The sequence below is a fragment of the Pinus tabuliformis genome, chromosome 7, assembly GCF_031772625.1.
Source record: "Pinus tabuliformis cultivar Carrire ecotype Pingquan chromosome 7, CPIR1, whole genome shotgun sequence".
NCBI classification, from domain to species: Eukaryota; Viridiplantae; Streptophyta; class Pinopsida; order Pinales; family Pinaceae; genus Pinus; species Pinus tabuliformis.
Genome location: NC_142293.1, coordinates 896,104,681 through 896,176,769, shown reverse-complemented (window position 1 = coordinate 896,176,769; position 72,089 = coordinate 896,104,681).

Genomic DNA, 72,089 nt, shown 5'->3' with positions numbered 1-72,089 from the left:
TTGTACCTAGTTTCCTCCATATATTCCTCCAAAAGTGCCCTTCAAACTTAGTATCCCTATCTGAAACAATACTCATTAGTAGCCCTTGTAATCTTACAATTTATGAGAAAAAAAAAATTATCAATATGAGTTGCATCACTAGGCTTCCTATAAGAAATGAAATGATCCATTTTCAGAAATATGTCTACAACAACATAGATAGAGTCATGTCCTCTTTGAGTTTTTGCAAAACCTAAAACAAAATCCATGTTGACCGCATCCCAAGGCGTGTTTGGTATTGGCAATGGATGACATAACCCAATGATTTGGCTCCTTCCTTTGGGATGTTGACAAATCCTGCATTTCTCAACAAAAATTTTGGCATCAGTTTGCATTTTTGGCAAAAAATAAATAGCATTCACTTGAGCGAAGGTCTTGTCCTGTCCAAAGTGTCTAGACAATCCTCTACTATATATTTCTTTAATCAGATTTTATATCGTGGAACACTTAGGAATGCACAATTTGTTGTTTTTGAACTGAAAACCTCCTTGAATCATGTAGTCCAACCATTGGCTTCTAGCATAAATCATGGGATTTTAAACATCTGTATATATTTCTTTAAAATATTTATCTTCCTTGTACATGTCAATCATTTCTTCAAATCCCAAAATGCCAATCTTCAACTCCTACACAACCAAATGTGCTCGGATCAAAGCATCAACAACTTTATTTGACTTACCACATGTGTACTTGATTACAAAGGTAAAACTTTGTAAGAACTCTACCCACTTAACGTGCTTTTGGCTCAAATTTGGTTGATTATTTATGAACTGCAGTGCATGATTATCAGAATACAAAATAAATTCTTTGGGTAGCAAGTAATGCCTCCATTTCTTTAAAGCTTGAACAACATCATAGAATTATTTATCATAGGATGAGTACTTCCTCTTGGCCTCATTGATATTTTCTCTAAAACGAGCTATAGTTCTCTGTTCCTGGCTCATCATAGCTTTGATTTCTATCCCACTAGCATTAGCCTCAACTTGGAAAGTTTTATCAAAGCTTGATAAGGCTAAAACAAGTTTTTTAGTGATCTTTCTTTTCAACAGTTTGAAGCATTGGTCTATTGCCTCTGTCCACTTAAATTCACGTTTTCTTTCCTTTATTGTTTCAACTATCGGTGCACATATCTGACTAAAGCTTCTTATAAACTTTCTATAAAAACTTGCAAGATCATGAAAACTTCTTACCTCAAATACACTCGGAGCTGGCAAATTCAAAATTGCTTGTATTTTTTTTGGGTCTGTCTTCAAACTTTCCTCTAAGACTACAAATCCCAAGTAGAAAATCTCTTTCTTCATGAAATTTCACTTCTTTAAATTTATCAGGAGCTCCTCTTTTTGTAAAGTATTCAAAACCAACATAAGGTGCTCTAGATGCTCTTCTTTACACTATTTGAAAATTAGAATATCATCAAGATAAACTATCACAAAATTTCTAGCATATTCTTTTAAGCCCTCATTCATCAGTCTCATAAATGTACTTGGAGCATTAGTGAGGCCAAAAGGCATCACTAACCATTCATACAACCCACTATTAGCCTTGAATGCAGTCTTCCATTCATCCCCCTCTCTAATCCTTATTTGATGATATCCACTCTTCAAATCTATCTTAGAAAAATACTTTGACCCACTCAATCAATCCATAAAATCATCCATATGTGGTAGGGGAAATATGTACCTGAGAGTGATCTTATTTATTGCTCTGGAGTCGATGCACATGCATCATTCACCACCCTTCTTTGGAGTGAACATTGCTGGTACTGCACACGGACTTGGGCTCTCCTTTATCAGTCCTTTATCCAACAACTCCTACACTTGTCTTCCAACTTATTCATTTTCCTGAGGAGTTAGCCTATATGTTGATTTGTTTGGTAAACTCACATCAGGTATTAAATCTGTGTGATGGCTGATACTTCTAATTGGTGGTAATGCATTTGGTAATTCATCAACAGTAATGTCGACAAACTCATTTAGTGGGTTCTTAATTTCCACAGGTAGATTATCTAAATTAGTGAATTCAAAATTACCTTACGTTTACCCACAATAAAAAAAATGCATTTCTTTCTCCTTTTTGACTTCACATAGCAACTCTTTTCCACTGATCATCAAAACATTATTTCCATCTGCTCCTTTTTTCACTTCATCATTCAAAGGCAATAATGTGTGCTTCTTCCCATCCTTCTCTAAGGTATCTGTGTTTCTTCTTCCATCATGAATGGATTTCCTGTAAAACTACCAAGGTCTTCCCAGCAATATATGGCACACATCCATTGGCATTACATCACACAAAACCACATCTTTATATGTTCCAATTTGTATCTCCACTCTGCACTATTCTGTCACCAAGAGTTAATTTCCTTTCTGCAAACAAGACACTTTGTAGGGAGTAGGGTGTACCTATTTTGGGAAGTTTTAGTGTTCTTGGATAGACGCCTAATCCTTCTAGACTAGTAGCTTAATCTAGAAACAATAGTACAAAGCATCCTCTACCTTTTCTATAAACAATAGATAAAATAAGAGAACAGAGAACCCACTTGTAGCTTCCGTTTGTTCCTTATCTCCCTTGACTGATTTTGTTACTCCTTCTCGTACTTAAGCCGCTTGAGAAGTACCTACACATAGACAAAAACAAGAACCCAACAAAGCATATGATAATGATCTATTGATTAAACATAGCATGGAATCAAGTACATGATAAGCATATGAAAGCATCAAAAGACAATACAAGAATATGGAAAAAAAATTGAACAATTTATTAGTAAAAGGAAGAATTATAACCCAATTTGCCTTATTCAACATCATTCCTCCAGTTCAATCCCATCCTCTCCTCACAACAAGCATGACACTTTGACATCATTACAATACTTGCAATCAACACTAATCTCATATCAACAACATCTCCCTACAATTCAATAATTTCTAGCCCCTAATCACTTAGATGAGTGATATTTTTGTAGGTGAATGAAGGAGGTTATGCCATCAATGGTGATAATGAATGCCCTCCTATATTTAGAAATCAATTCCATGGAATAACGGATAAGGGGATCGATGTTCCTTAACTCCCTTCTTCATCCAAATGTGAGCTCAAAGGAGTGGGTAGTTTTTGAGAAACTTCTAGAGGCATCCAATGGATAAGGAATATTTCAAACCCTCACGGAAGTTCGCTCAAATTCACCCAGCATGGGCCAAAGAGGGACCAAGTGCGCTGCATAGCACTCTGTTAGTCTATGGTTTGCATTGCAGTGCACCCTAATGAAGGCCTACCTACGCTAATCTTCTTAGAGGCAGTTTTTGGATGATTTTAGTGATGGAACTCTTTGGGAAGTGAGGCATTCTCATGTTTAACTTCTTTAGGGCATGTAACAACTGCATTAGGGGTTGATGGGACCTAATAGTATCGATATCTAAGTTGGGGTTAATGTGCCCAAATGGATCTGCAGCAGTACCATCTTAACCAACCCAAATTTCTCTACCATCTTTGTGGAGACAATATTTTCATTGATCCCATTGTCAATCACAACCTTGCAACATTTCTCTTTAGACTTTCACACAATCCTGAATAGACTTTTCCCTTGAGTTGGTTCATTCGCTTCTTTTTCTGCCTGAAGCTACACTATTTTTAACAATAAATTCTCTCCCACCTCAGGTGGCTCTTCTTTTCCCTTGACCTAAGGGTTTTATTCTTTTGTCCTAGCTATATTTACATTTCTTTGATTTGTTTGTTTGTTTTTAAGACAGTACCATGAAATGTGTCCAAATTCACCACATCTGTAGCACTGTATTTCTCTTCCTCGATCTCTTCCTCTCGTTCCAAATCTTCCTCTACCAAAGTATCCCCCCTGTGATGGCCGATTAGTTGAACCTTCTTCTTAATTTTGAGAATTTTGGAATCTTTGTCTAGAAACTCCTCTTCCTCTTGCTGGACCTTTACCTCATTTTCTCTGACTTTGTTTTCTCAATATTTTATCCTCTGCCTTCAAAGCTACTTGATAGGCACCTTCAGTTGTCTTCAGACTTAGCAGATTGATTTCATCCTGTATGTCATATCTCAAGCCATTGATATACATGGCTACCTTTTCTATGTCATCCTTAGCATGTCCTAATCTAATGCTCAGCTAGTAAAACTCCTATGCGTACTCTTTGACAATCATCCCTTTCTGTCTTAAGTTTTGTAACTTTCTAAAAATGTTTAACTTGTAAACTTTAGGAATAAATTTACTCAACATTTTATCCCACTGCTTAATGTTGAGTTTTCCCTTTCTTTCTCTGGATATTTGTAGCACATCCCACTAGATGGCTGCATGACCTTTCAATATAGTAGTTACGAATTTCACCTTCTTTTTATCTTTGACCTCCTCATAATTGAAATACTTATCTAATGAACTGATCCAATCCATCAGCTCTTCCACATTAAGGTTTCCTTCATAGAGAGGTATTTCCACCTTTGGTCTTCCATTTTCTTTTGCCAACGCCTTGAGAAATTTGGCTGCTTCACTTTCTTCCTCTTCTTCTTCATCAGAAGATTCTTCTTCATCAGAAGATTCTTCTTCGGTATTGGCATCTCCCTCATCAGGTGCTCTCCTATGATCAGTTTCCATTGCTTCCATTCTTGTGCCAAGATGTCTAATTTCCTCAAGGAGCACTGCATTGGCAACATGTCTTCCCCAAACTATGCCAGCTCCTCCTCTCCTGGGTGGAATATTTGTTGAAGTTTTAAGGACATAAATCTATTCCAGCACTCTGATACCAAATGATGGCCTACCAAGGCCAAATTTCCTTTCTCAGCTCACAAGAGGTTAAGATCCTCTTTCTATAATAGCCCTAAACTTAAAAATTCAAAATAAACATATGTTGTAGACACATTTTCCCCCTCAATATATGAGGAAATACAAAACAGATAGAAAAACCATGCTAATGGATGCCATAAGGGCTATTATATGCCTCTTCAAACTCTATATATTTCCACTAATCTTCACTTCCAAGCGAGATATGCACCAATACAAGAAAAAAAATGATGGAGCCATTACAGGAACCCAAGAGAGGGGGGCTCCTCTAGACTTGATTTCAAGTGAAGGAGAAGGAGCACCCACAGGCTCTGTTGCAAAAGATGCAACAAACATGGTGGATATGATTAGAAGAATCACAAATGCAATTGTAAACCTAACAGACTCCCTTGAATGCGAATGTTCGATTACTCAGGCACTGGAGATCTCATGATTTGTTAAATAGATCTGGATACCCAACTCACAGAGACAAGATAACTCAACGCAACCTCCAGAAATACTTCTCCAAATATCGTTTTAAAGTCCACTCTACACCCTACGCATGCCATATTTATATTGGTGGTGAAACACTTACATCAAATTCTAACAACAAAAATCCACACTCAAAAAAAAAAACCAAACTTCTTATATTTATTTATCAATGCAAAGCGATGCCAAATAAAAATATTTTTCTTAATCAATTGTGTACTGAAAAACTAAAACTTAGAGCTAACTCTTGCCCTTAATGGCCTAATTTACATTGAATCTGGATGTTCCCAAGGCCTACCCATTCTTTCCATACTCACTATCCTTATTCGAAGGGATTTACAACCATATCCCATTTGAATCCTCCAACAAATCAATACCTAAATAATTGGACTATAAAACACCTAGGGTAACAAATTCAATTGGTTCATTTCCAACTTGGGAGTCTTAACAACTTATTACAGACAAAGAATTAAATAAAATTAAGAGGACCAACCCTCTCTGGTAAATGATTTTGACAGTCAAGTCAAAGTGAATCGATATAGTTAGATTCTCCTGCATCAAGAGATATTTTGGGATTTAGTTTAGGATCTAGAACCTACTTTGGGTTGAGATCCACTTGTATAAATCTAGGTAAGCCCATGAGGCATGTATCTGAGTGTGTGAGAGAGAGGAATGAGAGGCCAATGATAAGACCAAGAATTCTCCTGTAAATATTTTATTTATTTATGATATATTTCTGATATTTTTATGTGCATTTGATATTGTGTAAAAATAAGCAGGGAAAATTTTAAGAACCCCCCCTAAATTTATAAATATAATAAATGGGCGAATCTCCATGGTATATAGGAAAAATGAAAGGCGATTTTATCAATAATATAATATGTATATATAATTTTTTGGCAAATCTCTCACCAGGCATGGCGAATATTTCACTCGATTATAAAATCTTGTAAGATCTTGGTGAGTCTTTCACTAAATAATAAAACTTTGTAAAGTCCTAGTGAATCTTAGGATAGGCTACATGCTGGTTTAATTCCCCCATTTAAATAGGCTACACTCCAGGTGAATACCATGGGTCAATACCATGTGCCATTTTGGTTAATACCATGGGTCAATACCATGTGCCATTTTTATTTTTATTAATTCTAATATTAGGGTTAATAATGGTTTTTTGCATGGTATTAATAACAATCTAGTCCATGGTATTTGTCCCATAGTATTTTGGCCATAGGTTTCACCTAAATATAACCCATTTTTTGAGTGTTCATAAATATAATGTGACTTATGGAGTAAATATAAAAAATGTTTTATTTGTTTACCTTAAGAAATTTACTGCATAACATAAATAAATACTGAGAGGAATAAATATAAAATTAACCAGCAATAACCATAAACACATAAATACACATGTTTATCCAGGAAAACCCCAAATCCAGGATAAAACCCAACCTAATAAGATTTCAATAGCATTGGCCAAAACCCTGGCCAATCCGAAAGTGAACCTACACCACTCACCTCCAGGTCTTACATTACAATGAAGTCCTTCCAGCCTTTTATAAGCTCCATTACATATAATATCATGGGCAAAATACTATGGGTGCACAATACCATGTGCCCCAAAACCATCACTGTTTAACCTGGTTAACTTTGACTCTATCCTGATTCAAGTTTACCTAACAATATTCCCCCCTTAAACTTGACTTGGGGTTCCTTGACTAACTCCATGGGTGCACAATACCATGTGCCCCAAAACCATCACTGTTTAACCTGATCAACTTTGACTCTATCCTGAGTCAAGTTTACCTAACAATATTCCCCTCTTAAACTTGACTTGGGGTTCCTTGACTAACTCCAGCCAAACCTACTAAGTGACACAATCCCACTCACTCTAGCTCTTACCCCGCTCAGAGTTTTTACCTGGGGTATTGTTAACCCGACATCCCCTCTATCACCTAGGTTTAACCTAGACTTTACTGGTGATCACCGAGGGGTACACATGCCTTATCAGGTCTTACAGTAGTATGCCCATTTACATGCAATAATTTTGACTTCATTAATTTTTTTTTGTTTATTGATGCTGCGATCCATCCTCTTTCAATTTGATTTGCTCAAAAACTTCTATCAAACCACTCCAACTAGGAGAACCTCATAGATTCCAGCACTGGTGGCGCCTCACATAGCAGAAAAATGTAGCAGAAAACGAACAATTTTCGAAGTTGCGTGAACAATTTTCTTCTGATGACCTGCATGCAGCCCACGCCTACTCCATCTTTCAACACGGCATAGAACACATAGGGAATATCCATTATCGATTCTCTACAAAAAATCTCCCAACAAAATCAGCCTTGAATTTTAATATTACCAAAGGTATTTCTCAACCTTCTTTAAATAGCTGCATGAATCCCTAACAATTCGTCAGCATGTTCCAAACCAGTAAATATCGCAAATTCGCCTCGAGGTTCTTCCGCGTACGATTGTTCCACCATTATTTTCTAGACCTAGATCTGTAAAATGGCTGCATTGATCTCATCAGCCACTATAAACCCCTGGCATCAAAGAATCCCTTTGAAGCCAATATCTGGGTCCGATACCAGTTGTTAAGAAATTTACTGCATGACATAAATAATTACTGAGAGGAATAAATATAAGAAAAAACCAGCAACAACCATAAACACATAAACATGCATGTTTATTCGGGAAAACCCCAAATCCAAGGAAAAACCCAACCTAATAAGATCTCATTAGCAGTGGCCAAAACCCTGGCCAATCTGACCAAGTGAGCCTTCACCACTCACCTCCAGGCCTTTCCTTACAATGAAGTCCTTCCAGCGTTTTATAAGCTCCATTACATATAATACCACGGGCAGAATACCATGGGTGCACAATACCATGTGCCCCAAAACCATCACTATTTAACCTGGTCAACTTTGACTCTATCACAAGTCAAGTTTACCTAACAATTTATATTTTTATTAATTTACCATACCTCTTTTACAAATATGGTATTTGGCCCATAGGATTCACTTAAATAAAACCTCTTTCTTGAGCCTTCATAAATAGAATGAGGGTTATGGACTAAATATAAAAAGAGGTTTTATTTATTTACGATACGTCTAGTTTATTTATATTTTTATTTATTTACCATACCTTTTGAGTAAGTATAAAAAGACATTTTATTTATTTACCATACCTCCACTTTACTTATATTTTTATTTGTTTACACCCTTACATGTATATAAGGTGACTTATGGAGTAAATATAAAAAATGTTTTATTTATTTACCATACCTCTCATTTATTTATATTTTTATTAATTTACCATACCTCTTTTATAAATATGGTATTTGGCCCATAGGATTCACTTAAATAAAACCTATTCTTGAAAATGGGCGAATGGATTCACTTAAATAAAACCTATTCTTGAAAATGGGCGAATGGAAGGTTGTAAGTCCTAATTTCAAGGGCTAAATATACCTTTTTTACCCTCTCCCTTAAAATAAGGTGGCCTATTTGAGGTGATTTGTAAAAATGTACTATGATACAAAATATTCGCCCACTAAAAATTTAAAACCCCTTAATTTCGCCAAAGGGCGAACATTCGCCCCTAAAATTATCCTTGAAAATAAGTTTTATGTTGTGTGTGTTAATTTTTAGTTGCAGGACTATGCCTCTGATGTTAATGAATCTAAACATAAGCAATCGTGCCTTGCTAATAAATCTTCATGCGGTTCACCACAATATATGTTATCAATTATCATAGGATCCTCACGTCAAATTGATGCATTCATCTTTCTCCTCTTTTGTTTTGAGCTTCTTTCATCATTAGTGCCCATAATACTTCTTTTTAGGACTACAAGAACCAGTTGGTTCTCCATCAAAATCCCATAGTTTGAAGATGTTTTAGGCATAGTGTTGCACATAAGAGGATGCTGCAAACAGTATGTTGTAGTAGCTATAACCACCCTCTAAAATTTTCCCTAAGCTTCGTTTTGGAGCCTCCCTACCAACCCTTCACAACAGCATGTCTTGCTTCGTCAATTACACAAGCTTCAATGTTTTTCTAAGAGAATGAAAGCCTGTCCAACAGAGCTTGTTGCAATCCCCTCACAGGTTGTTCTTTCGGACTTGGTCCAGTCGCAGGCTGAGGAGCTCCCTCAAGAAATTGCATAATTCTGAAGGGAAACCAGCCTTCCCTCCATAAATTGCGTAATTATGTCTGGCAGCCTACTTGGCTACAAAATTGCGCAAACCTAAAAGCCAAGCTTCACCCAGAAAATTGCGAAATTCCTCCCAACATGGCTTCTCAGCCCAGAAATTACGTAATTCTGGGGAGTAGTCAGTTTCTCTACCCAAAAATTATGCAATCCCTCTGGACAGCCAGCCCAGCTCCCTCCCAGAAATGTGCATTTTTTTCTCCCAGCTGAGCAGACTATTGCATGTGCAATTGAGTTGACCGGTTCCCTTCGGGACCGAGCAAAACTAATTTTCATGCATGGTATGTTCCTCCCAAGGCAACATGCAAATGCATCCCTTGTTTCAAGGATCTATTTTTAGCAGCTGGATGTTACATGCAAAGATCATTTTAGAAACCTACCACCAAGTGTCGCTTTCCCTATATTTGTGGCATGCGCGTCGCAACCTCGATTTTATCAAAACTCATCAACCAAATGCTACAGAGATCATTCCTCACAACGATCTTGCAGCTCTGACATCCCGCATTACATCTAGGAGTCACCAACACATTCAACTTAGCAGTTTTGGGATAAGCCCACTTTTCATGTTTCGCATTGTGTTTCTAGCGCTTCTTCTGTTTCACTTTGTATGAATGTTGCCTGCTTGATTTCAATGAGGCCTTGTTGTTGTTTTGATACATATTAGCTTGTACTAGAAACGTTTCAGTTTTCGTTAACATCTCACTGTTGTCGCATGCATAAAACTTATTTTGCATGGACGGTTACCCTTGTGGCGACTTGCTTCACACACATGCATGCCTTCCCATTTCATAAATTATTTAGTTAATAAAAAATTATAAATTAACTTTCACAATAAACCATTAAAATTATAAGAAAGAAAAACTATTTATCATTAATAAATAAAAATCATTAAAAAAACCATTCTTAACTATAAAGGGGAAAACCATAAACTTAATTAATCTTATTAATTTAAAAAACTTCACTAAAAGTATAATAAACAAAAATCATTTATATTTAATGCACAAATATCATCTTTTCCTAAACCTCTTTATGCTTGTTAACTTTCCGCGTGGCTAACAACTCATCTTCTTTGGACTTGTTAATAGCCCAAAACCTAAAGCTATCTAGCGAGAGTGAAATTTTGATCCCTTAGAGACCCCTAATTGATCATTCTAGTAGCTTGGTTTTCCTTGAATAACAATGATGAATCAACTTGCATTTGCAAATAGCACCCAGTAATAACTATCCTCAATACTTGTTTGACAACAAAGTTATTGTAAATTTTCCTACTTGGAAAAAAAAATACAAAAATATCATTAAAATCAAAGCCTCCAAAAATAATAAAAAAAAACAATAGGAATTATTAATTTTAAATTAAATAATTTAAACAAAATTATTATTTTTTTAATAAAAAATCAAAAAAATTTATTATAAATAAAAATCAACTTTAAATTTTTATAAATATTCTAAAAATAAAATATTATTTAAAAATCTATAACAAAAAAATTTAAATTTAGATTAAATTAATATAAACAAAATCAAAAAATCTTTCCTAAACCATATTTACATATCATTATCTTATACATATAATCACTCAATAACAAAGATAAAAACAACCTTAAGCAAGATAAAAACAACTTCCATTCTTGATAAAGAAAGTATTGATTTAATTAAACTATCTAATTCAATCTTAAAACAATTTGAAGACAAACGTTTTATTTTAAAAAATAGTGTAATCAAGAGATATTCTCACTATTAATTATTAATTAAGAAATAAAAATTATTATAACCTAATATTATTTTAAAAATACATTTACATTGAAAAATGAATACTATTGTATATTGGAATTATGGTTAGAGGGAATAATTGTTATAGCTTTACTGTGTTAACTATAATGTATTTTTCACTTAAAGTTTAAAACTCCACTAGTAACATAATAAACTATAATGTCTTATAAATATTTTTGTAATGATACAATGAGTATAATGTTTTGATAAATATTGTTCTATTGGCAAATATTGCTATAATCGCTCCTTACCTATGAATATTATTGTATTACTTGGGACCTTGACATTTTGAGTATACATGTGGCCTCTTGCTTAGATGATACCACACTTCAACTGTAAAAATTGACAGAGACTCATTTCTTTCACAAAAATAAAACATTACTACTAAGGAAAAAGGAAAAAAACCATTAACATTAATTCTGACAAAAAATAATATTAAAAAAAAATCATAATTTTACATAAATAAATTTATTTCAATTATTTCTTAATGTAATCAAATGTTTAAAATAAAATTTATTAACAAATAAATTATTAAATTTAAATAAAAATAATATTAAAACAAAATCATCCTAAAATTAAATCTTATCTAAAATCTTCCACTTTTACCAATTATGATTTAATAATATAATTACCAAAACAAAAACACTATAAACAATTATTCATTATTACTAAATAAAAAATAAAAATTATTGAACATAAATTCATTCATTCATTTTGAAAAAATAAAATAATTTACCAAACCAAATACTATAAATAAAATCCATTACAAATAAAACACTAATTAAAAAAACAATATTTATTAATAATAAAACACTAATTTAAAAAACAAGAGTCATATTAATAAATATAAATTCTTAATTTTAATAATAATAACTTAAAAAAACAAAAGAACAAAAACAAAAAAAATATTCAGTAAAATAAATATTATCTTTAAAAATAAAATAAAAAAATCATTTCCAAAATCAAACTTCCTACAAACATTATCGTAGATGAATGTGCAACATTCCAGTCTTACAAACATTCTATAAAAAAAGACCATTCTCAAAATAAAAGTATCACCGTTTTTAAAACAATAATAAAACTTTTATTATTATTTAAAAAATGATATTTTTATCGGAAAGACATGTAAATTAAAAGATATGCTATATGTAAATTAAAAGATAGGTTATGAAAATGAATTTTCAATACAATGGAAAATATAAAAATTACTATTTTTAATCAAAATAAATAATAATTTGTTGAAGGTGATATAATAAAGAAATAAAGAAGAACCCTCTCTGCGGTCGGAACCCAAACCGGACGTGATGGCCCTCTACGTCTCTCGAAACCTCGGTGAATCCATGCCTAATCTCGCACGAAGCCCAGAAGCGCCGTCAAGAGCGGGGTTGCCAAACCGATTGATGAATTTGGAGCTGCAAAAACATCCTCTGCATGCCGATCTTCCAAAATTGGAACCCTGCACTGGACGAGCATCGAATGGAGTAAATGAAGCGGTTTGGCAAAAGAAAGATATGTGGAGCGGGTGTTTGACTGCATGCCCAGCGGCAGAAGCAAACGGAGATGAAGCCGCCGGTATTTTGGATTATCAGAAGCTGCTGCAGGTTTATTTTGGGATCCGAGCAGAACCAATGTATGGATTTGGGAACAAGTCAAACAATTTTACCACGAATCCCTTTTCAAGCGCAGAGGATCTATGCAAGGCAAGTGAGATCCAATGTTATGCTCAGGAAATGAAATTTTTAAACAGATCGGATACGGAGTTGGATGGATCAGATCTGACACGAATCGAGCCACCCCAGATTGCCAATTCCGGCTTTCAAATCTTTGTAAAGACGCCAAAAGGAAACACAACTGTGATCTGGACTGATGATAGCGACAGGGTTTCAGATTTGAAGAACAATATCGCCGATCAGATTGGCTACCCGGCTGAGAAACAACAACTGTTAAATGAGGGCAGATCGCTGCACGAATGCAGAACCATGCAAGAATACAACATCAAGCCAGGCTCTACAATCATTCTCAATATGAGATTACGAGGAGGAGCCGAAAGCGCTGGACCTAGCTCGCAAAGCAAAGGGTCTTTTAAGGAAGCAGTGAAGGGCAAAGGGAAAAACCCCACAGCTGTCACTGAACCTCCGGGGCAGTACATTGTAGATCAAATGCCAGAGAGCCCATCTATCTCCATCGAAATACCAGAGGTAAATAATATATATTCAGATCTACAAAAAAATGCAGTTATTTGTAGATTTAATGGCTTTTGGCATTGTATCAATGGATCCACTTGGTTTGGACAAAAAATTGCCAAATCTACCTATACCCTAAGGGATTTTTTTATAGTATGTTTTCACACAGAAGAAGAAAAGGAAGCAGTTCTCAACCAAGGGCCATGGTTCTGGGGCAGAGCTAGACTTTTTATTACCCCTTGGTTTCCTGATTTTGATGCCAACACCATGGTGGTATCAAGGATGCTAGTATGGGTTAGGATGCATAATCTTCCTTTACATTTTTGGCATTCAAAGGCTCTAATAGCAATTGGAAATACCTTGGGGAGAATGCTAAAGATAGACGGAGAGAGACATATAAAAGGAATATTTACTTTTGCCAGAATATGTGTCGAGGTAGATCTCAGCCGAGGACTACCTGAAAGCATCATCCTGAATTTCAATAATACACAGTGGAAACAACCTTTGGACTATGAGAATACAGCGTTCAGATGCCGGGGATGTCAACAAACAGGTCATCTGTACAATGCATGTCCAAGCCTCAACAAGAGAAAGCAACAACAAAGGAAGCCGAAAGGATGGCAGAACATAGATGCAGCATACAAGAAGGAAGCTACAGCAAAGAAAGAACAAAATACAGCAAAGGAAAAAGATCAGGACAATAAGGATAAGGAGATTAATGAGGAAAAGGATCAAGAGCTCCAGCTGGAAATAAGTGGTAATAAACGAAGTCACAGTCCCGAAGGATCAGATTCAGATAAGGAGCAACCAATGAGCACAATGGAAAACCAGCTTGCCATTATTGACTCCACTCCCAACATGGATGGTTGGCGAAAAGTGGAGAAGAAGAAGGGCAGGAAGACTTAGGCCAGCTGGTTTATTTGTGGGCTGCACTCCGGATAATAGGAGCGGCACTTTCTTTTTCTGCTTTTAGGCAGGACTGTATCCTGCGGGCTGTATGATCTATTTTCATACAACCAATTTGAATGCTTAATGCATATACTATGTAACTTTTTATTTTAATAAAAAGTTTGATTTTTTTCTTTGGAAGAAAAAATAATAATAATTTGTTAAAATAAATATATAATCATTACATATAGAAATCATCATATAAATTAAAAAAGATAAAATGAAAATCTAAGTTTATACTCACATGCCCAATCAAGATAAATAGTAATTAATTACTATAAATAAAAATTTACGATAAGTTAATTGAATTTATATATTTCATTTATATTATTCTAAATAAATCAGTGGAGATTTATTTAACTCTAGATCTATCAAGCACCGAGAGGGATCAAATCACTTGATTGGCAAACCTTTCCTCAAGTTTTGCACTCAAAATATTGGATCTCTCTCGGTGCTTGATAGATATGGAGTTAAGATGGATCTAGGTTGGTTATATAATACGATAATATATATATATGTGTATGTATGTGTGGGTGTCCCTCTCTCTATCTAACCCACCAAACATAAACACTCTCTCTCCAAATCTACATATCTATCTCTTTCTCCCTCTCCCTCTACCTCTTCCTCACACCCCCTTCTCTCTCTCTCTCTCTCTCTCTCGCCCCCCCTTCACTCTGTCTCTCTCTCCTCTCTCTCTTCCCTCCTGCTCTCCTCTCTCTCTTCCATCCTGCTCTCCTCTCTCCCTCACTCTCTCTCTGTCTCCCCCCTCCAACTCCATATCTCTCTCCTTCTCTCTCTTGATTCCTCTCTCTCTTCCTTCCTCTCTCTCCCTTTCTCTCCCACCTCCCTCTGTGTCTCCCCCCATCTCTCTCTCTCTTTCTCTCTCTTCCCTCCAATTCTATCACTATCTCCCTCCTCTCCTCTCTCTGCCCTTGATCTTTGTGTCTCCCTCTTTCTCTCTTCCGCTTCCCTCCTTAACTCTCTCCTCCCTAACTCTCTCTTCCCTCTCTCCTTTTTTTGAGTGTGAAACATGGGGAAAGGTTTGCACCTCGAGATATTTGATCTCTCTCAACGCTTGATAGATTGAAGGTTAAAATGGATCTAGGATGGTTATATAATATTATAAAATATCTATATTTGTATCTATGCGTCTCTTTCTTATTCCCTCTCTCTATCTCATCCCCCAAACATGCACACTCTCTCTCTATATTTATCTAGAGCTCTCCCTCCCTCTTCATCTTCCTCTCTTTCTGTCTTCCCCCTCTTTCCCTCTCTCTTCCCTCTTGCTCTCCTCTCTCCCTTGTCATTCCCTCTCTCTCTCCGCCTTTCTCCCTCTATATATTTCTTCTTTCGTCCCTCTCTTTCCCCCTCCAATTCCATCTATCTTTGTTACTCTCTATCTTCCTTCCTCCATATCCCTTTCTGTCTCACCTCCCTTTGTCTCTCCCCCCACATCACTCTCTTTGTCTCTTCCCTCAAACTCTATGACTATCTCACTCCCTCTCTCCTTCTTTCTCTTCCCTCAATCTTTGTGTCTCCCTCTATCTCTCTCTCTTACACTTCCCTCCCTAACTATCTCCTCTCCTTATCTCTCTCTTCCCTCCTCTCTTCTCTCCCTCACTCTCTTTACATCTCTCCCTTGTCACTCCCTCTCTCTCTCCACCTCTATCTCTCTATGTATTTATTCTTTCCTCCCTCTCTCCTTCCCTAGAACTCCATATCTCTCTCTTTCTCTCTCTCTCCCCTCCTCTCTCTCTCTTCCTTCCTCTCTATCCCCCCCCCTCTCTCTCCTCCAATCATTCTCTCTTTCTCTCTCTCTCTCTGAGCTCTCCCCCTTCCAACTCTATTACTATCTCCCTCCCTCGCCTCTCTCTCTTAAATTCAATCCCATTGTATTATGTTTAAGAAAGTAGCTAAATTTAAAAAACTCAATTTGTTGTAAAATATTAAACCTATATTTTGGAATAGTCATGTCAAAGAAAACACCATAATAAAAAACTTAAAAGAATCATGCACTATATTTTCTCTATTATTCTTAGTCACTTTGCTTGCTCTCATCATTGGATCCTTACTTGAGATGGATCCATGTTGGTTCTTAATATATTCTTTATATTATATAAATTTCACACCATTTATATATAAAAGTATTCTCATATTTATTTGTATTAAAACCTTGATTTAATTACTGTGGGAATATTTTTAGTAGTCATGAGGATAGAGGGTTTTGATATATTTCAAAGGTAATTATAACCTTTTACCTCTTAGATTTATTTTTTTGAATATTTTGATTGTCAAATAAGTTATGGTTTTTGGGCATGACGTAATGATAAGCTATTGTATTGTAATAAAGCATATTTACAAGTTAATAATATCGATGGTAAACTGGGGGTGAATATCCATGGTTAAGAATCTTGTCATATTGTTATAAAATATTTTGATTATAATTTTTTTTTGGGTATGTTGTATTTGTAGCAAAGTCTATTTACAAGTTAATAATATCCATGGTAAAGTGGGGGGTGACTATTTGTGGTTAAGAATCTTGTCATATTGTTATAAAATATTTTGATTGTGAAATACATTATGTCTTTTGGGTATGTGGTATTGATAAGCCATGATATTTGCATATGGTATTGTAAGAAACCATGTTTTCAAGTTAATAATTTCCACTGTAAAATAAGGGTGAATTTCCATGGTTAAGAATCTTGTCATATTGTTATAAAATATTTTTTATTATTGAATAAGTTACGGTTTTTGAGCATATGGTATTGATAATTCATGGTATATTTTAACAAATCCTATTCTAAAGTTAGTAAAAAAATCAAAATATAACAAATTGAATTTTATTATTTTTATTACTTTATCCTTTTATTATTAATTGAGCCAGCATTTAAAGTTTACATTCACCCCCACATTGTGTTTATATTAGGTTTAACTTTTTATTTATCACTTTTAACTTTTGTGTTTGTTACTTTTAACAAAAAATTATTAATTGAGCTAACATTTAAATGTTTACACTCGATATCACTTTTAATTTTTTTAATATTTTTAATTGAGTTGACATTTAAAATTGTTACATCCATACATTATGCCTCCATATCTACCTTATATTGTGCCTAGCACAATAAATAAATAACACATACTCTGCATGTTCCAGCAACATAAATAGTAATTCTCCACTATAAATATAAACTTACTACAAATTAATTAAATTATGTATTTCATTTCACACCATTATAAATAAAAACATTATACTAGAAAAAAAAGTAATCATCCACTGTAAATATAAACTTAATACAAATTAATTGAATTTCTAAATTTCATTTCACACCATTATAAATTAAAAGAAACTAGAATGGAAAAATCTTCAATTTAGCTATCAAAAAATATACATTTCATCACCAACATAATTTACTAAATAATATGATTTTGATTCTCTACCACAAACTGCCAATGCATAAAGGTGATGAATAGTTCTACTTCTAATGTATAAAGTGATGATGAAAAATTGAATGGCATTGTAGATTAAAATACATGTTTAGAATGATACATTGCATGGTTTGTTTTGTTTGAAGAAGTATCAAACAAGTATCAGTGAATATATTACATCTCAGGTTTTCATAAAGCATCAAAATCAGTAAGAAAATACATTAAGTTGCATATTCATATATGAGTAAATATATTGCAGAATGTTTTTTAGATGATGTTAGTGTACATATAAATATCCCACTATCAAAAATAAGATATCGACAAATGATACATTTGTCTATCAGTAATTTAAAAACAAAACCAATGATGTCTCTCACCTTTCAAATATCAGATGCAAACAAACGATGTGTCACGTCACCCTTTCAAATATCAGTTATAAACCAATTGAGTCTCCAAGTACCTTGAAAATACTGGTCATTGTAGTTCAAACATATTACAAGAAGAAAACAAAAGAATAAGAGATACAAAATATATTTAAAAAATAGGAAAACTGTCCATGGAGATTTCGCTAAAACGCTCATCAGCTACAGACATCCATCTGCCACCAACACCTCCAAGGATACCAATATTTCTATTATTGGCTGCGCTTCTAGCTTGGAGGGCATAGAAAATAATCTGTATCCAAGTAGTATAACTTAGCATAGAGCAAGATCTCTAGCAGGCGCCTCGAGACGCAAAAGTTCATCAGGTTCACTGTTTACCATAAAAGCCATGGCCAATTCCCATGTTATGTGCACATCCAAGTGGGCTCCTGCAATTTACATTAACCATTACTAATATGCACAAAGCATTGGCTAATTCAACATCAGAGACAACAAAGAAAGGAAGTCGAATATTGTGAAACAAATGCTCACTAGGAGTGTCAACAACGAATCTTATTGCAGCTCAACCATTGATTTGAACATTCACAGTGTTGAGCATGGGAGGATCGACGAGATTGAACTTCTGAGGATCTGTTTGTGAATTATAATTTCCCAACCTTGCTAATTCCTTTGTTCGTCAAATTCATGGAATATAATGCCTTCTTGAATAATCATAAGCACCAGAAACATTCATACAAAATGAATTTCATCCTCTGCAACTTCATTGAAAAAATAGAACTGAACAGCAAATCAATAAGCAAAAGAGGGAGTTGGCCTTTTTGAAAATATTTGAAATTAACTCGGGAGATAGAACTAGGCTTTTTCAAAATATTTGAAATTTTGAAGTGACCGCGGGGATAGGTTGCAGCCACATTAAAGTGTACGGAGTAATCTACTCAGGTGGAGGAATTGCCCGGATTTGTTTTCAAGTCGGAAAAATTTCTGGCACCGGCTACCAACTATTCCTCTACCCCTTCAATGTCAATTCATCCATATTCCCCTGGAGATTTAGATTCTACAGGATCCAGTGTTACATCTTGGCCGCTCCGACAGCACATTCCTTACTCGTCGAGTTAATGGAGTGGGTGGAAAGGATAGAAACCATTACCGCACGCAGAAAAACCCCATTCCACCCAGCCAAAACCTCCCTGTGCAGAGCTCGAGCGAAACACGAAATTGTGCCGAGACAATCCCGACTTTGATCTCGCAAAAACCTCCCATAGTAGATCTCACTGTGACCTCGCTAAAACCTCCCATAATAGAGCTCACTGTGACCATTTTGTATCGTTTCATCGATCAAAGCCGGGGAGAACTTCTGATTTTTAATCGAGTCAAGTGAGTTGTATTATCGAGATTAGAATTCCAATCTGTGCAGTAAAATAAATCAAATGTTTCCCAAATTGTTAGATGTAGTCTTTGGTGATTAAATGCATAAATTTGCTTGAGTAAATAATGAAGAGGGATAGCTGGTTGTTACTTTAGGTTTAGAGTTGAAACAACACTTTAAGTTTAGATAAATCACGTTTTCTGGAAGACAATATCCATGATCGATTGGAATAAAATGGATTGATGATTGATCCTGGCGTTTTCAAATTAAGATATTCCCACCATGTCTATCTACATTTTGCAAATGCATGTCCAACATGGTAATATTGGGCACTTCCTCCCCAGGAAATGCAGTTGGACCCTTGTGGTTACAGTTGTTGTATCTTTCCACAAAATTTTGTAGAGAACCCATCTTTGGCTCTTGACTGAACTTACCAAAACCTGCTGAAACGTGAAATGCACTATGTGAGCACTTAATCATTGTTGTAGGAGGAACCCCTACAAAGCCAAATTCATCACCAACCAATGATTAAGGACTTTCAGTTGGATGATCTAATATGTAGGTTGCAACCTCCTTGTAAGCACCCTCACCTAATCTAGTTCCTTTCTTTAAGCCCTCTCCATTCAAGGATATAGGTAGACCACTCGGGTTATTTATAGCCATAGGTTCCTCATCAATTGGCTTGGATACACCAATATACCTCATTCCCATTGAATATTGCATAAAATAGCTCCTTCGAATACCTCTTTGGATCGAATCGAAGAATGTCCACACTCCAAACCCTCTCTCATGACTTTAATCATTTTATGAAAAATTGCTGCTAATTTATGTCTGGAGCTAGCTGTTAGTGGTTCTAATACACATATACTTTTAAGACATCCTATATCAATCCTTAGATATTGTGTCACATCATCATCATCATAACTATTGTTTTTTTTCTGACAGTGGTAGTGGCATGGATGGCTTCATTGCTACATGCATTGATGATTTCTCTTGGACAATATGATCATGTTGGATCTCATATTGTTTTATACCTAGTTCATCAGAGGTAGCAACAAAGAGCTCCACATATTTTCCAACTGGTTTTGTCCTAATCGTGGAACTTTTTCTCACAAACAAATGAACAACAACAACATCATTTTCCAAGGTCAAATCATCTACTAACCTCTTATCCGTGAGCTACTTCCCTTTGAAAACTAGCTCGTGTTCCTCCAAACATAGGCCCTTTTCTCTTTGTGCAATCTGCTGCTTCAACTCTTGAATATTGTGATTCCTTTCCTCTTGAAATACAAGCTCCTTTCCATCGACTATACTCACAGTCACAACATGAAGATAAAAAATATAGAGAGCTAGATGCAACACATTCCCATCGGCAATGTTGTAATCCTTGATTAAGTTTTTACCCCTAGAAAACTCCCTCCACCCATACACTAGACCCTCTTGTTTGACATTAGAACCCTTGTACACTTGAATCTTCATTTTCATAGAAGCTATTGCATCCGAGGCCAGAACCCTTAGAGGTATGAAAGAGTTTTGAGTAGACAAGTAAAATTGTATCCCATCTGGCATAAATCCATGCCATTTCCTACTTCCATGGCACAAGGATTGGGGAGAAAAATGAAGTTTTCTTTGGCAAGGCTCAGAACCACCCCAGAGGTCGTCATGTTTTAAATTACTAAGAAGTAAAATATATGGGTACAATTGTATAGTAGAATCATATTAAATTTGATAGAGAGTGGATCCTTGGCATTACGGAATTGTCCCAGTGAATGTACAAAAGAAAAGGAATTGGAATTTCCCCTTGAAAAGGTTTTAAATAGTTTGGTATGTGCCAATTTGTTAGCAAACATAATTGAGGGAAGCACACGAATAAAATGTAATGCATTAGTGTTCATTTCATGAAAAGAAAGCAATGAGTGAACTAACTGAACACAAATACCAATTGGAGTTCAAGTGTTGAGCAAGCATAACAAGTCTTAGGAGGATTTTACATGCTCATTAATTTTTCACTGTTGTTTCATTCATGGACTTGTCCTCTATCCTAATTCTATTTCAGTTTTAAATCTTCCATTGAAGCTTCATAATGTTTTCCTGAGATCCATGAGCCCCAATAAATCTGATAGAGATTGATTTCTTTTGTACTGATAGAGAGCTTCATTCGGAATTAAATTTAACAGAGAGTGGATTCTTGTGTACTTTCAGGTTGTACCTATTTGTTGTCACACTAATCAAATACAAAACATATGATAGTAAGTAAATGTCAAATGGTGTTCACACTTGAACATTGTCACTAATGTTTCATTTATCCTAACTTAATCATAAACCTTAAGATATCCAAGGCCTGGAGAACTTATATATAGAGAAAGAAGTTCCAGGATGCAAGAAGGAAGGGAACCCCAACCAATGGATCTCACTCATACCACAAGATAAAAATAATAGATTATTCCTATTTGTCTGTAATTATCATAAATATGGCATTGCAATGCATATCAATGCCTTAATAATAAAGGTCTAGAAAGTTAGGACCTGCACATGAAAAAACCCATGGATTATACAATACATTATAGCCAAAGTCAAGGTAGTATCAAGCTTATTATCCTATTAGTTTAAAATCCATATGAGTAGGCAGTGGTTCACTTGTGAGGTTGACAGAGTATTAAGACATTCATCAGTGTTCCATTTCCTTGTGGTCTCCCCACATGTACAACATGATTTTCATAGGAATTAAGCTAATTGAAGTAACAAGCAAATTGGTCAGAAACCGTGAGATGGCATCCATGCCAAAGAAAGTATCTTCTTTATAATGCAACCTTTCAAGGTGCATTTCCTTAAGATTTTTTTTTTTTTGTTGTTCTTTGCACTGTAACCTCTCATGGTATGTTTTCTTGAATATTTTCAAAACAACACAAAAAAAAGAACACAGAAAATCCATGTTAAGGTCAAGTAACACAAAAAGTAATCAGGGGAATCTAGTTAGAGTGAAGTCCCTAAACATGTGTCCCCTTGAAGCAAATTTCTCTTCTTTGCAGTGCAACCTCTCAAGGTGTGTTTTCTTGAAGCATTTTCAAAACAAAAACACCAAAAAGAAAAGAGAAAAAAAACACATAAATTTCATGTTAAGATCATCTAACACAAAAAAATAATTAGGGGAATCTAATTAAACCATGCATAACAAAATAGTTGCTTCAATGCTTAGGTTGCTAAAAGAAACCCCTTTTGCACACACAAGTTTGAATCAATCAAACGAAGTCAAACTCAGTCAGTCCAAGTTAAGTTTATGATTAATTGTGAGTCCCATAATTTTTCTTGAGTGTAACTTGCTCAACCTGAGTAAAACTATGTCAATCTGAGTTTAATTTACCCCAAGCAGGAAAATTTCATTTTGATGCCAACCCAAGTTAGAATTTCAATTTGGAAAAACTCACACCTTTTACATGGGTTAGAACTTATAACATACAACTATTTTCTTCCAAGTTCCCAAATACTCACAGCTTCTCCCTTGAAAAACTGCTTGCCACTCCATGATGGGTGGTGACTTGAGACAACAAGCACAACCTCAAGACAAAATTGGCAGGGACCATATTCCTAACCAGATATACTAAATGAATGAAATTCTCTAACAAGACAAGGAGACATGAACTGTGATAAAGCTATAGTCTCATAGTCACACATATATAAATAGACTCATAATGCTAATTAGCAACATGTCAAGCATGAATATTTTGATTCTTGATGTCTTTGGCCCGTGTTGTTTTATTTAGATTCATAATGTTGTTGGGATTTACGGCTACCAATATACAAATAAGTAATATTTTTTGAATGAATGTTCCATATGAAACACCATCAAATTCAGCTGACATTTGAAAGGCATAAAAGTAAAGAAGAATGGAATGTGCTATCACTCCAAAATTTCCTCCAAGTTGTCAGAAAACGAAATGATAGAAGTAATCACTAACCACTTTTGGAGATAAGGACCTAGCCTTCCTAATCTTAGAGAGGGCTCTCTCCTTTTTATTTAACTTTGTTTTAGTTAATTAATTTTAGGCTAGTTGTGATTGTTCTTGGGTTTTTGATTTGAATTTGGGTGGTGGGATCACTTACTTAGATGAAAAAGGATTGTCTTTTACCATTGGGCTATGGGGTCAAATGTCAGACAAACAAGACTAGATTAAGCTCTAAAAACAGTGTCTAGCAGGCAAGATAGAGGAGTTACCACAGATCTCAAAGGCTTGAAGGTGAAATGGCTTCCAATCGGATCCAGGGATCAATTAAGGGTTCCATAGGCTGGATCATGAAGAGAAATAAAGAGGTCAACCGGGATGGGAGAGAAATTAAGGGTTCTCAAATCCGGGTATCAAAAGAAAACATATAAATGACTAACTGTGCAAAATAGAGTGTACTTAAACAAATTCTGAGTGATATTTCTAGTTAATTCATTCAAATTTAGAAAAAAATTAAGTTTATGAAACACATAAGAAGGTAACAGAATCAAACAAAGAAGATATTTCACTGCAATAGCTCATCTCATGAATCCTCTAGTGTAATATTTTTATTACTTGCTCCAGTCCGTTGACTTGAAAGTGGTACAATCACCCTTAGGTTTAAGATCAAAATAACTCTACAAATGTATAGCAATCGACACCCAATAATATGAATTCTAAAGTATTTATACAAAAAGAATTTACAAAATATCTCAAACTGCATTGAGAACTAATATAGGAAAAGGAAATATCTTTATGCAAGAAGATAGAGACAGCTATTGAACTGTTGTTTGTTGTCCCTTTTATTTAGGTTCTGTTGTCTTTTATTCTTTGATCTTTTGTTGTGTAAGATGCTTGCCTGTTTGGTCTTCACGTTGGATGTCATTTGTACTTTTGACCTTTCATCTGATACTCTTTGACCTTGCTGACCTGTCAATATCCTTTTACTGTGCTCTTTTACTTTTGACTGTACATTTATATTTTTACTATGTATTTCCTATAGTAAATCATTGAGTTTTTCCCATGTCTCAGCATCTGGTAATTGGATATTAAGCATTTTTCAGTATATCTCATTTGCCTCTCTATACTTGGAAAAAGTTGGCTTATTGACAAAAAGGTGTTTTACCTCATGTTGGAGTTAGAACAAGTTTTCAAGTGTTTGATACAATACTTTTCCTGTTGGTATGCCCTTCATGGATGAGGTATTTATGTGATCTCTGGCCACTTCCCCCAATCTTCTTATTGTAATCTTCCTATGTCATGAGCTTATCATTTATAACTAATGGATTTGGTAATCCCTTTTGTCTCAAGAGTTCGAACTTAACCATGAACCTGTCAATGGCTAGTTGCATGGTTTGACACTTATCCTCCAAGTTCAACATCGAATTCCTCTTAGTGACAACTCTTCTAAATTCCAAAATTGTACCTGTCTTGTCAGGTATCTCTACTTCTTGCAGCTCACACTTGTTCTTGGAGTTGAGGAAATGAATGATCCTTGCAGCCTCCTCTGGCATATCTCCATGTTCTTCTTTAACTTTATGAATGGATTTTGTAGCCTGCTTTATCAAATAAATTTGTTCAAAAATAACATGAATGGATGGCCAAATATCATTGACAAAGCCAATGATATTGGCCCATAGTTGTTCCTTAGCCTGACCTAGAGGTTCATTTAGTGTCAGCTCTTTCTCCAGGCTTTTGATTCTTTCATTCATCCTGGTGGCCTTTTGTTGTTCTTCTCTGTGCATGATTTAGGGCAATTTGTAATATGTTTCTAGGCTGGTGACCTTTTCCTTAAGTTTGTTCATCTCAGTGGACTGAATGGACATTTCTTCCATTGCTTTAACCAGCCTGTTTGCTTCATCTCCTCTAGAGCCTGTTGTTGTTGATCTTGTTACCGATGTAGTTGTCAGTAGTGAAGTGGCCATTGGAATGATGGGAGCTAAGGATGCTACCAATGTAGAAGGTACATCAGTATTAACTGTTGGAATGATAGTTGTAGGAGCATTATCCAGACTAGCTTGTTTGAGTTGCATCAAGCTATCCAGTTTTTTCTCCATCTCCTTCAACTAACCATTCAGTTGTAGCACTAGGTCCATCATCTCTTCGTGATTTCTCTGACTTCCCAGGACCTCCTTTGTCTATGGATGCTATGAATGAGGCAGCTTAAGTTGTTTCTTGAGGGATTTTATGTCCTCATTCTTCTTCTTGATTAATTTCTATATGGCCTTAACATCACTTGGGTCATGGCCCAGTTCAATGATCAAGTCCTCCAAGGATTTTATCCTAGTGTCTTTAGCCTGTGAAGAGGCCTTCTCCAATTTGTACTAGGTTGTCACATTGCCCAGTGGCTCCTGCAGCTTGTAGGATTCCATGGCCTTTCCTGTGAGGGTGGAGTAAATCATTTCCCCATCCTATTTGTGGAACTCTATCTGATCAATGGGATGAACATCCTTGGCCAACACCTCAAAAATTGTCTTCTTATAATCTATTGAGGTCTTTGGTTGTTGTACAGTGGGTTGAAAAAATGATACATGCATTTTCCCTGCTTTGATGTCAAAGGCTGACATCATTTTGGTTTGGTTTGGTGGTGTAAGCTTGAGGTATTGGGCATATGTCCTTGCCTTCAATTTTTCATTCCTCATCTTTATCTCTTTGAATCTATCTTTGACATCCTTTTCCTTGTCAGCTAGCCTGACAAAGTAAGAAACCTCCATACTCTATTGTCTCTCTATCTTTTATGTGTTGGAGGTTGATGGATGTTGTGTTTCACCTAATGCAGCTGTTTTTCACTTCTCTGCCCCATTGCCTCAGTGTCAGTTATTTCCTCTTAAGAAATGTTCTCCTCCTATTCAAAGACAGGATTCAACTTGGGCCTCTTGCTAGGCTCAAATAGCTCATCAATAGTCTCCATGGCAGAGCTAGATGCCTCCTCCCTGATCCTCTTAGGATTCTTATCTTCATTGGATGGGGTCTGAAGGGCAGGAGGAATGTTCATTGGCTCCCCTTGTTTTGGAACCTAAAGGAAAGATTTGTGATCAAATTGTCTTTCAATATCAATGAGTGTGTTCTCGACATCGACAACAGTGCTTTCCATATCAATCAAGGTGTTCTCTACCCACTCATCCTAGTTGGCAAACTATTCAATGTCAGGTCTTGGGTGGTGGATGTATTCTCCCAACTTGACCTTGAGTGTAAGTTTAGTTATAACCCCCTAAGGATCATACTGCCATATGACGTTGTTTTTGAACTTCATCTTTTGTAGTAAACTGTCAACCTCTGGTCTAGCCTCTCTATTGTTGCAAATGAATGGGCCTAATTGGTTTTTCACTTTGAAATGGGTTTTCTTCCTATAAGCTAGGAAGTGAACATCATCAAAGTTGATGATATGTCTGAATTATTCAAGAGAAAATATCCTCATAGGGAGGTATTTGGGCAACTTATAGGGGATAATTGGCAGCCATAGATTCTGATCTCAGTGTGGTTCTAGTAGAGGTACCAGTCTCCCACCTTGCTACTCTTTGCCAATTGTAGCACTCTCTTGATCTTTGAGTTGATTCTAGGCTGAGTCTCAGAAGTCACCATGTCCATGATAGGGTATGCAAAGGATTCTATTAAGTCTTTGTAGGTGAATGTTGTGGGAAACTTGTGGACCAAGGGTGTCCAGTAGATGACTGATCTCTCCTTTCCCTTGGTATCCAGCTTCTGGATGCTCAAAGGGAACTTATCTGTCTGGTAATACAAGAACATATGAAACAACACTAAAGAGTATTTGAAAACTCTTTCAGTGGGCAGTCTAGTGAATTTTTCATGCATTCTGTCAGCAATGAACTAAGCATAATCAAACATGATAGCAGGAGACTTGCCTGGAGTAAAAATGGACAAGAAGGCAAAGATGACCTCATACACATGCTCATCTGTGGTATATCCAAGGATGCATGACAGCATGGTGATTATGTGCCTGGCAGTCTCTGAGAAAAATGTGGCAGCATAGGGTGGGGTATCTATATGAATATGGCGGTCTTCAATGATAAAATTCTGGAAGATTTGCTTGATTTTCACCTAGTCTAATGTAATGTACAAGTCCAATAGGTGTCCAATGGATATAGTGGTTATATTGGGGCTAGGTTGGATTTGAAGCATCTGGTTGATTGACTCAGGTGTAATGGTGAATAATAACTCATGGTTTGGGGCAACAATAGCCCTTTGGCTAGGGATATAACAGGCATGACAAAAATGTACAATATCTGGGAAAGGGTGAACTTCTGGGAATGTGTATTTGGGTAAATTGGATTCCGAGAGGTCGATTAGATATGTATGGTTCAAAAATATGTCCTTACTCCAACAGGAGCTTCAGAAGGTGTGATGGAGTTGCAGTGTCCTTTATTTGGAAATCTGTGTCTACTAGGGCCAAATGGTCAATGTCCAAGTGAGGGGTTGAGATCGGTCTGACATCTATAGAGGTCTGGGTAGCCATCTTGAGGATAAAATGTGGGAATTAGGCTTGTACAGATTGTATAAGTGAAGCTTTGAATAGTTCTATACAAAGATAGGGTATTAGCGGTTTGCAGGATAGGGGTTTGGGTATTTCAGGGGGGGAATATTCTCAATTTAGGGGAAATCAACTAAATTCAATTAATCATTTCTTGAATTCACTGTATGTTTCTAAACTGAGATGGTCGTTCCAGTTTTTTTTCAAAATACCTAGAAATGGTGGTATAGGATGTAAACTGGTGTGAATGGTGGTTGCAGAGGATATTGTGGCTTTAGTTGTGCACTGGAGGGCTGAATTAGCTTCCAGAGCGTGTTCAGGAGGCAGTTGGCAGCCAAATCTGGTTGCAGAGGCTCAGGGTGGTGCAGGAAATCTTAGGAGGCTTTCATAGGGCAAATGAGCAAAAAAGGGTGAAAATGGGCATATTTCGCCTTTTAACCGGCAACAGTTAGAAATTGGCAGGGGATTTCATAATGAACAATGATGGTTTTGGGCTTACACGGGGAGGCGGTTTCATTCCCCACCGCATCACTTTTGGGAGTGTGGTGGTATTTTCTTGAGAGCATGCGAGTTAATGAGGAGATGCCACATAGCCAAAAGGGGCCCAAGCAAAACCAATAATCTCACACACTCTCGGCCGGGTAAAGTTGGGAGGTGAATGAACGCAATATGGATGTGCGCCGTCAAATTTGGGGGTGACAGATCTAATGGCTGTCATGTGATGAAGTTGCGCGGTGGGAGCAGGGGCGGAGATTTGCGGGGTCCAGGGGAATTAATTACACTAAACTATAATTAATTAATTGAATCAACGAGGCAAGTTAAAAGCATAATGAATGGGTTTAAGGAGTGGGATCAGGGTTTATTATACAACTGGGGACTTGTTAACCGCACCAGGGTGGTGAGGTTAAAAGGTTTATAGTCAGGGAAAATGTGAATTGTGGAGTTAGTTAAATAATGTGGGGGGAGGGGGCAATAAAACTTAGGTTAAAGGTGGTTTTATGGGTTTTCAAGGGAAATTAATAAGGGGTAAATAATCTTTTCAAAGGGGAATGGATTTCACAATAGGGAAGAGTGATTTTTGGTATGGGAATGAATTTTGGAGGGTAATTTGCTAGGGAAAAGTGTGAAACCATGGGTCAAGGGTGAAAATGAAGGAAAAAGGGTATTCTAACCAGCAATCATGGGATAAAGGGGAAATTAGTAAGTATGTAGTGGGGGATGAAATGAAGTGAGGGTGAGTTAGCCAAATTAGCTTGTGAACATCCTTTCACTTTCCAAACTGCTACTGCACATTGGAACACATGATTAAGCATGATAAATGTGCTTTTGTTTCAATGAACTTTGTACTTCTGCAACCTTTCTTCTACTTACCCTTTACTTACCCCAACATTTTTTTATTCACTTCATTGGGTGCATTTAAGCTAGCAGGCCCTTTTCTTTCCTTTTTCTTTGAAAAGTAAACTATCTAATTCTAACCTTAGATCTTCCAATGGCTCAGATTAAGCTTATGAGCACATTTTATTTCTCTACCTAACTATTGATCTGCCAAGATTAAACAATTTTGCTAGATCTTTTATTCTCTATCTATAAACATGAAATTTGAAGCATGAAGTAGTCAAGATTAAGCAGTTTGACTATCATGGGTTGTGGCATTTATGTCAATTTTCACACCACCATTATTTTGTACGGTAAATTAAAATGTAGTGGCACTTAGACTTACGCACTTTCATGATCTATTTTTGTTTGGGGTTCATATATTTTAACTTTTTTTTATCTTTTCTTATTCTTCTTGCCCTTTGATATTTCTTTTAGGACATACCCGCTTTACATTTTTTAATTTTTAATATGGAAAAAATTTGCAAAAAAGAAAAGGTATGTCAAATATTACAATATCAACCACAACCAATTCAAAATTATGAATCCTATTAATATAGGACCCTAAGAGTGGCTCCACATGGGGATGACATTTCCAGGTGAAATGTCAAGAACTCTAAAGATCAGTAGCCTTTGAATTGGGATTGAAATTACCTTGTAAACTGTCCTTCTATGATTTTGCTTTATCGATACTTATGATGGTGCACCTGTCAAAGCTCAGGGCCTTCTCTTCGGGCTTCAACTTCAAAATATTACCATCCAATACAATCTGCACTATGCATTGTTATGTACAATGATGCAAAGTAAAGTGAAATATTGTTAATCAGTGGAAAAATAATGCTTCAACATTCTACCATTGACTGATCCTCTTGGTAGATCTGATCCATCTATCTCTCTCAAGAAAAAGGCATTGTTACTGTTGTAACCATAAATGACATAAGGCCCTTTACATAAGAAGTCAAATTTTCCATGTTTGCCTTTGTCTTCCCTTCTTGAATCCCACTTAAGAACTTTATCACATATGTAAAAATCATCTTCTTTGGTCTTTTTATCAAATACCTTTGTGATTTTGTCTTGGATTACCTGTGATTTTACATATACTTCTTCTCTGGTCTATTGCAGATGTATGGTCTGATTTATCCTTCTCTGGATATGATTTGGTTCGATCTATAATTCTTGGATGATATTCATCACTGGCACTCCCAAAGATGATGGGAAAATAACATCCATCCCATATGCTAACTTATAGGGAGATGTGCCAATGGACTTCTTGGTAGTTAGTCTATCTGCCCATAAGGCATTGACCAAATTTTTGTTCCATGTCTTTTTGTTGTCTTTCAGTAATTTCTTAATCATATTTACCATGCGTTTGTTAGAGGATTCTCCAAGTCCATTACCTTGAGGGTAATAGGTGGCCAAGTGTGATGTGGTATTTGTTACAGAAGTCTATCATTCTCTTGGATTTATAGGCAGCTGCATTATCAGTAATGAGCTTCTGGGGGCATCCAAATCTTGACAGGATATTATTCTCTAGAAAGGCAATAATGACAATGTCTATTGCTTGTCTAGAAGGGATGGCTTCTATCCATTTGGCAAAATAGTCAGTGGCTGTCAAAATCCACTTATGTTGGGCTGAGGAGACTGGGTGTGTTTATCCAATGAAGTCTAACCCCCATTGTTGAAATGGCATTTCAGTGGAGATTGGTTTAAGAGGCAAGGGTGAAATTTTTCTCTTTCGCTCAAATATCTGGCACTTATGACAGGAGGTCACATGTTTATTAACATCTGCAAATAAGGTGGGCTAGTAGAAACCAGCCCTTAGAATTTTGTCAGCAGTAGTCTTCCAATACAAGTGTCCTCCACAATCCCCTGCATGAAACTCTTGCATAATTTTATTAGCTTCATCTTTTAGTAAATAGTTCAAAAGAATACCACTAATGTCATTCCAAAACAAAGCATTATTTATAATACAATATCTTAATGACTTCATTTTCTAAAATCTAGCTTTAGTTCTTGTCAAACCAAGAGAAACTTGTAATTTTAGTAATACAAATATGATATCTGCATACCAGGCTGAATCACTAAAAGGTTCACTGGTCTGTGGAGTCACCATCTCTTCCTGATCATCAAGGGCTCCAATGAAATTAATATCTAGGGCCTGACAGTTTGATTTAGCCACGAGTTTGGCTAAAACTTGGCCTTTGATAAGTTTAGTAGGCTTTATCTCTATGTCATATTCCAATCTTGTGGCAATCCATTTGCCTCTCTTTCCTTCAGGCCCATTTTGTGTCAAAATGTCGTTAACTACAAAGTTTGGAACATAAGCAATGATGTGAGAATACAGAATGTAGACTCTGAAATCTTTGATGGCCTTTACTAAAGCTAATGCTTGTTTTTCCATAATATTGTATTTGAGTGTGGAATATCTTAAGGATTTACTGAAAAATGAAATTGGTTGTTCATATCCTTGGTTTTTCTTTTGCAACAAGACTGCTGCAATGGTGTGTTTTGAAGCAAAAGAAAAAATTATAAAGTCTTTCTAAAAATCAGGACTTATAAGGACTGGAGTTTTGGTTAAGGCTTCCTTGATGGCTTCAAAGGACTGTTTGCCCTCCACTGTCCATTTAAGTGCTGAGTATTTTCTTAACATGTTATTTAGTTCTCTAATCAATTCTGCTAAATTTGAAATGAATTTCCTAAGAAAATTAATTTTTCCTAAAATTGACTACAACTCTCTAATGTTTCTAGGATGGGCAATGATCAAAATGGCCTCTATTCTAGCAGGATCTATTCTAATTCCATCTTTAGATATGATATGTCCCAAATTTCCTACATTTGATAAATACTCTTCTCAAGTGATCTAGGTGTGCATTATCATATTTAGAATAGATAGTGATGTCATCTTGGTATACCACTAAGAAATCGTGGATCTCCTTGGAAAAATCTATATCCATAGCTCTTTGAAATGTTGCTACTATGTTCATGAATCCAAAGGGCATCTTCAAATACATGCAGGTACCCCATGGAGTAGTAAATGCAGTTTTGGCTTTGTCCTCTGGTTGAACTAAGATCTGGTTATATCCAGAAAATCCATCAAGCAAAGAGATTCTAGATGAGCCTACTACCCTCTGAAGGATATGGTCCATTTTTGGTAGAGGATAGTTGTCTTTCAATGAGACCTTGTTTAAATTTCTAAAATCGAAACAAAGTCTGATTTCTCTAGTATTTTTCCTAGTAGTGATTAAGTTTGAAATCCAATCTAAGTATCTAATGGGAGCTATAATTTGGGCATCAAACATTCTTTTAACTTCTTTTTCAATAGATGGCATAAGAACTAGGTTAATTCTCCTAAGTTTCTGTTTGAAAGGTTTATGATCCTCTTTGAGAGGTATTCTGTGTTGGATTATGCTGGTGTCATAAGACTTCAAGTCTTCATAACTCCATGCAAAAACATCTTGGAACTCTTTAAACATATTTATGTATTTAACCTTTTCCTCTGGAGGTAAGGCTTTTGATATTTTAATGAGTTTTGGTTTTTCCTCAGTTCCTATGTTACACTCTTCTATGTCTGCCCTCAAAGGTTCCATTTTGGGTTTCCTAGCTACACCATTTGAGTCAAACAAATCTTCCAGGGGGACTAATCCCTTAGGCAACAAATTATTTTTAAGATTAAGAATTTCAGGATCATCATTCATTATCTCCTCTATCTCTACATTCTCTAAGCTATCTATTTCTATTTTCATGAATTTAGTGGGTTTACCTATATCTAAAATATTTACATCTATGTCACTATCTATGTTATTATCTATTGTACAGTCTATATCTATTTTACAATTCTGAAACTCACCTTCAGCATTCATGAAGTTGTATATCTGAGAATCCTGGGAGAAAATATGCCAATACTTCATGTTGTCTGGTATACCAGGCCTATGTCTTACTTCTGCAGTGTACTGACGGTTGGGTTGAAAGGGCAATTTGCTGGTACTAGCAAAAGTGGCAAGAGTATGGGCTTGCATGTTTTGTTTTTTGGGAATGGCAGCAAAATTTGTTTCGAGGAGGTATTTAATCAAATCTAGGACAGTCTCCCTATATTGACTAAGTCTGGGAATTTTTACAGAGTATTCACCATTAATTTGTTTAATAATCAGTTTTGAGTCTCCAAGTATGGAAACTCTTTTGGCTCCAAGTTTTCTAACCATTTGTAACCCTAAGATCAAGGCTTCATATTCAACTATGTTATTGATACACTTGAAGTTTAATCTGAATGCATGTCCGTCGGAATGATTACTCTCCATATTATGGATCCACACTCCTACACCAGCCCCTAACCTATTCACGAATACATCAAAATATAGATGTCATAGGGACTCATGAAAAATGTTGTCACAATCAGTTGTTTTGTATTTCAGTTCTTTAGCTATGATTTGATTATTGTCATGTCCTAAATTGTACAATATGAAAGAGTCCATATCAGAATACATGGAGTATATGGGAAAGTTTTGTGGTTTTTCAGCACTACTCACCATGTATTTCATCAAGGTCTCTCTATATAATTTCCTTTGTTGGACAAAAATAGATATGGTGGCATAAGACATATCTAACTGCAAGGATCCTTGCATTTTTTCTCCGCATGAGTGAGATAACAACATTCCATATTTGGGTGGGATGTCTGCAACTACTATGTCCATTACTATACTTTTCACTGGGCATTGGACTAGCATTACACATAAATCCTTGATCAAACCAAGGCATTTAACTTGGCTAGAGTCAAAGGAAAACAAGTCCTTATATGGTCTGGTGATGTCTAAGTTCAGTCTCTCCATGATTGCTTTTGGCATCAAATTATGGGATGCCCCTGAGTCCAGCATATCCTTATGTAACATTTTGTCATGAATGTTTAGGCTAATGTAGAAAGGAGAAATTCCCCCTTGTTGATGAGTACCATTCACCTCAGGGCCAAACAATAATTTAGGCTGATCATCATTCAAATTGACAGCATCTTCTCCCTCTCCTATATTTAAAGTTTTAGTTATATGTGATCTATAGGATTCATTATTTACTAGTTCGGTCAAAGGAATTGATATCTTTAGTTTTGGTATTTCAGTTTTGATGTTGAAAGGGAGTTGAGATTTGTTTGTTTGGATGAGATCTTCCTTAACAAATGCAATCTCTGTGTTTTTATCTTGTTTCTCAGTACTAGGAAATTCAGTCTGTGTTTCATCTCTTTTGCCTTGATTTCTCTTGTTTGGAATGTTTTCAGTGATTGTTTCAGTTTGAGTTTCAGTGGAGGTTATACCTACACTTTTTGTGGTAGAAGTCTTTGGTGTTCCCCTAGGGAGGATTTGTAAGACTTTAGTAACAAGAGCTTCTGTTATTTTCTTAGTCTGGGTCTGGATTGATCTCTTAATGGGAGCTTCATTGTTCTTTTTTACTTCTTAAGCTATATTTTTTATGTACCTCATATATAGCTTACTGATATCCTTGTTTAAATTCAAAGAATTCACCAGATTCTAACTGCAAATGTTGCAGCATGTACAACTCCTGTTCTTCTTGAGTAATAAAAAAAACATCTTCGTCTTCGATTTCCAATAAGTTTATATGGGTATCATCCTCTCCTTCTTGGTCCTATAAACCCTCAACATAGTTCTCTTGGAAGGGGCACCTAATCTGCTGATTTGGTATAGCATTCTTTTCAGTATTAGGGTTCTTCCTAAAGTTGGGGTTTCTTATTGGGGGTGGTTGTTGATTCTCCCATTGAGTTTTCCTTTCCATGTTGTCTAATCTATCCATTATTCCCTCTACACTCTTGGCTAAACCATCTATCTTTCCATCAGAATTGGAAGTTTCCTCTTTAATTACAACTCTCTTTTCATTTCTCATTCTAGCTTTCTTGGCTAATAGGTTGGCCTCTACACTAACAACATTTCTTTGCATTTGTTCCAATGTTTCAGGGTTTCTTTCCCTTAATTGGTATGACATGTCATTGTCAAAACCATAAGGGAATTTCATTAATGCTAGGTCAGGTGGAGGCTTAATATTAGCTCGGATTGCATTGTAGATATTATTGAACCTAGTGCAATAATCCTGGACTGACTCATTAGGAGCTCTTCTAATGTTGTCATATTCATAAAGTATTTGTAGAGGGTTTTTCTTTCTCTCCCATCTATCAATGAATAAGCTGTAAAAATTAGCTAAGTCTGCGATATGGTGGGTAGGTAAAGCTTTGAACCATTTCTTAACATCCCCAATTAATTTTTGGGCAAACAACCTCATTTGGACATCTGCTTCATCTATCTCATGCAACTCAAAATAATCATTCATCTTGTTTACATGTTGTTGGGCAGTGTACTGGCCAGTAGCATAAAACAAGAAGATTTTTCTCTGATAATCTTGGGGCATGCCATGGAGTTGTGTAGGTAAAACCAGAGGTGCATATCGGTCTGCCATGGCTTGGATTCTAGCTTGACCAGGGGGGTAAAGTGTTGGTATTTGAGGAAGGGCTTGAACTAAATGGAGATGAACTAAATGATGGTGAGGATGTTTGATGAATAACTGGTTTAGGGGATCAGATTGTGGTGGATACTATTGGTGAGGCTATGGTAAAAGGAGGTGTATTTACAGTGAGTGAAGACTGTGCGAAAATTTCAAAGGTAGCAATAGTAAGGGCGGCTAGTTCAACAGATTGTTGAAGGTAAGCACTATCTATATTGTTGATCAATGTAGAGGTCAAGGATTCTAACTTATCAAAAGCATCCAAGACAAATTTATCTAAATATGGATGGATAACCCTTTTTGATTCAATAAGTTGAGTAAACTCAGGGTCTAACACAGTTTCATGGATGGCATTCTCAGATTTAGTTCTAAATAATGAGAGGTCAAATGACAAATCAAAAGGAATTTTTAAAGTTGACATCTCCTTAGGGAGTGAGTTTGCTTTCACTAACTGGCTACTACTTGCCTAAGTTTCTACGTTTTTTGGTTTTCTTAAAATTATGTATGGTTCATCAACTATGGTAGAAGGGTTTGGATTTGGGTTTGCCCTGATATAGTGAGTCTTCTTAGGAGCTAGAATTTTAACTTTTTAAACTATTTTTATGAAAAATTTCAAAAACAACTTCGAAAAATGACCTTAAGGGGCTCAAGATTAAATTTAAGGTTTCCTTAAAGTTTTATGATACTCAGGATCGAAGTCCCCAGTATGGTCACCAATGATGTTATCACTCCAAAAAAAATTCCAAGTTGTCAAAAAAAGAAATGATAGAGGTAACCACTAACCACTTTTGGAGATCAGGACCTAGCCTTCATAATCTCAGAGAGGGCTCTCTATTTTTATTTAACTTTGTTTTATTTAATTAATTTTAAGCTAGTTGTGATTGTGTTTGGGTTTTTTATTTGAATTTGGGTGGTGGGATAATTTACTTAGATGAAAAAGGATTGTCTTTTACCATTGGGCTATGGGGTCAAATGTCAGACAAACAAGACTAGATTAAGCTCTAAAAAACAGTGTCTAGAGGGCAAGATAGAGGAGTTATAATAGATCTCAAAGGCTTGAAGGTGAAATGGTTTCCAATCAGATCCAGGGAGCAACTAAAGGTTCCCTAGGCCGGATCATGAAGAGAAAGACAGAGGTCAACCGAGATGGGAGAGCAATTAAGGGTTCTCAAATCCGAGTATCAGAGGAAAACATTTAAATGACTAATTGTGCAAAATAGAGTGTACTTAAACAAATTCTGAGTGATATTTCTAGTTAATTCATTCAAATTTAGAAAAAAATTATGTTTATGAAACAGATAAGAAGGTAACAAAATCAGACAAACAATATACTTCACTGCAATAACTCATCTCATGAATCCTCTAGTGCAATCTTCTTATTACTTGCTCCAATCTGTTGACTTGAAAGTGGTACAATCACCCTTAGGTTTAAGATCAAAATAACTCTACAAATGTATAGCAATCCACACCCAATACTTCGAATTCTGAAGTATTTATACAAAAATAATATACAAAATATCTCAAACTGCATTGAGAACTAATCTAGGAAAAGGAAATATCTTCATGCAAGAAGATAGAGACAACTATCGAACTATTGTTTGTTGTCCATTTTATTTAGGTTCTGTTGTCTTTTAGTCTTTGATATTTTTCCCTTTAAGCTACTTGGCTGTTTGGTCTTGACGTTGGATCTTATTTTTACTTATGACTTTTCATCTGATACTCTTTGACCTTGCTGACCTATCAATATCCTTTTACTGTGCTCTTTTACTTTTTATTGTACATTTATATTTTTACTGTGTATTTCCTACAGTAAATCATTTGGTTTTTCCCATGTCTCAGCATTTGGTAATTGGATATTGAGCATTTTTCGGTATACCTCATCTGCCTCTATATACTTGGAAAAAGTTGGCTTATTGACAAAAATGTGTTTTACCTCATGTTGGAGGTAAAACAAGTTTTCAAATGTTTGATACAATACTTTGCCTATTGGTATGCCCTTTATGGATGAAGTATTTACGTGATCTCTGGCCACTTCCCTGATCTTCGTATTGTATTCTTATTGTGTCATTAGCTTATCATTTATAACTAAGGGATTTGGTAATCCCTTTTGCCTCAAAAGTTTGAACTTTACCTTGAACATATCAATGGCCAGTTGCATGGTTTGACACTTATCCTCCAAGTTCAACATCAAATTCCTCTTCGTGAAGACTCTTCTAACTTCCAAAATTGTACCTATCATGTTAGGTATCTCTAGTTCTTACAGCTCATACTTGTTCTTGGAGTTGAGGAAATGGATGATCCTTGCAACCTCCTCTGCCATATCTCCAAGTTCTTCTTTAACTTTATGAATGGCTTATGTAGCCTACTTTATCGAGTTAATTTTTTCAAAAATAACCTGAATGGATGGCAAAATATCATTGACAGAGTCAATAATATTGGCCCACAGTTGTTCCTTAGCCTGACCTAGAGGTTCATTCAGTGTCAGCTCTTTCTCTAGGCTTTTGATTCTTTCGGTCATCCTTGTGGCCTTCTGTTGCTCTTCTCTGTGCATGATTTGGGCGAATTTGTAATCTGTTTCCAGGCTGGTGACCTTTTCCTTAAGTCTGTTCATCTCAGTGGTCTGAATTGACATTTCTTCCATTGCTTTGACCAGCCTATTTGCTTCATCTCCTGTGGAGCCTGTCGTTGTTGATCTTTTTGCTGATGTAGTTGTCAGTAGTGCAGTGACCATTAGAGCAATGGGAGCTAAGGATGCTTCCAATGTAGAAGGTACAACAGTAGTAACTATTGGAATGACAGTTGCAGGAGCGTTATCCAGATTAGCTTGTTTGAGCTACATCAATTTATCCAGTTCTTTGTCCATCTCCTTCAACTAATCATTCAGTTGCAACACTAGGTCCATCATCTCTTCATGATTGCTCTAACTTTCTACGACCTCCTTTGTCTATGGGTTCTATGAATGAGGCAGCTTAAGTTGTTTCTTGAGGGCTTTTATGTCCTCATTCTTCTTCTGGATTAATTTATCTGTGGCCTTAACATCACTTGGGTCAAGGCCTAGTTCAATGATAAAGTCCTCCAAGGATTTTATCCTAGTGTCTTTGGCCTGTGAGGAGGCCTTCTCCAATTTGTAGTGGGCTGTCACATTGCCTAATGGATCCTGCAGTTTATAGGCTTCCATGGTCTTTCCTGTGAGTGTGGAGTAAATCATTTCTCTAGCCTATTTGTAGAACTCTATCTAATCAATGAGATGAACATCCCTGGCCAACACCTCAAAATTTGTCTTCTTGTAATCTGTTGAGGTCTTTGGTTGTTGTATAGTGGGCTGCAAAAATGATACCTGCATTTTCCTTGCTTTGATGTCAAAGGCTGACATCAGTCTGGTCTGGTTTGGTGGTGTAAGCTTGAGGTATTGGGCATATGTCTCTGCCTTCAATTTTTCATTCCTCATCTTTATCTCTTTGAATCTATCTTTGATATCCTTTTCCTTGTCAGCTAGCCTGACAAAGGAAGAAACCTCCATACTCTGTTGTCTCTCTATCATCTGTGTGTTGGAGGTTGATGGCTGCTGTGTTTCACCTGATGCAGCTATTTTTTCACTTCTCTGCCCCATTTCCTCAGTGTTAGTTATTTCCTCTAAAGCAATGTTCTCCTCCTATTCAAAGACATTATTCAACTTGGGCCTCTTACTTGGCTCAAACATCTCATCAATAGTCTCCATGGCAGAGCTAGATGCCTCCTCTCTGATCCTCTTAGGATTATTCTCTTCATTGGCTAGGGTCTGAAGGGAAGGAAAGAAGGAGGAATGTTCATTGGCTCCCCTTGTTCTAGAACCTACAAGAAAGCGTTGTGGTAAAATTGTCTTTAAAGATCAACGAGTGTGTTGTCTACATCCACAACAGTGATGCCCATATCAATCAAGGTGTTCTCCACCCACTCATCCTGGTTAGCAAAGTGTTCAATGTCAGGTCTTGGGTGGTGGATGTATGCTACTAAATTGACCCTGAGTCTAAGTTTAGTTATAACCCCCTAAGGGTCATACTACCATATGAAGTTGTTTCTGAACTTCATCTTTTGTAGTAAATTGCTAGCCTCTGGTCTAGCCTCTCTATTGTTGCAAATGAATGGGCCCAATTGGTTTTTCACTTTGAACTGGATTTTCTTCCTATAAGCTAGGAAGTGGACCTCATCAGAGTTGATGATTTGTCTGAAGTATTCAAGAGAAAATATCCTCATAGGGAGGTATTTGGGCAACTTATAGGGGGCTAATTGGTAGCCATAGATTCTGATCTCAATGTGGTTCTGGTAGAGGTACCAATCTCCCACCTTGTTGTTCTTTGCCAATTGTAGCACTCTCTTGATCTCTGGGCTGATTCTAGGTTGAGTCTTAGAATTCAGCATGTTCATGACAGGGTATACAAAGTAGTCTATTAAGTCTTTGTAAGTGAATGATGTGGAAAACTTTTGGACCAAGGGTGTCCAGTAGATAACTGAATTCTCCTTTCCCTTGGTATCCAGCTTCTAGATGCTCAAAGGGAACTTATTTGTCCGGTAATACAAGAACATATGAAACAACACTAAAAAGTATTTGAAAACTCTTTCAGTGGGCAGTCTAGTGAATTTTTCATGCATTCTGTCAGCAATGGATTAAGCATAATCAAACATGATAGCAGGAGGCTTGCTTGGAATGAAAATGGAAAAAGAAGGCCAAGATGACCTCATCCACATGCTCATCTATGGTATATCCAAGGATGCATGAGAGCATGGTAATTATGTGCCTGGAAATCTCTAAGAAAAAGGTGGCAGCATAGGGTGGGGTATCTATATGAATATGGTGGTCTTCAATGGTAAAATTCTAGAAGATTTGCCTTATTTTCACCTGGTGTAATGTAATGTACAATTCCAATGGGTGAACAATGGATAGAGGGGTTAGATTGGGGCTAGGTTGGATTTGAAGCATCTAGTTATTGACTCAGGTGTAATGGTAGATAATAACTCATGTTTTGGGGCAACAATATCCCTTTGGCTAGGGATATAATAGGCATGACAAAAATGTACAATATTTGAGAAAGGGTGAACTTCTGGGAATGTGTATTTGGGTAAATTGGATTATGAGAGGTTGATTACATCTATATGGTTAAAAAATGTGTCTTTACTCCAACAGTGGATCTTCAGAAGGTGGGATGGAGTTTCAGTGTCATTTATTTGGAAATCACTGTCTCTTAGGACCAAATGGTCAATGTCAAGGTGAGGGGTTAAGGCCGGTCAGACATCGAGAGAGTTCTTGGCAGCCATCTTGAGGATAAAATGTGGGAATTATGCCTGTACAGATTGTATAAGTGAAGCTTTGAATAGTTTTGTACAAACATAGGGTATTGGCAGGTTGCAGGATAGGGTTTGGGTATTTCAGGTGGGAAATATTCTCAATTTAGGGGAAATCAATTAAATTCAATTAATCATTTCTTGAATTCAGTTTACATGTTTAAACTAAGAGGGTCGTTTTGGTTTTTTGTTAACATACCCAGAAATGGTGGTATAGGCTGCAAACTGGTGTGAATGGTGGCTGCAAAGGCTATTGTGGCTTCAGTTGTGCACTGGAGGGCTGAATTGGGCTTCTAGAGTTGGTAGTCAAATCTGGTTGCATAGGCTCAGAGTGACACACGAAAGCATAGGAGGCTTTCAAAAAGAAAATGAGTGGAAAAGGGTGAAAATGGGCGTCTTTCTCCTTTTAACCGGCAATGGTTAGAAACTGGCAGGGGATTTCATAATGAATAGTGATGGTTTTTGGCTTACATGACAAGGCGGTTTCATTGCTCGTCGCACTGCTTTTGGGAGTGGGGTGGTATTTTCTTGAGAGCATGCGAGTTAACAAGGAGATTCCACGTAGCAAAAAGGGGCCCGAGAAAAACCACAAATCTCGTGCGCTCTCGGGCAGGTAAAGGTCGGGAGGTGAATGAACGCGATATGGATGAGCGTCGTCAGATCTAGGGGTGACTGATCTAACAATTGTCGCGCGGTGAAGTTGTGCGATGGGAGAAGGGGTGGAGATTTGCGGGGCTTGGGGGAATTAATTACACTAAACTGTAATTAATTAATGAATCAGCGAGACGGGTTAAAAGCACAATGAATAGGTTTAAGGAGTGGGACCGAGGTTTATTATACAGCGGGGGACTTGTTAACCACACCAGGGTGGTGCGATTAAAAGGTTTATATTTGAGGAAAATGTGAATTATGGAGTTAGTTAAAAAATGCGGGGGGGGGGGGGGAATAAAACTTAGGATAAAGTGGGTTTTATGTGTTTTCAAGGGAAATTGATAAGGGGAAAATGATCTTTTCAAAGGGGAATGGGTTTCACACTAGGGAAAAGGGGTTTTCGATATGGGAATGAATTTTGGAGGGTAATTTGTTAGGGAAAAGTGTGAAACCATGGGGCAAGGATGAAAATGAAGGGAAAATGGTATTATAACTAGCAATGATGGGATAAAGGGGAAATTAGTATGTAGTGGGGGATGAAATTAGGTGAGGGGAAGTTGGCCAAATCAGCTTGTGAACATCCTTTCACTTTCAAAATTGCTCCTACACACTAAAACACATGATTAAACATGATAAATGTGCTTTTGTTCCAATGAACTTTGTACTTTTTCAACCTTTATTCTACTTGCCCTTTACTTACCCTAACATTTTTTTCTTCACTTCATTGGGTGCATTTAAGCTAGCAGACCCTTTTCTTTCCTTTTTCTTTTGAAAAGTAAACTATCTAATTCTAACCTTATATCTTCCAATGGCTCAAATTAATCTTATGAGCACATTTTATTTCTCTACCTAACTACTGATCTTCCAACATTAAACAATTTGGCTAGATATTTTATTCTCTATCTATAAACATGAAATTTAAAGCATGAAGTAGTCAAGATTAATCAGTTTGACTATCATGGGTTGTGTCATTTATGACAAGCTGCACACAACTGTTATTTTGTACAATAAAGTAAAAAGTAGTGGAACTTAGACTTGCACACTTTCATGATCTGTTTTTGTTTGGGGTTCATATATTTTGCCTTTTTTTATCTTCTCTTATTCTTTTTGTCCTTTGATATTTCCTTTAGGACATACCCTCTTTACATTTTTTAATTTTTAATATGGAAAACATTTTTAGAAAAGCAAAGTTATGTACAATATTACAAGATCAACCACAACCAATTCAAAATTATGAATCCTCTTAATATAGGACCCTAATATTGGCTCCACATGGGGATGGCATTTCCAGGTGAAATGTCAAGAAATCTAAAGATCAGTATACTTTGAATTGGGACTGAAATTACCTTGTAAACTACCCTTCTGTGATTCCGCTTTATTGATACTTATGATGGTTCACCCTTCAAAGCTCGGGTCCTTCTCTCTGGGCTTCAACTTTAAAATATTACCATCCAATCCAATCTACACTCTGGAATATTATGTACAATGATGCAAAGTAATGTGAACTATTGTTAATTAGTGGAAATTAATGTTTCAACATTCTACCATTAACTCATTCTCCGGGTATATCTGATCCATCTATCTCTCTCAAGAAAAATGCATTGTTACCCCTGTAACCATAAATGACATAAGGCCCTTGCCATAAGAAGTTAATTTTTCCATGTTTGCCTTTGTCTTCCCTTCTTGAATCCCACTTACGAACTTTATCACCTATGTAAAAATCATATTATTTGGTCTTTTTATCAAATACCTTTGTGATTTTGTCCTGGATTACCTGTGATTTTACATATACTTCTTCTCTGGTCTGTTGCAGATGTATGGTCTGATTTATCCTTCTCTAGATATCATTTGGTTCAACTTGTAGTTCCCGGATGATCTTCATCACTGGAACTCCCAAATATGATGGGAAAACAACATCCATCCCATATACTAACTGATGGGGAGATGTGCCAATGGACTTGTCGGTAGTTAGTCTGTCTGCCCATAAGGCATTGACCAACTTTTTGTTCCATGTCTTTTTGTTGTCTTCCAGTAACTTCTTAATGATATTGACCAGGATTTTGTTAGAGGATTCTACAAGTCCATTACCTTGAGGGTAATAGGTTGTGGAGTGGAAAAGGGTGATGTGGTATTTATTATAGAAGTCTATCATTCTCTTGGATTTATAGGCAGCTACATTATTAGTAATGATCTTCTGGGGGCATCCAAATCTTGACAGGATATTATTCTCTAGAAAGCAGATAATGATAGTGTCTATGGCTTGTCTAGAAGGGATGGCTTCTATCCATTTGGTAAAATAGTCAGTGGCTGTCAGAATCCACTTATGCTGGGTTGAGGAGGCTAGGTGTATTTCTCCAATAAAGTCTAAACCCCATTGTTGAAATGGCATTCTAGTGGAGATTGGTTTAAGAGGCAAGGGTAAAATTTTTCTCTTTCCCTCAAATATCTGGCACTTATGATAGAAGGTCACATGTTTCTTAACATCTGCAAATAAGGTGGGCCAGTTGAAACCAGCCCTCATAATTTTGTCAGCAGTAGTCTTCCAATACAACTGTCCTCCACAATCCCCTACATGAAACTCTTGCATAATTTTATCAGCTTCATCTTTCAGTAAACAGTTCAAAATAATACCACTAATGCCTTTGCAAAACAAAGCATTATTTATAATACGATATCTTAATGACTTCATTTTCAAAAATCTAGCTTTAGTTTTTGTCAAACCAGGAGGAGCTTGTAAGTTTAGTAATACAAATATAATATGTGCATACGAGGGTGAATCAGTAAAAGGTTCACTGATTTGTGGAGTCGCCATCTCTTCTTGACCATCAAGGGCTCCAATGAAATTAATATCTAGGGCCTGACAATTCGATTCACCCGTTTGACTAAACCTTGGCCTTTGATAAGTTTAATAGGCTTTATCTCTATGTCATATTCCAATATTGTGGAAATCCATTTTCCTCTCTTTCCTTCAGGCCCATTTTGTGTCAAAATGTCCTTAACTACTGAGTTTGGAACATAAGCAATGATGTGAGAATACAGAATGTAGACTCTGAAATCTTTGATGGCCTTTACTAAAGCTAATGCTTGTTTTTCCATAATATTGTATTTGAGTGTGGCATCTCGTAAGGATTTACTGAAAAATGCAATTGATTGTTCATATCCTTGGTTTTTCTTTTGCAGCAACACTTTTGCAATGGTGTGTTCTAAAGCAAAACAAAAATTTATAAAGTCTTTCTAAAAATCAAGACTTATAAAGACAGGAGTTTTGGTTAAGGCTTCCTTGATGGCTTCAAAGCATTGTTTTTCCTCCACTGTCCATTTAAGTGTTGGGTATTTTCTTAACATGTTATTTATTTCTCTAATTAATTCTGCTAATTTTGAAATGAATCTCCTAAGAAAAATATTTTTTCCAAAAAATGATTGCAATTCTCTAATGTTTCTAGGATTGGCAATGGTCAAAATGGCCTCTATTCTAGTAGGATCTATTCTAATTCCATCTTTAGATATGATATGTCCCAACATTTTACCCTCCTCAAGACCAAAGAGTGTCTTTTTGGGATTTAGAGAAATCCCAAATTTCCTACATTTGATAAATACTCTTCTCAAGTGATCTAGGTGTTCATTATCAGATTTATAAAAGATAGTGATGTCATCTTGGTATACCACTAAGAAATCATGGATCTCCTTCGCAAAAGCTATATCCATAGCTCTTTGAAATGTTGCTCATGCGTTCATTAATCCAAAAGGAATCTTCAAATACATGAAGGTACCCCATGGAGTAGTAAATGCAGTTTTGGCTTGGTCCTCTAGTTGAACTAAGATATCGTGATATCCAGAAAATCCATCAAGAAAAGAGATTCTAGATGAGCCTACTACCTTCTGAAGGATATGGTCCATTTTTGGTAGAGGATAGTTGTCTTTCAATGAGACCTTGTTTAAATTTCTGAAATTGACACAAAGTCTGATTTCTCCAATCTTTTTCCTAGTAGTGACTAAGTTTGAAATCTAACTTGAGTACCTAATGGGAGCTATAATTTGGGCATCAAACATTCTTTTAACCTCTTTATCAATAGATGGCATAAGAACTGGGTTAATTCTCCTAATTTTCTGTCTAAAAGGTTTATGATCCTCTTTGAGAGGTATTTTGTGTTGGATTATGTTGGTGTCATAAGACTTCAAGTCTTCATAACTCCATGCAAAAACATATTGGAACTCTTTAAACTAATTTATGTATTTAACCTTTTCCTCTGCAGGTAAGGCTTTTGATATTTTAGGTTTTTCCTCAGTTCCTATGCTACTCTCTTCTATGTTTGCCCTCAAAGGTTCCATTTTGGGTTTCCTAGCTACATCATTTGAGTCAAACAAATCTTCTAGGGGGCCTAATCCCTTAGGCAAAAAATTATTTTGAAGATTAAGAATTTCAGGATCATCATTCATTATCTCCTATATCTCTACATTTTCTAAGCTATCTATTTCTATTTTAGTGAGTTTAGTGGGTGTACCTATATCTAAAATATTTACATCTTTGTCACTATCTATGTTATTATCTACTGTACAGTTTGTGTCAATTTTACAATTACGAAACTCACCTTTATCATTCATGAAGTTATAAATCTAAGAATCCATCGAGAAAATCTTGCAATACTTCAAGTTGTCTGGTATAACAGGCCTATGTCTTACTTCTACAGTGTACTGATTGTTGGGTTGAAAGGGAAATTTTCAAGTACTAGTAAAAGTGGCAAGACTAAGGGCTTGCATGTTTTGTTTTCTAGGAATGGCAAAAAAAATTGTTTCCAGGAGGTCTTTAATCAAATCTAGGACAGTCTCCTTATACTGACTAACTCTGGGATTGTTTACAGAGTATTCCCCATTAATTTGTTGAATAATCAATTCTGAGTCTCCAAGTATGGAAACTCTTTTGGCTCCATGTTTTCTAACCATTTGTAACCCTATGATCAGGGCTTCATATTTAGCCATGTTATTGGTACACTTGAAGTTTAATCTGAATGCATATCCCTCAGAATGATTATTCTCCATATTATGGATCCAGACTCCTACACCAGCCCCTAACCTATTCATAGATCCATCAAAATTGGATGCCATAGGGACTCATGAAAAATATTCTCACTATCAGTTGTTTTGTATTTCAGTTCTTTAGCTGCGATTTGATTATTGTCATGTTCTGAATTGTAAAGATGAAAGAGTCCATATCAGAATGCATGGAGTATATGGGAAAGTTTTATGGTTTTTCAGCACTAGCCACCATATATTTCATCAAGGTCTCTCTATATAATTTCCTTTGTTGGCCAAAAACAAATATGGTGGCATAAGACATATCTAATTGCAAGGATGCTTGCAATTTTTCTCCCATGAGCAAGATAACAACATTCCATATTTGGGTGGGATGTATGCAACTACTATGTCCATTACTATACTTTTCACTGGGCATTGGACTAGCATTACACATAAATCCTTGATCAAACCAAGGCATTTAACTTGGCTAGAGTCAAAGGAAAACAAGTCCTTATATGGTATGGTGATGTCTAAGTTCAGTCTCTCCATGATTGCTTTTGGTATCAAATTATGGGATGCCCCTGATTCCAACATAGCATTATGTAATATTTTGTCATGAATGTTTAGGCTAATGTAGAAAGGAGAAATTCCCCCTTGTTGATGAGTACCATTCACCTCAGGGCCAAACAATAATTCAAGTTCATCATCATTCAAATTGACAACATCTTCTCCCTCTCCTATATTTAAAGTTTCAGTTATATGTGATCTATAGGATTCATTCTTTACTAGTTAGGTCAAAGGCACTGATATCTTTAGTTTTGGTATTTCAGTTTTGATGTTGAAAGGGAGCTTATCTTTTTTGTTTGGATGAGATCTTCCTTAACAAATGCAATCCGTGTGTTTTTATCTTGTTTCTCAGTACTAGTAAATTCAGTCTGTGTTTCAGTTGTTTTGCCTTGATTTCCCTTATTTGGAATGTTTTCAGTGATTGTTTCAGTTTGAGTTTCAGTGGAAGTTATATCTACAATTTTTGGCATAGAAGTCTCCGGTGTTACCCTAGGGAGGATTTGTAAGACTTTAGTGGCAGGAGCTTCTGTTATTTTCTTAGTATGCATCTGGATTGATCTCTTAATGGGAGCTTCATTGTTCTTTTTACTTCTTAAGCTATATTGTTTGTGTACCTCATATATAGATGACTGATATCCCTGTTTAAAGTAAAAGGATTCACCAGATTCTAATTGGAACTATTGTAGCATGTACAACTCCTATTCTTCTTGAGTAATAAAAACAACATCTTCATCTTTGATTACTAGTAAGTTTAACTAGGTATCATCCTCTCCTTCTTGGTCCTGCAAACCCTCAGCATAGTTCTCTTGGAAGGGGGGCCTAATCTGTTGATTTGGTATAGCATTCTTTCTATTATTAGGGTTCTTCCTAAAGTTGGGGTTTCTTATTGTGGGTGGTTGTTGATTCTCCCATTGAGTTTTCCTTTCCATGTTTTCTAATCTATCCATTATTCTCTCTACACTCTTGGATAAACTATCTATCTATCCATTCGAATTGGAAGTTTCCTCTTTAATTACAACTCTCTTCTCATTTCTCATTCTGGCTTTCTTGGCTAATAGGTTGGCCTCTACACTAACAGCATTGCTTTGCATTTGTTCCAATGTTTTAGGGTTTCTTTCCTTTAATTGGTATGATAAGTGTCAAAAACATCAGGGAATTTGATTAATGATAGGTCAGGTGGAGGCTTAATATTAGCTGGGATTGCATTGTAGATATTATTGAACCTAGTACAATAATCCTGGACTGACTCATTAGGAGCTCTTCTAATGTTGTCATATTCAGAAAGTATTTGTAGAGGGTTTTTCTTTCTCTCCCAGCTATCAATGAATAATCTATGAAAATTAGCTAAGTCTACAATATGGTGGGCAGGTAAAGCTTTGAACCATTTCTTTACATCCCCAGTTAATGTTTGGGCAAACAACCTCATTTGGACATCTGATTCATTTATCTCGTGCAACTCAAGATAGTCAGTCATCTTGTTTACATGTTGTTGGGCAGTGTACTAACCAGTAGCGCAAAAAAAGAAGATTTGCTTTGATAGTATTAGGGCATGGCATGGAGTTGTGCAGGTAAAACCATAGGTTCATATCGGTCTACCATGGCTTGAATTCTGGCTTGACTACGGGGTAAAGTGCTGGTAGTTGAGGAAGGGCTGGAACTGGAGGGAGATGAACTAGATGATGGTGAGGATGGTTGATGAATAATTGGTTTAGGGGATTGGATTGTGGTGGATACTATTGGTAAGGTTATGGTAAAAGAAGGTGTATTTACAATGAGTGAGGACTGTGCAGAAATTTCAGAGGCAGCAATGGTAAGGGAAACTAGTTCAACAGATTGTTGAAGGTAAGCATTGTCTATATTGTTGATCAATGTAGAGGTCAAGTCCTCTAACTTGTAAAAAGTGCCCAAGACAAATTTATCTAAATCTGGATGGATAACCCTTTTTTATTCAATAAGTTGAGTAAACTCAAGGTCTAACATTGTTTCATGGATGACATTCTCAGATTTAGTTCTAAATAATAAGAGGTCAACTGACAAATCAAACAGAATTTCCTCTAAAGGTGACAGCTCCTCAGGGAGTGAGTTTGCTTTGACTAACTTGCTACTACTTGCCTGAGTTTCTATGTTTTTTTCTTTTCTTAAAATTCCATCTGGGTCATCAACTATGGTAGCAGGGTTTGGATCTGGGTTTGCCCTGGTATAGTGAGTCTTCCTAGGAGCTAGAATTCTAACTTTTTAAACTGTTTTTATGAAAAATTTCAAAAACAATTTTGGAAAATGACCTTAAGGGGCTCAAGATTAAATTTAAGGTTTCCTTAAAGTTTTATGATACTTACGATCAAAGTCCCGAGTATGGTCACCAATGATGTTATCACTCCAAAAAGAATTCCAAGTTGTCAAAAAAAGAAATGATAGAGGTAACCACTAACCACTTTTGGAGATCAGGACCTAGCCTTCATAATCTCAAAGAGGGCTCTCTCTTTTCTATTTAACTTTGTTTTATTTAATTAATTTTAGGCTAGTTGTGATTATGCTTGGGTTTTTTTTTTAATTTGGGTGGTGGGATAACTTACTTAGATGAAAAAGGATTGTCTTTTACCATTGGGCTATGGGGTCAAATGTCAAACAAACAAGACTAGATTAAGCTCTAAAAAATAGTGTCTAGAGGGCAAGATAGAGGAGTTATAACAGATCTCAAAGGCTTGAAGGTGAAATGGTTTCCAATTGGATCTAGGGAGAAACTAAGGGTTCCCTAGGCCAGATCATGAAGAGAAATAAAGAGGTCAACCGGGATGGGAGAGAAATTAAGGGTTCTCAAATTCGGGTACCAGAGGAAAACATATAAATGACTAACTGTGCAAAATAGAGTGTACTTAAACAAATTCTGAGTGATATTTCTAGTTAATTCATTCAAATTTAGAAAACAATTAAGTTTATGAAACACATAAGAAGGTAACAAAATTAGACAAAGAAGATACTTCACTACAATAGCTCATCTCATGAATCGTCTAGTGCAATCTTTTTATTACTTGCTCCAGCCTATTGACATGAAAGTGGTACAATCACCCTTAGGTTTAAGATCAAAATAAAGCTACAAATGTATAGCAATCCACACCCAATACTTCGAATTTTGAAGTATTTATACAAAAATAATTTACAAAATATCTCAAACTGCATTGTGAACTAATCTAGGAAAAGGAAATATCTTCATACAAGAAGATAGAGACAGCGATTGAACTACTATTTTCTGTCCCTTTTATTTAGGTTCTGTTGTATTTTATTCTTCAAGCTTTTGCCCTTTAAGCTGCTTGGTTGTTGGGTCTTCACACTAGATGTCATTTTTAGTTATGACCTTTCATCATATACACTTTCATCTAATGCTCTTTGACCTTGGTGACCTGTCAATATCCTTTTACTATGCTCTTTTACTTTTTACTGTACATTTATATTTTTACTATGTATTTCCTACAGTAAATCATTGAGTTTTTCCCATGTCTCAGCATCTAGAAATTGGATATTAAGCATTTTTCGATATATCTCATATGCCTCTGTATACTTGGCAAAAGTTGGCTTATTGACAAAAAGGTGTTTTACCTCATGCTGGAGATAAAACAAGTTTTCAAATGTTTGATACAATACTTTTCCTGTTGGTATGCCCTTCATGGATGAAGTATTTACATGATCTCTAGCCACTTCACTGATCTTCTTATTGTAATCTTCCTATATCATTAGCTTATCATTTATAACTAAGGAATTTGGTAATCCCTTTTGCCTCAAAAGTTCAAACTTAACCACGAACCTGTCAACGACCAGTTGCATGGTTTGACACTTATCCTCCAAGTTCAACATCAAATTCCTCTTAGTGAGGACTCTTCTAACTTCTAAAATTGTACCTATCCTATCAGGTACCTCTAGTTCTTGCAGCTCATACTTATTCTTGGATTTGAAGAAATGAATGATCCTTGCAGCCTCCTCTAGCATATCTCCAAGTTCTTCTTTAACTTTTTGAATGTCTTATGTATCCTGCTTTATCAAATCAATTTGTTAAAAAAAACCTAAATGGATGGCCAAATATCATTGACAGAGTCAATGATATTGGCCCACAATTGTTCCTTAGCTTGACCTAGAGGTTCATTCAGTGCCAGCTCTTTATCGAGGCTTTTGATTCTTTTAGTCATCCTTGTGGCCTTCTGTTGTTCTTCTATATGCATGATTTGGGCAAATTTGTAATATGTTTCTAGGTTGGTGACCTTTTCCTTAAGTCTATTCATCTTAGTGGTTTGAATGGACATTTCTTCCATTTCATTGACTAGCCTGTTTGCTTCATCTCCTGTGGAGCTTGTTGTTGTTGATTTCGTTGCTGATGTAGTTGTCGGTAGTACAGTGGCCATCGGAGCAATGGGAGATAAGGATGCTGCCAATGTAGAAGGTACAACATTAGTAACTATTGGAATGGTAGTTGCAGGAGCATTATCCAAACTAGCTTGTTTGAGTGACATCAAGCTATCCAGTTCTTTCTTCATCTCCTTCAACTAATCATTCAGTTGCAGCACTAGGTCCATCATCTCTTCATGATTTCTCTGACTTTCCAGGACCTCCTTTGTCTGTGGGTGCTGTGAATGAGGCAACTTAAGTTGTTTCTTGAGGGTTGCTATGTCCTCATTCTTCTTCTTGATTAATTTCTCTGTGGCCTTAACATCACTTGGGTCATGGCCCAGTTCAATGATCAAGTCCTCCAAGGATTTTATCCTGGTGTCTTTGGCCTGTGAGGAGGCCTTCTCAAATTTGTACTGGGTTGTCACATTGCCCAATGACTCCTGCAACTTGTAGGCTTCCATGGCCTTTCCTGTGAGGGTTGAGTAAATCATTTCTCCAGTCTATTTGTGGAATCCTATCTGATCAATGGGATGAACATCCGTGGCCAACACCTCAAAATTTGTCATCTTGTAATCTTCTAAGGTCTTTTGTTGTTGTATAGTGGGCTGAAATATTGATACCTGCATTTTCCCTGCTTTAATGTCAAAGGCTAACATCAATCTAGTCTAGTTTGGTGGTGTAAGCTTGAGGTATTGGGCATATGTCTCTACCTTAAAATTTTCATTCCTCGTCTTTATCTCTTTGAATCTATCTTTGATATCCTTTTCTTTGTCAGCTAGCCTGACAAAGGAAGAAGCCTCCATATTTTGATGTCTCTCTATCATCTGTGTGTTGGAGGTTGATGTCTGTTGTGTTTCACCTGATGCAGCTATTTGTTCACTTCTCTGCACCATTGCCTCAATGTCGGTTATTTCTTCTAAAGCAATGTTCTCCTCATGTTCAAAGATAGGATTCAACTTGGTCCTCTACCTTGGCTCAAACAGCTCATCAGTAGTCTCCATGGTAGAGCTAGATGCCTCCTTCCTTTTCCTCTTAGGATTATTCTCTTCATTGGTAGGGGTCTGAAGGGAAGGAGGAATGTTCATTGGCTCCCCATGTTCTGGAACCTGCAGTAAAGAGTTGCAATCAAATTGTCTTTCAAGGTCAATGAGTGTGTTCTCTACATCCACAACAGTGTTATCCATATCAATCAAGGTGTTCTCCACCCACTCATCTTGGTTAGCAAACTATTCAATGTCAAGTCTTGGGTGGTAGATTTATGCTCCCAAATTGACCTTGAGTCTGAGTTTAGTTATAACCCGAGGGTCATACCGCCATATGAAGTTGTTTCTAAACTTCATCTTTTGTAGTAAACTGTCAACCTCTCATCCAGCCTCTCTATTGTTGCAAATGAATGGACCCAATTGGTTTTTCACTTTGAGCTAGGTTTTCTTCCTATAAGCTAGGAAGTGGACCTCATCAGAGTTGATGATTTGTCAGAAGTATTCAAGAGAAAATATCCTCATAGGGAGGTATTTGGGCAACTTATAGGGGGCTAATTAGCAGCCATAGATTCTAATCTCAGTGTGGTTCTGGTAGAGGTACCCGTCTCCCGCCTTGATGTTCTTTGCCAATTTTAGCAATCTCTTGATCCCTGAGCTGATTCTAGGCTAAGCTTTAGAAGTCAGCATGTTCATGACAGGGTATACAAAGGAGTCTATGAAATATTTCTGGGTGAATGTTGTGGAAAACTTGTGGACAAGGGTGTCCAATAGATGACTAATCTCTCCTTTCCCTTGGTATCCTTCTTCTGGATGCTCAAAGGGAACTTATCTCTCTGGTTATACAAGAACATTTGAAACAACACTAAAGAGTATTTGAAAACTCTTTCAGTAGATAGTCTAGTGAATTGTTCATGGTTTCTGTCAACAATGAACTAAGCATAATCAAACATGATAACAAGAGGCTTGCCTGGAGTAAAAATGGACAAGAAGGCCAAGATGACCTTATCCACATGCTCATCTGTGGTATATCCAAGGATGCATGAGAGCATGTTGATTATGTGCCCGACAGTCTCTGAGAAAAAGGTGGTAGCATAGGGTGGGGCATCTATAGGAATATGTCCGTATTCAATGATAAACTTCTAGAATATTTGCTTGATTTTAACCTAGTCTAATGTAATGTAAAAGTCCAATAGTTTTCCAATGGATAGAGGGGTAAAATTGGGGCTAGGTTGGATTTGAAGAATCTAGTTGATTGACTCAAGTGTAATGGTGAATAATAACTCATGGTTTGGGGCAACAGTAGCCCTTTGGCTATGGATATAACAAGAATGAAAAAAATGTACAATATCTGGGAAAGGGTGAACTTCTGGGAATGTGTATTTGGGTAAATTGGATTCCTAGAGGTTGATGTCATCTGTATGGTTCAAAAACCTATCCTTACTCCAATAGTGGATCTTCAGAAGGTGGGCTGGAGTTGTAGTGTCCTTTATTTTGAAATCCATATCTACTAGGGCCAAATGGTCAATGTCTAGGTGAGGGGTTGATACCAGTCTGACATCTAGAGAGGTCTCGACAGCCATCTTGAGGATAAAATGTGGGAATTAGGCTTGTACAAATTGTATAAGTGAAGCTTTGAATAGTTTTGTACAAAGATAGGGTATTTCAGGAGGGAATATTGTAGGATAGGGGTTTGGGTATTTCAGGAGGGAATATTCTCAATTTAGGGGCAATCAATTAAATTCAATTAATCATTTCTTGAATTCACTGTACGTTTTTAAACTAAGAGGTTCGTTCCAAATTTTTGTTAAAATACCTGGAAATGTTGGTATAGGCTACAAACTGGTGTGAATGGTGGCTTCAGAGGGTACTGTGGCTTCAGTTGTGCACTGGAGGGCTGAATTAGGCTTCTAGAGCGTTTTCAAGTGGGAATTGGCGGTCAAATCTGGTTGCAGAGGCTCAGGCTGGAGCATGAAAGCTTATGAGGCTTTCACTGAGAAAATGAGAAAAAAAAGGGTGAAAATGGGCGTCTTTCGCCTTTTAACCGACAACGGTTAGAAATTGGCGAGGGATTTCATAATGAACAGTGATGGTTTTGGGCTTACGCGGGGAGGCATTTTCATTGGTCATCGCTCCACTTTTGGGACTGGGCTGGTATTTTCCTGAGAGCACACGAGTTAACGAGGAGATGCCACGTAGCCAAAAGGGGCTCGAGAATAACCATGAATTTCGTGCGCTCTTGGGTGAGTAAAGGTTGGGATGTGAATGAATGTGATATGGATGTGCACAGTCAAATCTAGGGGTGACAAATCTAACGGCTGTCGTGCATTGAATTTGCTCGGCGGGAGCAGGGCCGGATATTTGTGGGGCCTGTGGGAATTAATTACACTAAACTATAACTAACTAATGAATCAGCGGGACAGGTTAAAAGCATAATGAACGGGTTTAAGGAGTGGGACCAGGGTTTATTATATAGTGGGGGACTTGTTAACCGCACCAAGGTGGTGAGGTTAAAAGGTTTATAGTCGAGGGAAATGTGAATTGTGGAGTTAGCTAAATAATGTTGGGGGAGGGGGGGTGAATAAAACTTAGGATAAAGGGGGTTTTATGGGTTTTAAAAGGGAAATTAATAAGGGGATAATGATATTTTCAAAGGGGAATGGGTTTCACACAAGGGAAAATGGGTTTTGGGTATGGGAATGAATTTTGGAGGGTAATTTGTTAGGGGAAAGTGTGAAACCATGGGACAAGGGTAAAAATAAAGGGAAAAGGGTATTCTAACTAGCAATGATGGGATAAATGGGAAATTAGTAAGTATGTAGTGGGGGATGAAATGAAGTGAGAGGGAGTTAGCCAAATCAGCTTGTGAACATCCTTTCACTTTCAAAACTTCTCCTTCACACTAAAACACATGATTAAGCATGATAAATGTGTTTTTGTTTCAATGAACTTTGTACTTCTGCAACCTTTCTTCTACTTACCTTTTACTTACCCTAACATTTTTTTCTTCACTTCGTTGGGTGCATTTAAGATAGCAGACCCTCTTCTTTCCTTTTTCTTTTGAAAATTAAACTATCTAATTCTAACCTTATATCTTCCAATTGCTCAGATTAAGATTATGAGCACATTCGATTTCTCTACCTAACTACTGATCTGCCAAGATTAAATAGTTTGGCTAGATCTTTTATTCTCTATCTATAAACATGAAATTTAAAGCATGAAGTAGTCAAGATTAAACAGTTTGACTATCATGGGTTGTGGCATTTATGACAAGCTGCACATGTCAACCATTATTTTGGACAGTAAAGTAAAAAGTAGTGGCACTTATACTTGCACACTTTCATGATCTGTTTTTGTTTTGGGTTCATATATTTTCACTTTTTTTACCTTTTCTTATTCTTTTTGTCCTTTGATATTTCTTTTATGACATACCCTCTTTACAGTTTTTAATTTTTAATATGGAAAACTTTTGTAGAAAAGAAAAGGTATGTACAATATTACAAGATCAACCACAACCAATTCAAAATTATGAATCTTATTGATATAGGACCCTAACAAATGGTTTATGACTATTCAATTAATTAGAAATTAGTGGAATAGATTAGGAATAGATAACTATTATTTCCAATTATATATCACTCAAAAACATGTTCAGTATTAAGAAATAGATAACTATCTACTTGTCTAATATGAATTTATTATTGAAGACATGTGCTGAGAAAGTGGGAGAGCTCTGGAGCGAAGAATAGATAGGGTTGGAAGCCTGTAGGTGCTGATCTCCGTGGTAGGGTGAGGAGGAGGGAGCTCTACTCCCTCCTACAAGCAAGCGGTTACCAGCCGTGGTAAGAAGCCAATGGAAGAAGTCAGAAGAGACGATGAAGGGAAAGGGAGTAGGGAAGAAGATAAGGAAGGAGACAAACATCGTGAGAATAAAAGCACAAAATACAAGGAAAAGGGAGCAAAAACCGAGGCACAAAAAGGACCCTGTAAGCCCAAATCTGGGGTTACACCAAGGGTGGACCTGAATGATCCTGCGTTGCAGGCACACAAGGACCACATGCCAACTTATGCTATCATTTGTAAATTCATGGGATTATGGCCCACTGAAAAAGCTTTACAGACATGGATTAATTATCATTGGAAAACAAAAGGGAGCATTGACCTACATCTGGGGTCAAAAGGGTTCTTTACAGTGGTCTTCACTAATATTGAGGATAAAGACAGAGTGTTTGAAGGAGGGCCCTACTTCTATGTAGCTTCTAGCCTCTATATGAGGCCGTGGATGATGAACATTGTCCCAGAGCGGGATACTTTCACATCTGTTCCAATTTGGGTAAGACTTTACTCCCTTCCTCTTGACTACTGGAAAATAAAATTGTTAACAGCTATAGGTAATAAATTAGGATGTTTTGTCAAGGCCTGTTACAGACATATTTGGTCACTCCAACCCCAATCACATATGTCCATAAACCAAGGGCTTCTAAACCCATAAAAGTGTTGTTTCATACCTTAAAGGAACAAGGTCAGCTGATTACATCATCTCCCAGAAGTTCTCCATGAAAAACTACTCAGAACTGGTCAAAATAGGACCATACAGACTGCTCCATGCATAGGGTGCAATGCATCTCACCTATTACACATGGGGGGTGCGATGCATACTAGAAAGCCCTTCTGTAGGGTGCAATGAGTGGGAGCAGAAAAATGGCAGAAGCAGATTGCTAGGTGGAAACCCAGAGAATCTTCTAGAAACTACTCATATGACACTTGCCTCTCTGAATTCGCCCAGGGATGAGTAAGAGATATGAAATCTCCAATTGGAACAAAGAACTATCAGTGAAATGACACTAATCAAAATCCCAGAAGCTAACTCACTCTCCTATAAACATATATATATGGATCCCTCATCCAAGAGATCCAGAGGCTAGAGTTTTGTAATTTTCAAGGAAGAGTTGTTGGTTTCTCTTTGAAGACATTGTTGGGTGATCTTGCTTTGTATGAGGTGAAGAGGGCTTTCATGCTGGGAGGATGATGTTGGATCAGACAGCCTAGTTGTAATCCTCTCTTCTACTACTTCTATCAATAAAGCTATTTGATTTTTCCTCCATATGCTTGTATATCTCTGAACCTTGTTTATGTATGCATTTATATGGTTAATGTATATCTGATCCTACATTATTTATGGTTATAGATCTCTATTCTTTGATGGTACTTTGCTACTTTGACTCTACAGGTGTTCTTTGAAGTGGGACAGGTGAGAAAGGAGTGGCAAAAGCTCTATCAACGGAGAGAGGAAACGAGCAAGGAGACTAGCGAAAGACTGAGGTTGGTATTGTCTACTTCTCTCTCATCTATCTCTCATAATGGAAAACACAAGTAACTTTAGTTTGTTTGTTTCTAAGATAACTACCCATCTTAGTGGGACTAGCAGCTCTAAGTTGACACTAGTTTTCTCGATAACAAAATGGCGACTCCACTGGGGAGCGAATAGTTTGTTTGTTTTGTTGCTATTGTTTGCTTTATAAACCACAGACAGATCCTGAAGTTAAGCTAGCTAGCCTTCGAACTACTTTTGTTATGCAACTGCAAAGTAGATCAACGTTGCTTCAGTCAATCTCCGAGTTCGTTTATGAACTGAACATATAGCTTGCAAACATCCTAAGTTCCCTAATGGTAGCTCAAATACCCTCATTAGATCAGCCCCTATACTTTGTGTTTACTGGCAATCATTAGCTCAGCCTAAATCCCTTAACTTAGCTGCAAACTGTGAGTGAAAACCAAGCTCAGTCTTGTCCCTGGTCCATCGCATTGTCTCTTCTTGGCAACCTGGATGCATCGCACCTCCCGTGTGTTGTAGGTGACATGCATCCCTATTTCCCTGTGTTACAGGTGCGATGATTGACTAAGACTATTTCTACCTCCAGAATTTGGTTTTTTCTTCATTGTCTTCAGCTTTATTCAGTAGTTTTGTTGTCTGTGATCAGTATATCTCTATTGAAACCATCTTCCTTTGCATTATTCAACCTCCATCAGAAGGAATTATGAAAGTTTTTAATGTATTTTTCATCATTTACAGTTCTCCTTTGCAAATAGTATCTTAATCGAACTATCGTCTTTTGATTTGAAAAGTGTCACAAATGTCGCTTTCAGTCAAGAAAAAGAGTCTCACAAAGCATTCCTCTTTTAGATAATCGATTACACTTTTGCCATTGTATTTGATTTGGATCATTAGTATTTAAAGTGTCAAAAGCAATTTTAGATTCGAAATCGCAAAGTGTCGTCTTGGCTTTACTTTCATTTTTTTTAAAAGAAAATTGTTAGTACTGTCGCTTTGAAAGAAGATTTTTCAGATCTATACTTTGTTTTCATTTTGTCATTCTCACATTAAGGAAACTAAAAAACAATACATGCATGTGCATTTGCATTAAGACTGCATGCTAAATTTGATTTAGGAAAAGTGCATATAGTGTGTGCTCTCTACTCTATGTTGAAAGAATTTCATCTTTCTTTCCTTAGTAGCTAAGATTTTCATTGCAAAAATAAAATAAACAACTGTTTATCATCTTAGATTGCATATTTAGGAATTGTATATCTACATCACGCAGTGAACCTTAAAGGCAAACTTCTTAAGAAATATCAATTGTAAAATAAACTTCAATGAACATAAAAACGCTTTGGAACCTAACGCACAACATTTAGAAGTCTAGGCTAGAGATGTATTCTGGCGTCGTAAAGCCTGGTAACTATCGCTTTCATCGTAGGTTGGGTGATTCCTACTCTTATAGATGACAAGTGCCAGTACGGACTTGTGCTCCCACGTACTGTCGAGTATATATTGGGATACCACAATAGGCTACATCCTTTATCCTTAGGAAGTTGTGTCTACTGCCCTATCGATCGCAATGCACTGAACACAACATTCGGGAAGATTGATTGCCGTACCGTAAAAAGCATTCTGTAGTTTTGCGATTGGTTTGGTAATCCCTCTGTCTAGATTTCCAGAGTAGTCACTTTCATTCCTTTTCAATCTCCTTAAAAGAAAAGGTCCATCTGAGCACTTGTCACTTCAGGCTCATTAAAAATCGAAGGTGACTAGAGTCATCTTTAGCTTTTTCTCGACTCTTAAAAATTGAAAAAGCAAGTTGTGTCAAAGCGTCATAAAATTCATTTAATTCGGAATAACATTTTCCCCTTTTTATTTTGATTTGATCAAGTAATCCGCAATCGTGGAAGAAAGTCAATCAAAACCCCGTCGTTTGCGGAGACTAACGAGTCAATCGTCTTTGACTCCATAAACAAAACCATTTCGGGCCAAGCGATCTCATTTAATTGGGTCAAAGTCCCCTGGTTTGTTTGAAACTTGTGTTTCAACATCCTCAGAGACTCCAGTTACTCCAACTATTTCTGGTATCCCTGCCTCTACAGAAGAAGTTCCACAGTTACAAGAGGACACTAGAACTGATCCTAGTGTAACAGTAAACACATCTATTCCTGAACCAACTCCATCTAGGACTGATTTGGAAGGTGTCACCCCTCCAACATCTGTTGCTACAGAGTGTGTACCTTCTTCGGCACTAGAAATATTTTACAGACCCGACAATCTGCCTCTTCCACCTGGACTGATTGCGATAGAAGAGATTGTGGAGGATCTTCCATCCAGTACCCCATTACATTTTGGAACTAGGATCCACCTATATCCTTCTAATTCAGAAGATATTCAACCTTCATCGCAAGTTCCTGTAGAATCACTAGGAAGTCTTTTGGATAGACTCAATATGTCTGAACAACCATCAACATCTAGGACTATGTCATCTGATACAGCAGTAGCAGAACTTCCTGCCACTACTCCGACAATGTTCGCTGGTGTACCATCTGTCCCAACTAGCTCTCAACCGCTAGATGGAGTCCACCCAGGGACTGTTTCGACAATATGGTCTATTCTCGTTTGTTTGTCTGGAATAATATCTGGAATTTCTTATGTTGAGTCTCAGCAAATTGATCCTCCTCAACAGTATCAATTTGGGTAGTCCAGTCTACAAGGACCAATTTTTCCTTTGAACACTGGATTTCCACCATATGGGGGGCAGTATGCCTTTTCATTGTTCCCTCCAGGAGAACAACCATATGAGAGTTCACAACAAAATTCGGGTCAAGCCAGAATTGCATCTAGTGGTTGGGTGCCAATACTACCTCAACAACCAAGAGTTGTATATTCAATGCAACCAAATCTACCTGTGTCGAATATTCCCACTACACCAGCTATTGTAACCGTGTCACAAGTACAAGTGCTGCCTGTTGTATGTCAACCTCAAGTCTCTTAGGTTGTAATACAACAGCCTCTTGTCTCAACGACCCAACCTCAATCGCCAATTAGTGGCTCCTTAGCTAAAGCGACTCAGGCTCAAACAAGTACTATTACCCCTCATCTTGGTCAAACATCCAGTATTGGACAACAGAAAATGGCTTCGCAACCATCGCTGGTGCAATATAAACAACTGCAATTCCAGCAAGCTTACCGAGAACCTGGGCAACAAAGCTTTGCAAGTAATGGGAAACAGTATATCCAAAACGGTTACCATCAGTCAAATCATAATGGTTATGCCCATCAACCTTATCAAAGTTATCAGCATCAAATACATTATGCTGGTATGCAAAGATCCACTGCTCAAGCGATCCCATCTTATCCTAGGTACGCTTTGTCAAACCTGAATCAACAGTTTCCTTTTGTCACAACTTTGGAATTACCAAATCTGAATCGACTAACAAATGATCCAATTGCTTATGCCCCTTGGTGGCTATCGATTCCTCATAAACTTTCATCATATATTCCTAAATTCAATGGAAATCCAGGTGAATATCCGTCAAATCATGTGATGACCTTTCATCTCTAGTGTTCGTCCAACACTCTCAATGATGATTCGATTAGACTTTGCCTCTTTCAGCGAACGTTAATTGGTCTCGCAGCAAAATGGTACATCAAATTGCCTAGAGCTTCATTCGATAAATTCAGTTCCCTTGCCACAACCTTTTTAACCCATTTTCAGTTATCCATAAGGTACGAAACAAGAACGGAGCTTCTTACCAATTTTAAGCAAATGACAGCCACTCACATATCTGATCATATTCATGAGTGGTGACGTCATCGCTGACTGGTAAAAACATATGTTCCTGATTAGCTGCTAGCTAAATGGTTTATTAAGTCATTATTACCTTCTATTATAGAAGATGTGGCCAAGGGGGGGTTGTCACTGAAGAGAAAGTCATTGCTCGTGCGCAATATCTAGACTTGATTTATACTCAGTCTGGCACGCTCTACAACAAAATCCCCGATGCTCCTAGACCAGAGTTTTCCGTTCCTCCTCCTCGTAAATCAAACAAAGACTCTCATGCCGACGATGGTGTCATAGGTACAACCAACACGAAAACCAAAAAGGCCACATCTAAAAAAGCCTACATGGTTTCTAGTCAAAATGCAAATGAAGAACATCTTGCCTTGGAGGTTAATGTTGTGTTGACAGACAAAGACAAAGAACTAAAGCAACCAAGGGGCAAGAAGAAAGGGAAAAGCAAAAAGAAGAAACAGAATGATTCGTCTTCTGAAAAATCTTCTGCAAACCCTTTTGCACAAAGGAAACCTCCTGGGCCATGTCACATATGTGATGAGGACCATTTGATGAAAGATTGTTCGTATAAAACTGAGATTAAGAAGTTCTTTAAGAGTTCAAAAACCTCAGCGGTATTGACTGATCTGTTTCCAAACCCAGAAACCAATCTGGTTGCTAGTGACAATGCTTCCCCATCCCAAGTGCTTATGTTGACCATTTCGAAGTAGCAAAATGATTCTTTGTTATCGACAAAGAATAAATATTACGAGAATCCACAGCTGTTGAACAACAAGGCTACAGATCAACCTAGTAGTTCGACAACAACTTCAACAGAAGTTGTGCCACCCATCATTCCTGAGCTAACAATAAAGCCACCAAAGGGAGTAGTACACAAATCGACGTTTAATCCTCATGCTTGAGTGGCAGAGAATTATAATATAGTAGAGGATCTGGCCCAATCGCCGTCCGCTATGTCGACACTTGAAGTACTGCAAAATCTCCCCTCCCAAAAGCAGGCTCTATTATCAGCAATAGGTGGGATTGACCCAACTGATTCCAATATTGTGGCCTTCAATCATAAAGGATTTGAACCTCAATTACCAGCTCAACTCGGTTTCCTCATCCAAGTGAAAGCCCTCAACAAAATTGTTCATCAAACAATTATTGATGAGGGGGCATCTACCTGCATTATGTCAATGAGTTGCTGGAAAACTTTAGGATCACCACCCTTGTCAAGATCATCAACGACATTAAAAGCATTCGATGGATGAACATACACCCCGTACGGGATTTTAAGTAACTTACAAGTTGAACTGGGGGGCAAAACAATAGAAATTGACGTCGAAGTTATCGATGGAAACCTTGATTACAATATCTTACTAGGAAGGCCCTGGATTTATGCCATGGCTGCTATTGTATCAACTTACTTTAGAAAGATTGCATTTCCTTTCCAAGGAGGAATTACGATTGTTGATCAGCAAACCTTTATCCCCAACAATTCACAAGTTACAGGAAGCATTCTAATGATCTATAGAAGCTCTCATTCACTTCAAAATGTCGGAGTAGGCCTACTGAAAGACCCTACCTTGAGGGGTACTTTTTCCCTACCACCTCCTAGTGATCTGGTGGAAGTGGCAATAGTAGGAACCTGTAATATGATATCTTCCATTCAGAAGATTTCTTAACATTTCATTAGCATGGATCATAAACAGGTTTTTCCTCCAAGACCAATAGAGATTTTGTAGCAATCAATTTTCTCAGCCTGGGCGGCAAACCCAAATCAACACTCATCGAGTGTCTGGGTAGATAGGTCAAAGGAATATGGCACCTCTTCAGATCCTTGGTCACATGTACTTTCTATAGATGAAGGAATTATTCAGTCGATGATGATAGGAGAGGCACCATGGGAAGATTACCACCATCGTTCCCATCTTCTGGATTACAGCAAAGATTATTCCAACGACCTTGATCATCCTTCAGTTTTTGATTTTCTATCAAATACTGTAAATACGGTGGATTCTGAGAGAAATCTGTCCAATATTGAATAAATTATCGCCTTAAATATCTCGATCAAACCTAATGTTGTAGAGAATATTCATGTCGGCAAATCTTGTTCTTCTTTAGAACTAGAAATATATTGCGCTCTCTTTCGCGAATGCAGAGATTTATTTGCATGGTCATACGAATAAATGCCAGGTGTTGACTCAAGGATAGTTGAACACGAAATCAAGATGTATCCAGATGTCAAACCAGTACGACAACGGTTTCGGCAGGTGCACCCGAAGAAAGCCGCTGCCATTAAGGCTGAAGTTGAAAAACTTTTACATGCTAGTTTCATTTACCCAATTCCTCTAACTGATTGAGTATTGAATATTGTTCTTGTGATGAAAAAGAAAGGAACAATTAGAGTGTGTGTTGATTACAAGGATGTAAATAAAGCTTGTCCCAAGGACAACTACCCTACACCCTTCATCCACTAGATAATTGATGAATGCACCACATGCAAAATCTTTTCATTTATGGATAGATTTTTGGGGTATAATCAAATAAATATCCGCCCAGAGGACCAGTCGAAGACTGCATTTATATGTCCATGGGGCACATTCGCGTACCACAAATTACCTTTTGGTTTAAAGAACGCAGGGGCAACCTTTTAGAGGGCTATGAATTATGCCTTCCATGACATCAATAACATCATTCAACCATATATCAATGATCTTCTGGCTCATTTGCGAAAGCGGACAGATCATCCACGACATTTGAGAGCTATATTTCTACATTGTCGACACTACAAGATATGACTCAATCCACACAAGTGTGTTTTTTGTGTCAGTTCTAGTCATTTACTTGGCTTCATGGTTTCTAAGGATGGAATTTGACTCGACCCATGTAAGGTTCAGGCAATCATCGATATGCCTCCACCTTCAAATTTGCTTCAAATTCAGAAACTCCAAGGGAAAGCGAACTTTCTGAGGAGGTTCATTCCAAATTACGTCGAACTTGCTAAAGGTTATACACGTCTTTTGAAAAAAGAAGTTCCCTTCAACTGGGATCAGGTTGCGCAAGCTTCGTTTGATGCTCTAAAGGAATCCCTAATAAAAGCATCATTAATGTACGCTCCTAATTATAAAAATACTTTTACCTGTATCTAGCTGCAACAGATACAACCATCGCAATGGTTTTAGTACAAGAAGAAAATGGAATCGAACATTCTATCTATCATTTAAGCTTAAATTTAAATGATACAGAAAGAAAATACTCCTATGTTGAAAAGTTGGCTCTTGCAGCTGTTCAAGCAGTACAGAGATTTCGACACTATATCCTCTTTCGCAAAACTACCATTTTATCATATTGCAACCCAATGACTTACATTCTGTCACGTCAATTACTTGGTGGTAAATATTCAAAATGGATAACTATTTTGCAAGAGTTTGATCTGGAATTCGTAAAGTCCAAATCAAATAAATCTCTAGTTTTCGTGCAGTTATTATGTGATTTCACATCGTCGTCCAACAATTCAACATCCAAAGCAAAAATCGTGGATGAATCTTTGTTTCTGATATCGCTAAGCGATTCGTGGTATGGGGATATAATCATCTATCTCTAGACACAAACATACAGGCCTAATACCTCTCGCTCTGAACAACGACGTACTCGATACCAAGCAAAAGACGACATGATCTTCGGTGATATGCTTTACCGTCGCAGTATCGATATAGTTCTACAAAGGTGCCTCACCCATGAGGAGGCCGAAAAAGTCTTGAATGATTGTCATTTAGGCACATGTGGGGGGCATCAATCTAGTTACGCTATGGCAAAAAATATTTTACAAGCAGGTTACTGTTTGGTCAATTTAGTGATGTCTAAATTGCAACTTTTAAATGTCAACCCGGGGCTCGTAAGCTGATGAAGTGAGGTGTACTATATGTACTTAGATAACCTTTTCTAAGTCTTTTGTCATTTTTATCTTTTTAGTTTGTTTTTGATTGTATCTTTCCTAATGTGATGTGATGGAGATGTAATAAAGCGAGTGAATGTGGGTGATTGTGATGATTTCTAAGTGATTTCTTGAAACTTAAAGAGTATTCTAAAAGAAAACTTGAACAATAACTGAAATAAAATCAAAGCTTAAAATCAAATAAAGGACTAATGGCATCGGCCCAGTATCTCTGCTGCTGATGAAAATGAAAATGAAATCTATATTAACTCAATTAAAAGCAAGAACAACTACTTTACACTATTTTAACTCTTCATTTAAATCTAATCAATGTGAAATTTAAGTGAGACAAATCACACTATTTTAACCTTTTCTTAATCATGTGAGAAAAATTATGAATAGGTCAGTAATGTGAGTCTTAAAGCAAAATAAACCAAGCTGCACTAAGTGATATTTTGGCTCCAGTAAAGTTAGTTGATTATAGAAAAAGAACCATCAATAAATGAACAACTTGATAACTACTGAGCAGAAAGTAAAGTGCAAGTTAAAGAAATGATACTAATGAAAATCAAACTGCAGAAAAATAAAGGTCAGCAGCCTAGACAAGATGATCACACATGCCACTAGTTATGAAAAGAAAAGAAAGAAAACTGTCCCGGGCTTGCCTAAGAAACCTGCATAACACACTGATCAGTCATGAACAAAAGTGCAGAAATGTAAATCAGCAGAATTCAAAGTTTATGTACAGCTATTATACATGTTGAAAACGCAGCAATTTAAAAGACATCTGTACAGCTATTATACATGAAATCAGAAAAAGAAATGCAAGAAATTAAAGATTACTATACAGGACTTCAGCAAACAGGGGCCCTCTGCCTACTTCAGCCGATTCAATGAGCAAATATACGCTTAGATGTAAAACAATCTTCTCATGTATTAAACATCAAAATGTCAAGTACAGTGGGGAGTTCAAACAAAATGATTACAACAGTGACTAACTATCCAACGTTCAAAGACGCTTTATTTATAACAGAGGAAAGCAAACTAACTTAATGAAAACTAAGCTATTCAAGCAGCTGTGTAAAAACACGTAATCTTGCTGCGTCCTCGGATTTAGGTAACGGTCGTTGTGGGCATTCAATCTGCTGTTGGATTCATGTTTCCCACTGTCTTCATGGCTGAGGAAGATGCCACCTGTTCTTCACGTGCTCCAAAACAGAACACGTAGAGCCGTGCCACCGCCAATGACTTCTATTGACCGTATTTGCCTCCTCGTTGACCACAGGTTTTTATGACCGGTTTGGGTGAGCTGGAAGGACACACACCATGTCCTTGGTTCCACGAACTTGCCCATGTGGCTCTTTTTCCCGGAGGACACCTGGAACATATCATTTAATAAAACAGCTGCGGAATCCGGGGTTGGCTGCGGAAATCGGGATCAGTTGCGAAAACCCTATGTGAGCTGCGGAAACGCAGCACTTTGAACCAAAATTATAAACCAACAACAGTCATTAGCATAATTAGCAAACCATGTAAAAAGTCCTAAAATACAATGATTTGAGCAATTTGATGGAGGGAATGAGTGGAAAAAGAAGGAAATGAATAGGAAAAGGAGGCTGAGAGGATGTGTAAAGAAGTGCAGGTTTGAGGCTTAACAGTTACTTCTGGCCAACAATGTTCAGAGATTGCATAACTATAATCAGAAGCTACCATGCTTGTCAAATCTTCGACCACAAAACCAGAATACCACCCGCACCTTTGCAACCAATAGTTGTTGTTGGGCCATTCGCCAATTGGGGCATAGATTTCATGACATGTAACCCCACCTCGGCCAGGGGGCATGGGTATATCATAGTCGCAGTTGAATATTTTACGAAATGGGCCAAGGCGATGCCTACATTAAACAAAAGCGGTGAAACAGCTACTCTTTTCTTTTTCAATCGTGTAGTCTCTAGGTTTGGTGTTCCACAAGCTATAGTCACAGATCATGGATTGCATTTTCGCAATCACATGATGGTCGAATTGGATGCCAAACTAGGACTGTCCCACGACAATTCTACTCCGTATTATTTGCAAGCTAACGGACAAGTTGAGGCCATCAACAAAGTCCTAAAGCGCATGCTGCAAAGGATGATTGGAGTCCACAAACAAAGTTGGCACCTAATCCTATACTCAGCCTTGTGGGCCTACAGAACCTCAGTAAGAAATGTGAACGGGTTTACACCCTTTCAGCTGGTGTATGGCCTGGAAGCTGTCTTACCAATTCAATGTGAGATTTCATCTCTCAAGCTTGCAATCGACCTTCTCCAGAGAACTTCAGAGGAAGAGGCTCGTTTCTTGGAACTAATCCAAATGGACGAAACCCATCATGATGCCACCTTGGCTAACAAAGCCCATAAGAAACGAGTTAAGGCGCAGTTTGACAAAAATTTCAAACCCCGTGTCTTCTCAGAAGGTGACCTGGTCTTGCTTTACGATCAGGAATCTGATAAATTGGGAGCTCGTAAGTTCCAATCTTTGTGGATGGGTCCCTACATTGCTAAACGAGTGTTAGCAAAAGGAGCCTACGAGCTAGTATATTACGATGGAATTCCACTATCACAAACCCAAAATGGGTTGTACCTTAAGCGTTACTATGCATGACTAAGTGTAGTGACCTCTTCATATGCTTTTGTTACATTTTTGTTTTTGTCAAGAGTGATCATTTTGGTTAGGTAATCCATCTTTTGCATTTGTTGCAGATGTCGAACCTATTGGAATCATTCGTTGTATATGCCAAAGGGGCTAGTCATAGTACGCAAAACCTATCTTCTGCAGCCTGGCCCATTTTTTATCCAAGCGGCGAGTTAGTGAGTTTTAGAGGAGTATGTATTGGTCGATCAACGAACAACATCGCTGAGTATAGTGCATTGATATAACTTCTCTCTGATGCCATCGTACATGGCATACACCGACTTTTTTTCAGGCTAGACTCACAACTTGTCATCCTATAGCTTACTGGCATATATTATGTTCAGAATCCAGCTATCTATCGTATGTTCCTAAGGGTCAAGATCTTGGAAAGGCAGTTTGATTCTATTCGATATCAACACATTTCCAGAAACTTAAACACATTAATTGATTTATTAGAAAATTATGTGTTAGATAGACATTTGTAGCATTTCAATCAACATTTGCATCAGGATCATATAACTTAACCAAAATAGAGGTCTGAAAATAAAAAAAATATATATAACTATTTATAGTTTATCAAAGATGTTCTGTTTCCAAGACAAAATTGGTCACATGACCCCAAAACTCAAAAATGCAGAAGACCACCCTAGACTAACGGTGCTGGTGATAGAAAGTCACCGCCTGTGAAATCATACGTAAAAGCCTAGTCCATCGACTCGGCACGCCGATAGAATGGTGCTGTAATATCAGAGGTAACTCATCAATCCTCACATCCTGGATACCAAGAGTGAGACCCTCGATATGATCCTGCAATACTGCAAGGGTATCGGCTACGTCTAGATCGCGAAGGATAGCCCTCCCTACAGCCTCTCCTGCTGGAATGGCAGCTGCTACCCTCGAGCGCACTGCTGGTCGCACTAGTCCAATATCTGCACGAATATATGAGTTTGATTAATCTTGATAACATGTAAAAGACATAAGAACATCATAAAAAAATAAACAGAGATATGGTCAGATCTTTTACCTATAACACCCCACTGCTCGCCAGCCGGTAGCACCAAATCTGGGTCACCCCGGAAATCCATCCCAGCATATGGATACTCAGTAAAGACCATCTCCTGATGGTCGAACCACTCAAAGAAGGCATCAGAGAATGAAATCTATGATTGACCAGCATGTCTGGCCATAAGTTCGACCCATCTCTGCATCCGTGGTTCCATTGGTACTAGCGGTCTGAGTGAAATGTATTGTGGCTGCATCAGTGGGATCTTATCCAAGGCGAAGGTGGTGAGAATAGAACCATAACCAAAGTTCTTAGATCTTCCATTCTTCACCTTGGTAAGTTGTTCTTTTATAACCGGAAGTACTGCATCACACCAGTTGAATACCTTTGGTTCAAGGCATTCAAGAGCATACTACATATAGGACCTGTTGGCCAAATGAAGAGCTGAACTACTAGCTAATCTAGCAAAGGTTAATAATATGGTCCTTAATGACCGATCAATAACATCTCTAAAACTGATCTTGCCGTCCCTGCTCGGCTGAGATTCATCTCTATAGAATCAACGAATATAATCCCTCACAGATTCACCTCCACAGGTGGATCCTGATAGTGAGAGAGGGTCACCATGCCTCGATAAACCGATCAAGAAGTAGATATCCTCAACTGTCAAAGGGATGGATTTACCTCGAATCTGGAACACTTGGTTGGTAGGATCCCATGCATCCAGAAAATATTGCAACAAATTGATTTGCTGCCTCATGCTGGATATGCGGAAGAATTTGAGCAAACCGCAGTTCCGCAAAGCAGTCACCGTACCTGGATCATGTAAAGCAACCATGTCCTCTTCTTCATGCTCATGTTCACACCATGTAACGACCATATTGATCCAATGAATCTCTGAAAAACAAAAAAGAGAAGAATTAGGGTCCTGATTCAGGTAAAAATAGGAAAAATTTCCATGAAAAAACAATGCATAAACTTTCCCTTTTACGCCCATCGCACCCCAACTATCTACTAGGTGATATGCATCTTGACTGGCCAATGGCCAACTCAGTATGCATCGCACCTTTCGATGTATATTGGGTGTGATGGGGAGAGAACGAATTGTTCAAAAGCCAGAGGCCCAGAAGAACAGGAAAACATGCTCAAAATTAGAAAAGGAATGAATGCAATTGAAGAGCTCAGGGTTAGCTCCTACCTGGTCCAGGCGGTGTCAAAAATGGTCCACAGAATCTCCTAGAATCAGCTGGTGAATATCAAAGGGGAAAACACCTCCAGAGCTCCAAAAATCCCAAATTTGAATGAAATCGTAAAAATGAGAGGTAAAAACTATTTTTATGTTACTATTCACATAGTTCGAGTAAAATATGGTTGTTTAACTCATTTTTCAAGCGTGTATTAACATTTCTAATCAATTTGATGGAGTAATTGAACAAGCAGCACGACCATCAAAAGAACATAGTGTTAATGGTGAAATCCACATCTCTGACTATTATCACGAGCAGTTTTACGCAAAGTTCAAGCTCGTTAAAAAATAAACCTCGCCACGAGCAGTTTTATGCAAAGTTCAAGCTCGTTAAAAAATAAACCTCGCCACAAGCAGTTTTACGGAAATTTCAAGCTTGTTAAAAAATAAACCTCGCCATGGGCTGTTTTATGTGAAGTTCAAGCTCGTCAAAAAATAAACCTAGCAATGAGCATTAGTGTTTCCATAGAGTTTAAGCTCATTAAAATATGAACCTCGCCTCCGGTAAATAACCATTTTGATCACATGACTATCAACTTTTGAACCTTGGTCGTGTTCTTACCATCACCTCCACTCCTTTTTAGTCGATCATGCGCCTCCATTTGATTGTTTACCCTTTTGAGGAATAGCTGCGACGAGTGATTCTATTATCCACCTTCTTTACACTGTCGTGATTGAAAAGTTCCAAACCTTACCTGGAACTAATTGCTATCCAAAAACATCACTTGTTCCTCAAAAAACGAGTCTCCTTTAAGCTCTTTTCATCTTACTCGTAAAATATGTAAATATTGTTGAGCAATTGGCCTCTCCAACTCATTAAAGTGATCAGAAGTGCCATCCCTCCTCTAGATTTTAATCTTTTTGGACCTGAGGGATTATTACACAAAAAGATCGAGCGCTTGTCTTGTTCGGCTCGTTAAAACTATCAAAAAGTCATCCCTTTCATATTATTTTACACTTTTTTGGATTTAAGGGATTACATTACGAAAAAGGACCACTGGAGCTGCCTTTATGTCCCTTTTTAGACTCTCTAAAATTGAAAAGGACCGAGTTGTCTTTGTCATTAAACTCGTTAAAACAATAGTGACAAACTTGTCCATGCAGACAAGAGCGAGTTTCACTATCGCTAGGCTCGTTAAAACATAGCGACGAGTTTGCCCAAAGGGAAAATTATAGAACAAGCATATGTTATCATCCTCAAGCTTGACAAAAATAAAGAGGTACCGGTCAGCAATGACTGGGGAAAAAGGGAAGAAAACTTGAATAGATTCATTGGTAGCAGGTTGCTCTTGAACATGACACTTTCAC